We start from the raw sequence: 72089 nt of genomic DNA, 5'->3' as shown, positions 1-72089 counted from the left end.
TTATGATACCAAAAAAGTAAATAATTGATTCACACCTGGATGAAAAAATGCATGTAAAATTGGTATCCATAAAGAAAAAAATTGATTATTTTGTGGGTAAATTTACATTGGTCACTGCTGTATTTTCTAGAGAAAAAATCAATTTAATATACTACAACATAAATTTGTAAGAATAAAAGAATTTTCTTTTACCAGAACCAGACCACCCAGTTCAGCCTGTAAGATATTTAATTTATTTCAGCTACACTGCCCTATTTTTTCACCCTACAGATATTAGTACAGAAGTCTTGAGAAACTGTTTCCTTATAGTTTCCTACAATGTTAATAGACTTAATCTGTATCAGCTAAAAATATTTCTTTTACCAATTTGGTATGGATTAAAGCAGTCTGTTACTGTAAAAAAAGTGGTATGAATAAAATAAAATCCTAGAAGGAAAACCAGGATCCTCTACCAATTTTAGTAATTTATATTCTCTTTGTTATTTTTTTCTTAGCAAAGCAGAACAGTATGCCAGCTATTCTTGTTCAGAAAGAAAAAAGCTCTCAGTAAGACTTGAAAAGCCACAAGAAAGATAGAAACCAAGCCAGAAAGGACAGAAGACTGACAGAAAAAACAAAACAGAACTTTAGTAGCCTGAGAACAGAATGTGTGAATGAGGCTGTGAGGTGAAAGACATAGCTGAGGCTGTAAGTACTGCAGAGAGTCTGCTGAAGTTAACTTTGCATGAACTATACAGCAAATATAAAATGGAAAAAAATATAGCTGAGAAAAGGGTCATCTTAGAATCTGTTTAGCAAATTCTGGGACTGAGTAGCTAAATGAAAACAGCATTAAAGTGATGTGGGCTACAAAAAATGTCATTTCAAAAGCAATCCAGCCCTCCATCTACTCTACTATTCTGTTTTTAGCAGTGACTCTCAGTGCCATAATGTGTTTTAAAGAAAGCTGGAAGAAGACATGTGCTAAGCAATTATAAAATCTGCCCTGAGGAAAAAGTTTCTTTCTTCAACCCATCAGTGAGAGGTTTGTTTATGCCTTTAGGCATGAGTTTTAATATTCCTTCCAAGTGCTTTTGTTTCATAAGATTTTTCATTTTTTCATAAAATGCTCATTATTATTATTATCATTATTATTGCCACTGGCCCTCAGGAAGCCAAGGATGTCTGCAATGATAAAGTCCACCATATAGTTGTTTATTTATGTGACAGAAATATACTTTATGACTTTAAAGGGCAGCTGGAATAAGTCTGTGCTTCCAAAGACTTACTGAGGTCATCACTGACAAAACAGAAAGGTGAGAAGAATTAAAAAGGCTAATGGTATTTAGAGAAGAAGTGAGATGGAGTGAAAAGAGATAAAAAGCCAGCAGCTTCAGCACACAATTATCATTCTCATAGTCCTTGTGACTGCCAAAAGTAAATGTGATAGAAAGTAACCATAACTAGTTGTTGCTTAAAATTGTTTACATTGCATTTTCCCAAGCTTTCTAAGGGTCAGCAAGACTACCTAAGTTCATTTATACATCCAAGTCTTTGTAAATTGTGGTAGTATCTACAATGAAAATACCCCTATAAAGAGACATTTATGAAGTTTGTTTTCTTTAACTGCTTTGGGAAGCTATATATGAGACAACTCAAAATGGGCACTACAGTGCCAATAGGGCACTAAGTATTAAATAAAGCTTCAAAATTTTTCATTTTTTTTAAAAAATACAATATGCAAGTATTTGTGTTTCCCTTTCAATATCTGAACTCTTTCGAGTTACTTGAATTTTTGTGGTAGACAGGAAATGCTCATATTTTCTACTTGTAAAATGAACAATATGATTAATAGATAACATAAAATATGTGTGTAAAGGACAGAAACCTTCAGGTAGGTATCAAGTTTCACAGGAGTTCTGGAGAAAAAACCAAAACTATGTAAGACCAAGTAATTCTATGGTGACCCATACCAACCTAATATATTTTGAAATACATATTGGTTACAGAAATCCCTCCTAGCCCAAATCTTCTGCATCTATAAAAACAAAAGTGAGAGAAAGAACAGGTCAGCAGAGGATGGATGTTAAAGACAGATTGGAGGAAACAATAATACAATGATAAATAAAGGTCTTAGCTGTGGCATTTAACCACAGAACTACAATGAATGTAATGAAAAGCTGTCTTGCTTCAGGTGATGCCTAGGGAGCAACTAGACAAAGATAACCTTCTTGAGTTCCTGATGCCAAAGAGCTCTGCTGCTGATGTCAGTCTTTTAAATAGCCTGTGTGGCCTCTAAGCTGGTGACCTAAGAAGAAAAACCTTTTTTCCTTCTGTCCACTTTCTGCAGCACTGCCCATCCCCTGGCTCCTCAAAGAGGTCCTTCCTTTACTCTCAAAACCTCATTCAAGATATAAATAGCTATCACAGGATGCACTCAGAGGAAGAAGGGCTTAGAAAAAGTTAAAATATTAAGTCACTCTGCATCCTTCCTTCTCAGCTCCCACCTTATCCAGTATTTCAGAATCAGAGATACTGCTAATTCTCTTTGCCATTCTGTTTTTGTTTTCCTATGCCAAAATCAGGACTGCAGACTGGCTGGTAAGATCTTGTAATTTGGGCTGTTTTGAGAGGTGAAGGACTTGGTTGTAAACTGCTCCTCGTTCCATTTTTACTTACCCTGGTAAAAAATAACACTAAAATGTGTGTAATATGGGTTCTTTAGTGCCTATTTTTGCATTTTCTATTTTTCATTCTAATGACTTGAGCAGATATTTTCGGCTGATTACATGACAGGTGGGAGAATTTGCCATTTTCTTTGTTTGTATAAAATTTCAAAGAACTTCAGCAAGCTGGTAACTTTATTCCTTTAATTATGGCACTCATTTAACTCTAGTTACACTAACAGTTTCAATTATATAGATGTAAATATGATCTAAGCCTTGTAATGGGTAGACTTTTTTTGTTTTACCTCACATTTTATACAGTATTGGGTTTCATTCTGTGAGGCAGGTGTGCCAGAAAAGGTTTAACCATGCAAGCAGTGAAAGTGAACAAGACAGACTATATTCTAAGTCTGATAGATGTCCAGTCATGAGCTACTGCCTTCTAACTTCAGCTTGCATTGAAGCAAGTTCATTTCTAATCTTCAGACCTCTTTGGCACCTGCATCTAATTATACTGTTCTGATAAACATAGGGTGAATACCTTAGTGCAATACAGAACTGTCCAGGAGGAGGTCAGGACTCTTTCTTACCACATGTGCCAGCTTTTATCATCCTGCAATATGCATTTCTCTTATTGTTTGTCTGCAACTGACATATGTAGGTTTTCACACATATCTGGATTTCTTGATGCACCACAATAAATGTTTTTCCCCAGGTAGGTCCCTACATTTTTATTTTTAATAAAACTGAGTAAAATTTCAGTCAATCTTGCCCTGAAATGTCAGAGAAAGTTAGATAAATTGGGGAGCTTTGAAACACATTTTTGTTTCCCATATATTGCAGCCTTCCAGCTCAGGTGTGGGAACTGACCTCTTGCTGAGTGGCTGTAACTCATCTGCCCAATGTAATAATGCTGTGGTTTAGGGTTGAAGAGGTGTGGAATATTGTAAAGCAACCAGGTGTACTTGCAATGAAATTTCTTCTAAGCTTTTAAAAGGAATGCAGAATTTTTTACTTGAACAATGTGTGCACGCACCACAGAATGGATGACAAGAATATTTTTGATGTAATACATGGATTTACAGAACTACAAAAGTAAATGTGATCTCATTTTCCAGAGTGGAGGAATGGGATTTAGAATGAGAAAATGTGCAGGGCCTGCTGCTGTCTGTGCAGGGGGCAGTGCCACTCAAGTGGTAACTCCATGTAACCTTTCTTTGGCAAATTAGCCAAAGTAGCAGGGGGCTTTGGTGTGTAGTCTGCTTTCACATGTAAGAGCACCTTCTAGTCCTTTGCTCTTCTAGTCTCCTTGGGCATTGTTGCCTCCGTGGTGGACACGTGGCCCTTCTTAACAGAAGTGATGCCATTAATTGCAGTGCTTGTATCAGCTCTCTGAGAAAAGCACATTACTCTATCCCACCCATGTTGTGGGTTCCAGCATCTACACAATTACCAAGCTTTTTCCTCTAATTTTCCTAAAGAGAGAAATAACAGTGCATCATAATTTTGTGGCTGCTCACATTCTCTATTGAAGTTGGAGAATTTACACATTGACCCTTGATTAAAATCCAGCTGTATCACAACAATCAGGGATTTTGTTTCCAAACTAGCAGCCTGTTAACATTGTAAACATGAATGTGCTTAGGGATTATTTTGTTTACTAGCTTAATAAGAAGGGTATTTTTCAACTTCATTAAAATAATTTTCAGTCAAATTTCAACAAATGTCAGAGATTTTTAAATAGTCATAAATATGGCAAATGGTGGCCATAAAAACATGCACATCTCTAGCAGCAGTACTCAGCCTTCCTTGAAATACTGATTTGGAGACTCTGAGAGAGATGTTGTGATTGCAGTAAAAATTGAATTCTGCTTGGGCTTAAGACTGTGTCAATAGTAATATAATCCACAATGTCTTTAAAGTGCTGCTTATTATGCTACCATCAGCTGCCACTTTGCAGAATACCATTAGAGAGTGATATTTACTATAAGAAAATATTCTCAGGAAGCAAAGTAAGCTGCAAAATAAAATCAATGATAGCTCAGTTTCTTTAGATGAGTCCAGTTTTGAGATGCAATTGTATCTGTTTTCACTGGAATTAGCTGTGGACAGGGAGCATTCACTGTATACGGCTCTGCCTTAGGATATTGTACAATAAAATATAGTTGGGCTAGAATGCATGAGAATATTGGTACAATACTTAAACAGATAATAACATTTGCAGATCTTTGGGACTATGGTTTAGGTGCTGTATTTATTTCTTCTGCAGTAATTTTCGACCACTAGATGGGACTGTGCAACCTCATGCAATTGTATTAAAAACAATATTTGAAGGGTTTATTTACTTGCAATTAATACTTTTCCTTCCCCTGCTGAAAGAGGGCTTTGTCCCCAACCTTTGAAAAGAATGAAACCAGCAGAACCTCTTGTTAGACTAGGATCTCTGCAATTCTAGTGAGCACAAAAAAGCCCCAAACATTAAAGTCCATCCAAAGATCTATAAAAAATCCAGCATGCATTAGAAACCAGTTTTAAAATTGCAACAAATCATCTTATCATCTTGACTCTGCACTACTGCTACTACTACTACATATTTCATCTTCATCTTCTTTCTCCTTGGTATGCAATTATCTTGGCTGCTAACAGCTGAGCCTGACTCTCTAAACTATGCCTTATACACACTTCTTTCTAATCTTAGGCTCAGCCAGGGTTCTGGGGCACTTTATTCTGATTAAGATGCTGAAAGGAGTAAAATAAATAGAAACCAGTTATTCTTTCTCAGCTAATTCATTGCGTTCTTCTTTTGTTTCCCAGAGATTAGATTCGCAGTGATCTTCACAGTGATCAGCAGTGAAGCACTTTCTACTTTGATGAACTCAGCAGGTTTTGTTTCATTTTGAAACAATGTATGGCAGATGGAAACTGATTTTGGTTGTCTATTGTAATTTTAATGCTTCTTTTTCCTTCCAAAATATTTTTGTTGTTTTGAGGTTTTTTCTTTTTTTTCCCTCCTTTTTTTTTTTTTTGCTTGTTTTCCATCTTAGAATAGTAATTGCCCCATGTTTTTTTTCATTTGATGTCTAAAGAGGTTGACTTTCATCAGCATAGAATAACACACTTAAATCCCAAGGCTATTTTAATCTGTAATGTTCAGGAAAGGTCTTTACCATGTGATTGGGTTTTGTTGCTGAATTTATTTTTGTTTCTTGTTGGAAATGTGGCTTTCAAACTCTGTGACTATATTTTAAAAATCTAAGTAGAAGGAAACAAAGTGAAACTTTTTTTTTTGTTTGTGTGTCTGGAATATTTGATAAGAACATCTGGAGCACGCTTAGAGATTGAGGGCTAACTCTAATGATTTTACTCATCCAGTCCTTTTTGTGGCATAGAATTTGTACTTTGAAATAACAAGCCAAAGGTTAAAAACATTATTATTCCATTTTACCTAGACAGCACAGAATAGTGCCAATACCATTAACATACTGATGAAATAGCATCCAGCTGACATGCACATACATTTTAGAACAGTGGCTCCTCGTGAAAATGACATTTTGGTAGATGAACCCACCATGGTTACTGAGATACTCTCAACAAGATGAATTCCCATGTTCCAGTAAATGTCCTTTCCCTCTAGGGTCCAGACATGTCTCAGAAATGTCTTATAGTTATTAACACAGAGAGCCAGAAACAGAGGAGGCAGCTTGAGCAGGTTGTCTTTTACCATTGCCAGGAAGACAATAATAATTATTAAGACAATGTAATTGATAGGGTTTCTTTTTCTTACTGCTGTGTAAATGGTGTGTGCATACCTGTATGCTGTAGATATCTGGATAAAAACATGTATTCTGTTATTTAATGACAAACTAAGTGTGGTTGCAATATATTAATTTATATTTGAAACTACCTTTTTTAGCCTTGACTGATACTCTAATTTCATTGTGGATGAGGAAATCTGACTGGCATCTTCAAAGATCTACAGGAATGTCTGGCTCAGCAGAGCTTAAGAGTCATGTGAATGCAGAAAAAAATACAGGCTGTTCTGTGTGCATTATAGAAAGAGAGCTTGGATGGTACATTCACATGGGTGTGTGTATAAATATATATGTTTGTGTTTGTTGGCATGCTTTCATAGGTGCATATTGAAAGCTACTTCTCCTGTCACCGTCCCAGGTGTATTTAGAAAAGTCCCTGGTGTGTCAAAGATACCTTGAAAAGCTGACAGAACTCTTCCAGCAGAGGCACCCTTTTGTTGGTCAGCTCTGCATATCCTGCTTCATAACTGGCTTCTAAGGCTCGCTTTCCAGCCATACCCCACAAACTGGTGTGCACCAGTGGAGAAGAAAGAATATACAACAGCTGCTATTTCCTAAGCAGAGGGGCCTGGAATTGCAACATGTGCTTAGCTGTTTCCCATTTTCTTATCACTGACTGACAGTGGGAGGAAGAAGGTCCTTTGTGCGTGCAAAGAGAGGACTGCAGGGTGAGATCATTTCACATCTGAACATGGACAGAATCAGGTCTGCCTGACCTCCTAAGATGCAGGAAGCCAGTGTCTAGAATATTTTTCGGTCTTACCCTGAACTCATGAAGCAGGTATGTGAAAAAAAAAAAAAAAATCAAACTTTTCCCCACCTTAAAACACCCTTTTTAGAAAATTTTTACAGTTCTTTCCTTCAAACAATAGCTTAGAGTTTTACAGTTTCCTCCACAGAGACAGATTATGACTGCTGCTCCTGTTGTTTAACTAAAGTCAAATGCAAGCACTGCTGCTGATTTGGAAATGAGAGACCTATTTTTCCTTATCCTTCATGTTCGCAGATGCCTGGCTGTTTTATTTAGCCTTGTTGCTAGAGAGAAAATTCTGTCTTTAGACAGACCTGCATTTGCATTAGAAATCGTGATTTTCAGAAAATGCATGATTACTGTTGTTTCTTGGAAATCACATATTTTTATGAGTAAAGCTGAAACATTATCTGTTTCCATTTCTGCATACAAGCTTGAGGTTATATGAGATTCTGTGCAATTTTTTTTGAGGTTACATGACATTCTTGAGTAAGATGAAAGCTGTATTTTGAGTAACACCTTGCCCTCCCCCCCCCAAATATTCATCTGAAGGTTATTTCACAGAGTGAAGTTAGTTGTTACTCCTACTCATCAAGTGTATGCAGTGTCTAGAGGTCTAGCAGGGACATTTGAGTAGCATCACTTGCAATATGCTTATGGCATCCAGCTTGTCTCCACTGAGGGAGCTGAGCAGGCGTTTCAGCCCATCAGTAACGTGGGGTATGGATGAGAGCTGCCTCCAAACACCAGTATTACAGTCTGAGAGGCCAACAGCTGTAATAGTTTCTTTAAGGGAGGGCAGTAGCTTATTCATTTTATCTCAAACATAGAAAGCTGGTGAAAAGTGCTTGATAGCAGTAGCTTATATGACAGTAACTGGCTCAACAAGGTTGATTCACCTGTGTGGTAGTTTGCACATTCAATCCTCACCTGACTGTAAGATTTAAATAAGTATCTAGAGATGTGAATGTGGGCTTGGACAAAGGAAGGAAGAATTTTGAGATTTGTTTGTATTGTGAGTGGATTAACCATGGATTTAATTGATTTTTATAGTTTCAGAACCTCTAACACTATGAACCCTATCTGATGGTGTGGATTTTATAGAGAAATACTTATCTGACTTGAGTTACAGGCTAAGTGAAGCAAACATCATTATGTTGTATTCTCTGGGGTGTGTAATCATTGTAAATTGGGTACTACTCACAGAGAGCCCAGAACACTAACACATTTCTTCAAAAGGGTAAAAGGGTTCATCTTCCCATCAGCTGCTTGAGCCGGTTTGGAAGTTTGCAGTGAAAGGAAAAAAAATGGTACTTGATAGCCCGTGTCAGCCAGGAACAACTTTTGGACTTGCAGGTCCTGCAGGGTTTTATAAAGTGTTATGTTTTGTAATAGTATCAGGGCTAAAAATAGAAGACACTTAGAATGCCTCAGTGTGTGTGGTCTCACTGGAGACTAAGAAAACCAAAATGGTTGAGGAAATGTTTGAGGATATCCCAGTGGACAAAGAACTTCTAAATTGTGTGTAGTACAGAATCTGTAAAAAGTAAAGTTGAGGTATGATTCATGCCCCCAAAACAATTCTTTTAATATTTACGCAGAGATAAAAAAGTCCCTGAACAAACAAACAAGAAAAAAAAATGTAAGCAAACCAAAATAACCCAACCCCAAAACATGGATAGCTCTGAAAATAATCAGTAGAAGAACTGTCAGACATGATTCTTTCTTTGTGGCTCTAGCAAAACCAGATTTTATTTTTAATAATATATATTTAGGAATTAGATAATTGCCAACAAGAGGAGAAGACTGATATTGATATGGGGAGGGTTTTGTTTGTTTTTTTTTAGTGTGGGAGTGTTTTATGAGGGGAGGAGAACTGGTTTGGTGTTTTTTTGTGGTGTTGTTGTGTTTTATTATTATTGTGATACCCTCAGGTTTGCAGCAGATTCCTTTAGGAATAAAAAAATTAGTACATGCTCTCAGTCATGTAGTCATTCAGCGTGCATTTTAGGAGACACTGTTCTCTCAGGCTACCACTGGTCATGTTAAGGCTTAGCCAAGAAAATGCTAAAATGTGCAGATGTGATGAATGTGATGAAAGAATGACAGAAAAGCGTGACTTCAGACTCAGTGCAGCTGTAGAAGAGGTGGACCTGATAAACTAAAGCATACTAAGAAAAATGTTAAGTTGAAATGAAGATAACACACTTGGAAAATCCTGTAGAGAAAAGTGAACAAACAGGCCATATTTAACAGACCAGCAGGTCTGTAGTTAGAGATGTCTGTAAGGAACTCGGTTGGAACAGTTCTTTTCTCATATGAAAACCCTGGAGATGTGTGTCCTAGGCATCACCATCATTAATGAAAATTAAAAAAAAAAAGTCTTTGGCCTTAGACTCTGAGAACAAAAGATAATTTGATTTTTTTATTTACAGAAGGTGACTTGAAACTAACTCTAAGCCACTTACCACATTGGCAAAAGGTGCCTGGCAAACAGGATCTAGTGAAGAGAAGCATCATTTTCAGCAGCAAAGGCATGCTTTTCCAGAAAACAGGATTTGAGGAAAAACTGGGTAGTTTGAGATACAGATTCCGAGGCTTCTTGACAAAGGTTGGTGGGTAGTACCCCAGAGCTTCTATAGGTTCCATACCTGCCCATCTCACACAAAGCAGGCAAACAGACCTGCCCTGGAAAGGCAAATTGAGGGGTCATTTTACTACCATGATGTCTCATTGGAGATAAAACAGGACTCTTTTCCTGAGGCAATCGAGTTTTTACTAAGGAGGATTCTGTTGAAAGATACCTGAAGAGCTGCAGAAGAATATATTAACAGGGGAAAAAACAAGGTGATGCAGAGCTGTAATTTATTCACTAAGAATACTGATATGAAAGAATTCATAAGGTTTTTTTTTTATTTTTCCATGCATCAAGAATAGGGGATAGTTAGTTTAAGAAGAATAGTTCTTGTAAACAGCTCCAGGAAAGTGGCTGCTGAAGTAATGTATGCACAGAGGCATTTGCACTTAGGAAAAAATTATTAAAAATCTGTCTTCACCTTCTCTTAATTTTAGGCTGCTGTTATCTCTTTCCTGTTAGAAATATGTACTTACATAAATCTGGGCTGTGCAAATCAAATGCATCTTCGTCAGATATTAACTATATTATGTAATGGTTCATAAAGGAGTTTAGGAGCTATGAGATGAGCCATTTCCTATCTGACCTATTCAGAAAAGTGTCCAATTCATCCTTCCCTTGTTTTCTTTGGCACTATGAAGTTATAGAACAACAGAAAGGGGTATGTGTTGTTACCTGTTGGCAATTTTACCAATCTAAAACTGCAAAGTAGAACACCTTCCCTTGTTAAGTGATATCAGACCACTTAGGGATCTGCAGTTAAAGGTGCAGATAAAGCAGGTATGGAGATACATAAGCTGCTGAAACAACCTCTCATGGTCACAGAGCTTATCAATCCAGAAATACATGTACTACTGTATTCCATCCTTCTTCGCAGAACTTCTGTGGAAGAACCAGATTAATCAGGTACAGAGAGCCTTTTCTTTTTTCTAAGAAAGATGGAAGCCTGAGTGCTAATTAATTTTTTTGTATCCCACAAGCCTTTTGGGGTGATCCTTGTGGTTACTAATCCTGAAAGATGGTCTGGCCATCCTCTTAGAAGAGCAGCAGGAAGGTGGACTGTTAGCCATGTTTGGCACAAAAAAGGTGCTCAGCAAATCTTCTCTAAATGCTTGTTTACCTATAGCCCCTAAACAAATGCAGGCTTTTTCTTTGGTAACACAAAGTTTCAGGATTTCTTCCTTCTCTTTCCAAAATGACAGGCTTAGGCTGATAAATTGTTAGATGAGCTCTTGCAGCTCTCTCCTTAGAGGAGCTGGATAATAGCTGGGAGACAGGGGGTACTCTATTTTACGATTGCCAGGCTGCAGGGAGCATCCCTAAGGAAGTCTTGAAAAATGGTGTACTGTCAAGCATTGTGAGCCTGCCTGTGGCTGTCATATCTTGGTAATGGTGGGTAGCTGAACCAAGCTTCCCAGGGGAAGGCAGTTCTCTCCTCTGGGAAGAGTGTGCACAGAACACCTGCAGATCACTCTAAGGAATCCTTCCTAGCAGGACAGTTTTGCACTGAATGCCCAGACCATCCTGAAAGGGGCTTTGCATAGGGTGATTGATAAACAGAAGTGAAGCTGGAAGGTGGAGGATGACACTAAATACCAAGGGATCTGATGGGCATAGACTAAAGGTTTCTGCTGTATGCATCCCATAGCCACAGGCAGACTGTCCAACGACAATCCCAAATGACTTTCTGTGGGTTTTCCCACATGCTCACAGCGGGGCTGCAAAGTCCTGTGGGAGCACAAAGAGACCAACATGGTCAGAGTCTTCTGGCTGATGTCTCAGATACAGGGATGTGGCTAGGGAGAAGAGTAGCCACAGCCATGTGATTGCAGAGAAAAGGCACACATGCATGATTCTGATGAGTGGTGCTGGCTGGACCTCATCACACCAGTCTGCCAGGTTGCTGATTTCCAGAGGAATATTTCATTTTGTGGCTGAGAAAGCTGGGCTTGGGATCTAAGCAGAGGGGAATGCTGTCTGCAGACTCCAAAGAGCTTGGTAGGTCTGTCAGTGCTGGGGTGTGGCTCCACCGCTGTCATCATCTGGTTTTAGGTGAGAGGCAAAATGTTGCTGCTGCACTCATTTTGTGCTACTGTGGCAGCAGGGCATGGACAGTGATACTGGTGTGTGTAGGCATACTGGGCTGTCTGGCGAAGTATGTCTTGAGAGATATAAATAATTCCTAGTGAAGGGAGTGATCAAAGTGCCAGGAGTAGCCCTCCACAGCATCATTTAAAGGACTAAGTGTTAACTACCATACATGCTCAGGCATACCAGGATGCACTGAAAGAGCCCACTGTAGATGAGAGATTTGGCAGTACAGACACAGCAGGGTTAGTCTAACAAAGCAGTATGTATGCAAGCTGTAGCAGAGCTACAGTGTGAAAAGAGAACTGGTGAGCTGAAAGATGCCAGAACTGTAAGTGTTAAAGACAAAAAAAAAAAACAAATTTGCTTAAAAGCCTGAATGTTTGAAGTGAGTGGCTGCAGTTCCAAGATATTAAAAAAAAAAAAAAAAATCACATGCACTGGCTAGAATTTCTCAGTTTTGGCTTTTTTAGAAAGTAGCTGAAGTTGATGTTGACTTGATTTATTCTTAGTGTACCCCAAAGCACAGCATTTCCCTTAATCTGGTGAACATAATGCTTTCAGCAAAGCGAAAGCGAAGCACATTTGTGTTATGGAAAGTCATGCAAAGTTGAAATCATTAATTTGAAAATGCTAACACAATAGAGTACAACTTCTTGTTTATTTTAAAAAAATTAGAAAATATTGTTCATTTGAATAATACTATGGGCATTCTTTCATCTTGTTCAGTTCTGCATATTTTGATGAAAAAAATGATCCAAATATTGAAACTTGCCTATACATTTATAGAACCACTTATTGCCCTTACATTTATAGAACAGTTTATAGAATCATTTAGGTTGGATAAAACCTCTAAGATCATTGAGTCCAACCACTGTCCTTACACAGCCAAACTCACCATTAAACCATGTCCCCAGGTGCCGTATCTCCACATCCATGAATGGCGACCCAACCACTTCCCTGGGCAGCCTGTTTCAATGCTTGGTAACACTTTCAGTGAAGATTTTTTTCTTAGTATCTAACCTAAACCTCCCTGGTGCAACTTGAGGCCATTTCCTCTTGTCTTATTGCTCGTTACTTGGAGAAGAGACCAACACTCACCTCATCCTAATCTCCTTTTAGGCAGCTGTAGAGACTGACAAAGTCTTCCCTGAGCCTCCTTTTCTCCAGGCTAAATAACCCCAGCTCTCTCATCTGCTCCTCATCAGACATACTCCAGACCTTTCAACAGCTCTGTTGCCCTTTTCTGGACACACAGGAACGCCTCACTGTCTTTCTTGTAGTGAGGGGCCCAGAACTGAACACAGGATTTGAGGTGTGACTTCACCAGTGTCAAGCAAATGGGGACCATCACTGCCTTGGTCCCACTGGCCACACTGTTGCTTATACAGGCCAGGATGTCATTTGCCTCCTTGGCCACCTGGGCACGTGCTGCCTCATGTTCAGCTGCTGTCAACCAGCACCCCCATGTCCTTTTCCGTTTGAAAGCTTTCCACCCTCCCCAGCCTATAGTGCTGCATGGGGTTGTTGTGACCCCAAGTACAGAACCTGTCGCTTCACCTTCTGAACTTCTTGCAACTGGCCTCAGTTCATCAATCTAGCCCATACAGATCCCTTTGTAAAGCCTTCCTACCATCTAGGAGATCAATGCTTCCGACTTGGTGTTGTCTGCAAACTGACTGAGAGTGCGTTCAATCCCCTTGACCAGATCGGCGGTAAAGTTCTTAAACAGGACCACCTCCTGTACTGAGCCCTGGGGAACAGCACTAGTGACTGCCCACCATCTGAATTAAACTCCATTTACCACATTACCATTTGATCCTAGGATCAATTTAAAATTTGAATTTACATTGCTTAATAACTTGCCTCATTTGTGAAAGTTTTGTGTTAAAACTCCTGTGCAACCAAGACTTAACAGGAGACTTATGCAGTCTTGTATCATGGACAATGTGCTCCAGGGGTATATATGAAAAAAAGAAAGGGTGATGAAAAGAAAAAAGGATTATTTATTTGTTATACTTTGGTCATCTTGCTTCCTGTAGGCAAGTTATATTTATTTTGCTCTGACCTAGAGCGATTTCTGTGGTAATCAACATGAGAAAAGAGCGTAAGGCAACCATGAGCACAGGATTCATGTGCTAGCACAGATGCCATTCCCAGCAGGTTTTCAGTGAGTGAAAATTCTACTCATCTTTTATATCCAAGAGCAATCTTCTCTAGCTTTGCCACTCAGACAAAGCTAGTTTTTGATGGCAAACTAATGCTTAGCCCTGTGCCTCACAATAAAGGTGAAATGACACCTAAAACCTGCTTTTTTGAATTAGCATGCTAGTTTTTTTGGGGGGGATTTCAAATAGAATAGAACAGTTCATTTCTAAAATCAAGAATTTTTCTTTAATGGTTTGATTATAGCCGTAGATGACTCCTGGGATAGAATTCTAACATAGGTGGGTTTGTCCTTAATACATTCAAACCTCATCAATTTTGCTGAAATGGTATTCAAGCATGAATGTTAACTAGTACAACTGTAGTCTTTGGATTGTTGTAGTTGCTGTGGAATCATGGTGGAATAATCAAGATGAGATCCTTTTATGGTTCTGACTGCACTGTTCAGCAGGGACATTGTGCAAATTACTTGACTAGTAGAGGCTTAATCTTTGCTAAGTAAAAAGAAAAGAAAAATTCTCCCAATGAATCTTTTCAGCATATAGTTTAATGGAGGTTAGTTTATTTGCTATGATACTGTTTTTTCATTAGCAATATTTTCTCCTCCCTGTCTCTTACACAAAATAGCACAGAATTTGAGGAAAAACAGAAAGGCATGTATTGTTGGCAAGTAGCACAACTTTATGCTTTTTATCATCAAAGAAGGAACTGTCTCAAGATCAGTCCAGAGAATGGAGCCAGCCCGTGCATGGGTTGTTCTCCACATACGGCTTCTGTTGTGATGCATATTTGTACATTCACATGGCTTGTTATATGTTTGATGAAACTTAAAACATGTCACTGCTGTTAGTTCTGGGTACTGTTGTGTGATTTATGGGTGGGGGGGAGAGGGGCTCTGTAGGATCAGTAGGATCAGTAGGAAGAACTTCTCAATATTTTGAGCTAGAAAAGTCTCAAGATCAAATGCATCCTCTTTTTTTGACATGTTTTTGCTCTTTTGGGTCATTGATCTTTTTGTCTTGCTTTTTTCATAGTCAATAATCTGTCCATAAGCTGCCAGTCTTTTTATTAGACTTTCCCTCTTCTTTTTCAATAGCTTGACCTTATATAGTTTTTAGTTCTAGACACTTTTACAACAGTGGAGTTCAAAGACTGTTTCTCTGCGTCCCTGCTGCTCTCCTGAGGCACATCTTTTAGTGTGTAAGCTGGCCTGCAGCTTCACTTCCCTTTGTGGTATGCTGTGGAGGGTGCCAGGTCTGAGGTGCTTTAAGCCTCAGAGACTTGCCTGTTCCCAGAAAAAGAAATATGTTTGAGCAAGAAGCACGACTACTGAGCTACTTCTATTTGAGTTTAAATTATACTGTTCAAGGATAGGTTAAGATACAGGCAACTTGCTTCCCTGCAGAAGTTTAGCATCTCAGTCAAAATCTTTATTCACTAATAGTTAATGACTGGAAACCAATGATTGTGTTGGTACCATGACATAAAGGCCTCCCTTTTTTTATTGTACTATAACCTATATAATCTAAAAAATTTCCTAACTTGGCTGATATTATTAGGCAGAGAAGTTTGAGTCATGATTTCTGACTAGAAAAAAATCAGGAAAAGAAGAAAACTACTGGATATGACATAATTTTTTTTTGTTTTTACATTATGTCTTATTGATGACAGAATAGAAATAAAATTATATGGAGAATATTACATTAAAAGTTAAAAACATACACAAAAAAGACCCAACCCCAAATATATAAAGGAGAATTCTGTGAGAAAATATTGAAGAGATAGTGAAGGAAAGGTCAGGTCTCAATATATAAACAAACAAAGAGACTTATGTGTAAAAAGGGCAGGAAATCAAGAGTAGATTTTCATATGCCCCTTGCTGGGCAGTAGGTTTTTATCTCAGATGTGTAATATCTTGAAATCAGTGACAGTGAGACTAACATAAATGCATCTGAAATGACACTCTACCATTCTGTCTTGGGTAGGACTTCAAACTTCTCTATCTTAAAATGCCATGGGCTAAATTGTAGCCTATTATGTTTGAGTACATCTAGAAAATGCACTTGAATTCAAAGGAAATATAGTGGCTACTGACCAGAGAAAATAATCAACATTATAAAATGAAATTAAACAACTGACAGTTCAGGGTGCAGGAAAGCACTGAAAATGAAATCCTAAACCCTTGATTTTATTACCAAAGAGAATCTATGAATGCTCTTCTGATAGTCATTAAATGAGCAAGAAAATGCACCTGAGAATACACTTATTCTATTTTGGTTGAACACAAACCTTTGACCTTGCTGCACTATTCACTCTTTGAAATTGAAGAATTCAGAAGTATTGCATTTTATATATATATATATGCCACTCTTATAATTTTTATTGGCACTTTTCTCCCAATGTTATTTCATTGTCAACACAGCTAACAAAATGCTTAATTATTAATAATCATTTTATTGCATATTTGTGCCATAACCAAATGCTGTTAGAGATGTCATTTGAAGAATTGTTGTTGATTACTGTGTTTTCTTCAAATTTTCTAGAGGTCCTTTTTCATAGGGGAAAACATTTACTAAGTATTTAGTTTCACTATGCCAGAAAAGAGAAGCAAATGCAAAATTGGGTGTGAAAACTTTGCATGATAAACTCACTGCTCACTGGTCATAGTGTCAGAATTAGTTGCTATGAATGTGATATTGCAGGGCAAACCATGTCAGAAGCTTTTTATTTTTTTAAACAAAAACACTGGATAGAGTTTGTTTCATACAGCAATGTAATCCAGAATTACTTTTACAAACTTAAAAATTAAGACCAAAATCCCCATTTTTCAGGACTTCAGCTAGTGCTAGAAAAATAATGAATATTGTGATTGTCAGTATGGTTGTCAATACCTTCCTTTGGGATTGGGAAGAAAATGCATACTTTTCTAAACTCATGAAAAAGTACTATTCATTAATGATAAAGCAAAAAATACTGCTGCTATCCACATTTATTTTCCTTGTAATCTGAACTTTATTAAAAATGAACAACAACAAAAAATAAAGCTCAGCACACATTACATATTGTATTTTCATCATTTTACTGTTTGAGAAATGAGTTCAGGAATGGATTCAGATTTCATATACTTAATAAAGTGACTGGCACAAACTTTGAAAATTTAAACAATATTTGGCATTTCACCCTTTATTTGAATAAGGACTGACATTGACTTTGGATTCCTGATTTTCCTATATAGTCAAAGCTCTTCTTTTGAGATGCAAATTTCTTTTCAGTTTTACTTAGTTGTGAAATTTCCTTGACAGTCTTGAACTCTCTCCTGTCTTTCAGAGCAGCCACATGAAAATGGATAAAAAATATGACCACTGGAAGAATGCACCAACTGGCAGTGAAATTCCAGGCAAGACTTGTAATAGAGTACAGACAATAATGTCATCATTCTGCAAGCAAGGTATTGTCTACTGCCAGTAGAGTCTAGTAAAGGTGGAGAACTATGAGAAGTTCACCAAATTTGGACCACCAATGGTGCCCCCTCCCAGCAGTTTAATTGCATTTAAATTGCTTTTCAAATGTATTTAATTAGTGTAAATTATACTGACAAAATGATGGCTCTTTCTTAGTTAGATTAACACACATCCAGTACCAAAATATTTAAGTTATATCTGGTTTTGAGATTTAAGTTCAGCTAGGTAGTTTTAGTCATGTTCCTCAGAAATGGCAAACTTAATTCCCAATTCAAACTTAATTCTTAATTCAAAGGAGACAGCCTTTCTTCAAATAGCTAAGATTTTCTTTAGACAGTTCTTCTCTTATTCAAAGCATCATATGAAGTATTTAGTGCCTACTTCAAAAAGTTGAATAAACTAATGAGGACTAAATATGAAATTTATGTAATAATATTGTAGGTGGTAAATTTGATGTATTTTGCTTCCTTACATCTTTAAAACAGATAAAGTCAAGTATGTGACTGATCTCTTTATGGATTCAGTCTTGAAAATACTGGAATAACTATAATTCTGTTAATTTCAGTCATTCTGTGATTTTACAAAAGGCTATTTGAAAGTCACTTCAGAATTTCCAGAGGAGAATTCTGGTCTGGACAATTTAGAAAAAGTGGCATAGATTCCTTAATGTTTAATAATTTAATGAAGACTAATGCACAGTTAACCTGAACTTCAATGGAGCCTCTACACAGCTGTGCAAAATAGCTACTACTAATGGGCCACCAAAATTGCTTTAGGTGTTTTCCCAGTGATCAAAAACAGATGGTCAATAATATTTTCCACAGTTTCTAAACAAATTTAGTAGCTACTTCTTGTGTAATGAAACACTGATATACTAGTTTGTAAAATGACTTTAGATTGGATAAGGACAAAAAATGATTAGGGAAAAAACTGATCTTAGCAAGATAATACTATTCCATCGAAGACAATAGCTTCTCTGGATTTACAGCAGGATAGAATATAACATTTAACCCACAATTCATAACTCTTGATTTTGAGTATTAAAGGGATTAAGGTCTCAGTCCAAAAGCTCTAGAAATATTCTCCACCATGATGATTTACATTAATAATCAACTTTTCCTGCATAATTTTGCTCCCAATTTCCTCTCCCACACACTTCACTAACAGCCTAACTTGCATTATTGAAGAAGAAATGCTGCAGATTTGCATAGATCTAGCTGTGCCTCTCAATTAGATCAATACATTCTCACCAAATTAATTTTAGATCATTGGTAGCCCCAGATGCTACAGTGAGGCAGGTTCTGTGTGTTCCACATCTGTGAATATGTGACAAATTAAGGGAGATGTCTTCTGCAATGCTGAGTTTTGAAGAACCTGTTTTTTTAATATCTTGTCCTGGTTACAGAATCTCTATATTCTCAGATTAGTGTAAAATTGTTCAGTGCAGGGTTATAGGAGCCTGTACATATAACAATTTCAAGTTCTTAAACTACCCTTAAGAAATGCTTAAATAAAGAATGTATATTTAAACTTTTTTATTTTTAATAAAATATTTTTAATATTTAAACTTTCATTTTTATCTGTAAATACCTCCTTTTACACACAGACACTGCATTTTTATAGTCTAAAAGCCAATGTCTATACTTTTCCATTTGCAGAAAAAAATGTTGCTCTGAGCCTAGCAGCTCAGAAGGTAGCAAATACAAAATTTGAGAGATGAGAGGTTATGAATCCTCAAGTACTTCAGAGGCAGATGGGTGTGGGGAGAAGCCTTGAGTTCTGTTTAATGGTGTGATTTCTATAGGAGAGGTTAAAAGGCCCTGCAAGCAATATTCTCAGCTGACTGCTTATTTTCTGGATCCTGGCAGAATTCAGTGAAGATTTAGTCAGATTTTTCTTTGGTATAGCTCTCTGCTCAAAACACTTCTCTGGATAGAACAGACCTAAAATACCTAAGTTCATGAAGAAATTTAGTAATTAGAAGGATGTGATTTCATTAGACATTTTCTAAGCAGAATATTGAACCATATATATGAATGTCTTTTTGTCTGTGCTGCTTCATTATCTAGGAACAGCCTTCCAGAGGCCACTGTGTGGAGATAAATTGGTACCTGTAGCTTATTCAAATGTGAGTACACAAAGCTGCAACCCATACATTCAAAGTAGGTGGGGCATATATAAGGAAAAAAAGTCCCAGTGAGGTTCTGTAATCCAGGGTGGTTGTAAAATTTTTCATTTCTTCCTCCAGGAAGATTCTGGGCAAAGAGTGGAAATGGGAATTGAATTGGCTTGGTCTCTATTATGAGCTTATGTCTTTTTATTAAGAGTATTGGCAAATAAAAATGAGACTTAAAGATGAAGTAAGGAGATGTCTCCCTTTCCCTTAAAAAAAAAAATTAATCTTTAAAACTGGTTTTGGCTGAATGTGGGCTATCAGTTGAGTCTGACACAAATTATCCACCCTTAGGTGCTCTGGATAACTGCACAGACTTAGTAAAACTTCAGTATCTAATGGCATTCAATCCATCAAAAGGATGGAGTGGTGTTAATGGCAATCATGATAATTACATCCAAGGGGTTAAAATCTATTTCAGTGATGCTTTCTGGTTAATGGCATTGATCATGGCCCTTCTCTTGAAGATATCTCTACACAGATTTGTATGTAATGTCAATGCTGTTCTCAGCATGTGTTTTGGTTAATTCTCCAGCAGAACATATACCCCTGCTGATATATTTGATGCAGCACATGTAAAGATAGGGAATTCTAACACAATAAGCTGTGGTAAGACAAACATAAATCGCTTCTATGTGTGTCTGCATAAGCCTCTGCCTTCTATTTTTTTCCAGTAATATTTCTGGAACCCAAACCCACATAAATCTGCTTCCCTCTGTGGAAGACACACCTGATTTAGAGCTTGTCCTTATTGAGTAACGCCTCATTTTGTCTATCACCTACATGATTTGTCTGTGGAATACCAAAGGCACTTTATACTACAGGAAAAATATGACCTAGTGGTACTCAAAAACTGGGCTGTGTGCTGTATGCAAGTTCTTACTGAGTGTTTTGTTCATTTCCATGAATGTAAAATAGTTGTGTACAAAAATGGGGATTTTATCATGGATATAGTTGTTGAAAAAAATGGTTTTTTCCATGATGAAACTCAAAGTGTCATCTCAGAGGCTCTAACTTCTAGTACTTTGGGCTTGTTTTTTTGATTTTAGACCATGTTTCTGATTCAGGCCACATTTAGTTTAAGTACAGCTGAACAGCTATTGTTGAATACATCATACTGCAGGTGAAAAGGTAAGACTGTGAAGTGGAGCCTTATGAAACTAGTAAAGCTTATCTGTACATTGTGCACTAATAGAACTAAGAAAAAGAGAAATATACATAGCAACATTTTTCCTTTCATGGTTCACTGTAGAATCTTTAATTTCATTTTAATCTGATGGATGTAAATCAAAAGAGAAAAGGTTGTTTCAGTCAAGATAGGAAAGAGGCCTAGGTTTATTTGAATCCTCCAACCAACTCTTTACTTATTCTATAGTACAAAAAATATCTGTGATTTATGTGCCAGGGTTTGAAGTAATAGCTATAGAAGATATATCGATATGCCAAATAACATATTTTTTATTCTGGAATAGAATGGGAAGGACAATAAAAAGTGGCAGAGAGTTAGAATTATTTTAAGATTTCTTTCCATAACAAATATTTTCCTAAAATCTTGAATGCAGGTCAGTCTGTTTTGCTATAGATTGCTCTCAGATCAGTTTGAATTTGGAGTCAAGGAAGGTCAAAAGTCATCCTGAAGTCTTTTTCTGAAGACAGGTATTCAAAGGATCTTTTGCTTCCATTTTCATTGAAATTGTAGAAGTGCAATTATTTTTTGAGAATGTTTCACCTGTGTCAAAGTCTTAATAAATAGTTCAGTTCTTGTGAAAATAATTGAAGACATATTCGGACACTAACAGCCCAGAGAAAATTACTGAATCTGTTTGGTGTCCATGGGAAAAAAGCTGAAGTAAACCAATGAACAATTCATGATAACAGATCTGCATTAGAGTTTTAGAGGTAAGGAGGAGGCTCCCCACATCTGCAAGTTGAATTTAGTGCATCAGATATTCTTATTTGTGCAGTCACATTAGTTTGTATTTTAAAGGTACTGTAATGTTTACCAATGGGTTTCAGTGTTGCCATTTCCTTCCTTGAGACCTGTTACTATTCTTGTTAATGCTCTCACATTTCTAAGAATGAGAATTGTTGTTACTATCATTACCTGATATCTAGAGGTCATCCATTTCAGACTCAGAATTGATGAAATCAATTTCTACTTTCTGCTTGATAACAGAAACAAGAATATCAGGAGATAGAAAGAAATATAACTGACCTGCATCATGTTAGTTTTCTGAGGTATCTCAGAAACACTCTTCTGCAATCACTTCCAAAAACCCTGAAAATCTTGTGAGATTTGCAACAAACTCTTCTCTCAAAAAGCATTTCACTTACCCCCTCAACTTCAAAAATATTTTTATTGTTCTGTTTTGTTGTGCAAAATGCATCACTGTTTTCAGTGACAGTGTTAAATAATAGTCTACAAAAACCATTTGGAACATGAATGTTAATGTGCTACTCTCATGACTTTGAGTTATAGTGATCTTCCATTTTACATATCTGTGTGTGGTTAGAATGCTTTAGTCTAACCAAGACATAAAGAGTGCTGAAGCCACATTGATTTCAAATGAAGGGATCTTGACAATTCCTGCAATTATGAGTTACTTTTCTGCATGGGAGTTTCTAGCTGGTGAGCTGGAAAAAGAATATTACAAGTGATAAATAATGAGCCAGAGAACCACTCATCCATCAGTATATTTTGCAATGATAATTTTCTAATAAGTAAGAGTCTGTAATGCCTCAGAACTCTTCCCCAAGTTCCTTAAGACATCTAATTATTCAGTAGGATACTTTATTCAGACACAACTAAATTTAAATATGAAGATTTGTTTTGAGACTGTGGAATACAGTAATAATCTTATCCCTTAATTTTCTGAATTTCACTTCATTTACTTATTAGCTTCTAAAAAAATAAAAATGGGTATCTAAACAGTCATTGTAATTATACATAATTTGAAGGTCACAACCAGAAAAGTAGTCCTTTGTAGTAGATAACACTGAAGTACAAAACTAAAACTAAGTCCAGAGACTTTTCATCATGAAATTCCAAGAGGAAGGAAAATAAGTAGAAGTGTCTGAAATATCAAAAGAGCAAGATCTGAAAAAGTAGATTTAATTTTTTTTTTCTTTTAAAAACTACTACATAATTCTAGTACAAATAATTGTGATAACAGTCTACACCTTCTGTATTGGAGCTGTTTTGAAGCTGGAGTTGATGCCTACTTTTTCTCTACCCACCTTTTCTTGTCCTCAGGCCAATGGAACATATGAAAGGAGGGGAGAAACCAGAATCTGGGCGACAAACAGTTATCTTTCACAGCCTAGTAAATGCAACTTTTGTCATGGTTAATTTAATAGACTTTTTATTGATCTGACAGGACTTAGGTCTGAACTGATTTTATCTTATTTTAACAATTTTCTAGAGTTGACTCTTGGTTATCTGCTTAAACTTAACCTCATCCTTGATATCTGACACCCATAAGGGAGTAGATTAACAGGTCTAGCATACCAGGTAGTCCAGCAAACAGCAGCCCATTGTGCCAGCTGAGACAATGGCAGGTTATTCTGCAGCTTTCAAAATTCCTCTGAAAACCAGTGTGGGTGGCATAAGAGAGTAGAAATACTGTGATGAGAAAATATTTAAAAATAGATTCAAGGGAATCCAAGAGTGAGGAGGAAAAGACTCCCATCAGAACCATTGTGCTGTTCCTGGTGGATATTTAAGAGTTTTGGTAACTCACAGTGACATGTCACAGGACAGCTCTGCCTGGAGAAGACCAGGAGTCACCAATCTTCTGACTTAGGAGGATATTGGAAAGGAGACTACAACATGAGAGAAATTCAGTGGATAATATTTTTTTCTTTCATCACCAACAACACTTAAACTGTAAGAAACGCTTTTGGTAAAGCCTTTGTGGGGACAATGTTATCCTGAGCCATGCTGAAACATATTTCTCTCCCATTTTTTTTTTCCCTTCCAAGGTTTTGACTTGAGGAAAGCTGTGGGGATACTGGGCTGAGAAGCAGACTGTGGTGTAAGAGATTCCAAAGTTAGACAGAGACTTGGGTGCTGCAGGGATATGAGGAACAGTTCTTGCTCTTAGAGGAGCCTCCTGGTATGGACAGTGGGATTCAGACACATTTAAATTGCTCTAAGATACACAGAATGCCTGTGAAAATATGGTTTTGGGGAGGGTTGTACTCTGTATCTAGGAATTAGAGAAAACACAAGAGGCTTTGGGGTTAGACAGTGGAAGGCTGAGGAGCAGGGTTGCATTGTTTTCAGTCTTGGTTTGGGAAGATGGAGAAGGGGACACAGGGAAGGCAGGAGAATGTAGTTTTATGCTAAATGCATTTGCTCTGTAGTTACTAGAGCCTTGAAGTTTGACTGGTTAAATGGCATAATTTTTTCCCCCAATTGTTTTCTGGTTAAAAAAAAAGAATTTTAAAAGTCACAATAATTTCTTTGCAAGTCTGGAGAACCAAGAAGTTTTCAAATGCTTGTACACCACTTATTTTGTCTTTATATTTGTGTATGAACCTGGGACTGAATACCATTTGCTTGTTTCTTGCTACTCCTTTTACACGTGTAACAGTCCTTTGCTTTTGAACTTTTTTGCATCTCTCAATGGAGAATCCTACATTCACAGGGCTTTGTTTTAGGAATTCCCTGATCTTTCCAACATGCCGAGCTGCAGTTGTTGACCCTCTCCACACCACAACATTTTCTCCTGAATGTCTTTCAGTGATATAGTCAGTCCTAGTTGGGTAATCAGTGCTTTCCAGGTGGAAGGGGAGCAACACATCCAGTGGTTATCAGTATCACTTATCTCTTTAAAGGGCATACAGCTCAATCACTTTCTGTTAAAGTGTTCAAAGCAGCATTTCTCAAGAGAATGCACCCAATGCATGGTGGATGGAGTCTGTGACTCCATCCACCATGAAATCTGAATATACTCAGATAGGTGTGTACTGCAGACTGTACTTGGTGATCTGCCAAGAGCAAAATTCTGTAGATGTACCTAAGATGCTGTCATGACAATTTATACCCTTAAGCTGTGTGACTGTGAGCTGCTAGAAATCCATCTGTTTGGCTTGTGCATGTATTTTGAATCTTTCTAACAAGGGACCATTTAACATATGTTGTTTTAGAGACCTATACCCTCCACTGTAATATTTTCAGATTTCCTTCCTAAGGGAGTGTCTCCAGGTACTACCATGTGGAGCCATCACACAGCTGGTCTTATGGATTAGTGGGAAGGAGTGTGTCATGGTAAGTTCTTTATAATAGGGTTCAATTTGAAGTATTTTCTTCAAATAGACCAGTATTGATGCTCTATTATTATTCATCATCTTTAGATGTGGAAAAGTTTGGCGTGGAAAGAATAGCTATGTAAAATTTAAAAACAGGCTTAGAAAATTTATCTCTTGTCAACACCTAACTTGGTTACTTGTTTTAAAAACAGCTGTAGTCCAGCTGGATTGCTATATTTTTTAAGAATTCTGATCATGTAGTGTTACATTTTGAACAACTGAGCTGGATCAGAACTTAATTTGTTTTGTTTGGTTGTTTTTTTTTTGTTGTTGTTGTTGTTTTTTATTATTTTGTATTATGAAAGACGCTTTTAACATAGGAGTTAAAAGAGACTTTAATTTCTTGGACATGTAGGAAAGTGTAGTATTTTTTTTTCACTGACTCAAAAAGCTCATGTAACATATTCTTCTATGACAGACCACCCCAGAGGACACAGTACAGTATGAATTTCTGTCTTCTTGGTGTACATTTGTCTCACCAATAGTAGTTTTCCTGAGCAGAAAATGCTCACGTGCGCTCCTTAGATCCATTTTTTTTTTTGTTATGGTGAAGAAATCTGAAAGCCTATGAAATCTGAATTTGCAGATCTAGAATTCCTGATTTCAAGTGGAATGAGAAAAGGCAACTATGTAAAATCAGTAAGTAGTTCAGTAATGTACTTCCACTGACAGAAAATGTAGGTGAAATAAGGTCCAGATCCTGTTAGACTGCTGCATCAGCAAAAATTAATTCTTGCTTTCACGTTGTATTTATTGAAATCCAGATACTATGAAAGTAACAGAAATTGACATGAAGGAACATATTCAGAGTAATTAGTTGAATTTTCAGGAAAAAATGGGGAAGTTCGCATATTTTCAACATTTCAGTCTTGGAAAACACTGTTCTGGGGTTTTGCTCGCAGTTTTTTACTCGAGTTGAATAGACATTTCCTTATACATAACTGCAGAGAAATTTTTGAACCTTAAACAATTCTTTAAAACAGTAACTATTAATTTTGCACTTCTGTAAGTTTTTTAGAACTATACTAAAACCAGCCCTATAAACACCTTCCAGAAAGAATGATCCAATGCAGAATTTCAGCCATGATTAAATCTTCTGGAAAGAAGTGTTTGTTATGGAAATGCTGACACAACATTCACAATAAAAGTGTGTGGAGACAAAATGAACAGTTTGACAATGGGTCTTAAAATGAGTTACAAACTTTTTTGTGCAGTAGAAGTGATGGTGATGGCATTACCAATTTATTTAACTTTTATTACTGTAGATTAGTACGTACATTTGTTCAGCTGCTAAAATTCACATACAATTGTTTTGCTTTCTAAAATAAAATGTGTTTCTATTCCAAAGTTATAATGGACCTGCTAATGGGGTATTGACTACTGCTTCTTGTCATCCATCTCCTGGTGGAAAGGTGATCACTACTTTTCACTAAATAATTCTCAGTTTTCTACACATTCACATGAAATTCCTTTTACCAGGAATTTATTCCACTTGCATTTGAAGATAGCTCCAGCTAGTGTTTAAAACTTATTTACTGTATAGTATAAAAATATATTTTCAGGGATTTTCTAGGATTAAGAACTGTTTTCTTAACTTTATCGGATTTTTCAACCATATGCATGTCTTCAGATTTGAAATTTGGGTGCTGTCAACTCAACTGACAAGGAAAATCTTGTATAATATTGATTTTTAAAAATATGTTCTGGTGGAATGTTTCATTGAAATGAACTGTTGAGAAATTCTTGAGAAAGAGTGAAGTTGAAACTATAATCCTTTATTTGGATTTCTACATTCTTGAAAAAAAAGCCAAAGAGCAGTTTCAAACCATTTGGTTATATCAAGCTCAGCATGAGAAGCAGAAAATGCAAGAAACTCCATTTCCCCACTTTTTCAGTAGGTCCTTGGGATAGTTTCTGCTTTTATTAGAGCTCATATTGCCTTCTATTTCCTGGACAATCTTAAAAATCTTGAAAAATTTACCAACCTTAAATGTATGTGTATGGTTGAATCACCAATAACTGAAGTCAAGCTGCACTTTAAAAAAAGATGCCTAGGAATGAGATGTAGCTCTCCTTGGGGTTAAAATATTAATTCCCTGGGATTGTACTATTTTCCTAAATTCAAGTGCATAGAATCCCTGCTTCTGTTAGCAAAGAGTGTCTGAGCACAGAGACATAATTGTTTTATAATATTTTTAAATCCTCATGATTGATATTGGAAGAGCATTGTCAGAAAGTTTTAACAGTCCAGTTCATATTTTGCTTAAACTGCACTTTAGCTTTCTGATGAGCAGCTTTCAGCAAGGCTGTAAAAGAAAGGATGAGAATAGAGAGCAGAGGTTTTAAAGGTTTCAGTTATGGAGAGAATCTGTTCAGTGTTCAGAAATTTTCCAGATTTCTAGACAGAGTGTAGAACCTGTAACCAAACCAGACTCTTTGTCATGGAAGTTTAAAGTTAGCTTTATCTATGATCCTCCACTAAAAAACATTCCCAGTTCCTGACCTCAGTTCCCATGGCAATCTGTGGCAGCTCCAAGTGGAGAGTTAAAAGCTTTGTGTGCACACTTTAAACGTGAGCGTTCAGCTGTGAGATACTCTTTGTAGGGACCGGCCTTTATTTTGTAACAGCTCTCACATTCTGAGTTTTCTCAACAGTTATGGGTGTGAGAACTGGACCTATTACATAAAAAAGTGAACTTGTTAAATAAACAAATTCTTTTTCTTTTCTTTTTCTATCTAGGGATTGTCTGAGACTTTGGTGTAGTCTTCCAGCCTGCCTCTGTGATATGCTTTTACAGATTATTTTTTTTCCACTCAAGGAATTTCTTTCATGTCAGAACATAATGAAAGGAGTCATGATGTGGTGCAAATGATAGTTCCTTATGTTTAATCAGCTATAATCAAGTAATTCTACTCAATACTGAGAAACAGATTTAATAGTGGTTACCATGCACTACTACCTGAGAAACACTGAAAAGATATTAAGATCTGTATTCAGACCTTACCATATAAGTAGATACTAATGTTGTCAGTTTCTGATTGTCTCTTCTTATGAGGTCACATAATAAAAGCATGTAAATATAAAATTTGAAGGTACAGACATTTATGGATAGCAGGAGACATTTATGGATAACAAAATTAGCCATCTACTGAAGAGTTTTTCAAAGATATTAATTTAGAATTGAGTCATTGATTTCTTGCAAAAGGCCACTGTGCCAGCAAGTTTGTAATAACTGGGAAGATGAAATAGCAATTAACAGATGAATGGAATTTATATTTAGAAACACTTTTTTTAAAAAAAGCCAAACTGCTAAAAATGTGGCATTTCAGCTGCACTACATAAATCAAAGCTATTGATATGTGTCTGATCTTTTACTCCCCATGAGCAAAAGTCATCAGGATAGCAGTTTGAAATCATAGCGTGCCACTCTCTAAAGAGATCTTATTGCAGAAAATCTAATGTACCTCTTTCCTATAACATGATTTTCACAGCTAATTGTAAGACTCTCATTTGACCTCCTGAGATCAGTCAATCAGTGGGGTGGTGTCTTAGTCAGCTTCAGGAGTGGTAAAATTTCCTAGCACCCAATATTTCTGCTATGGTAGTTTGAACTTTTCATCTGTTAGGGTACATCTGAAAGAAAGTGAGAGATTCTCAGGCATTTATTGTAAGTTGTGTGGTCCCACATACTCTTGCAAGGCATAAGGAAACTGAAAGGAGCACAGCAAGAAAGGTAAAGGTTCTCCCACCTTATCTTGCAGCTCTGTAGAGAGATCCAAGCAGGAGGAAACCCTGCAAAGCATGAACTGTATGGGGATGTCTGGTTACCCTGTGCATTATTCCCTTAAAGTTTATAATTCTTGTGGCAGTAGACTTTACTACCCTTATAAGAAGCAAGTTGCTCTGTATAACTTGTTTTGCTGCATGTTAAATACATCACAGACATCCCAAAATTACTCATCATGCAGAACTGTCTAAGCATGAGGGAGATTCTAAAGAAATGTGGAAATAATTCAATTGTCCTTGTCTGCTCTTGTATTAAGAAGTTTTTATTCAATTACTCCAAAAATTGCTTTCTTTCTTGATTAACTTTTAGGAGCAAATGGTGCAGGAGAACAGCAATGTCATCACAAAATGTATTCAAACCTTAGGGACTGAAGATAAAGATTTGATTTTATGGAAATAACTGAAAATGCTCTGCAAATGTTCCATGGACTATAATACTACAGTGCTTTTGCAGTATAAACAGATTTTTACATTAATCTTATTTTCTGTGAGAGGAAGAAAATTTTCATTCTATTTACATTCTAGCAAAGAGGAGAATGTAGTAAGGTTTAATAATGCTGTGTATTTGCTCCTAACAAAAAAATAATGCGGTTGGCTTATTGGAATGTTAGCAAAAATGATTATCACAGTTGTCATTTTTAATAGGAACAGTATCTAGGTCTTTCATCTGTGACATGGAATAGAAAATATTGTTTACTTACTCTGCTAGAAAAATTAATAATGCATGTTATGGCACAGCATGTAGTACTGCAGAAAGAAATTATTTTGGCAACCATTTTGGTCATCTGCTTAAGTAGCTGTGCTTTATATTTTGATGATCCCCCTTTGTCCATGGTCTTTTCCTGTGCATTGTTACCTGAAAGAGTTAAATCTTCCTTGCTTTGTATTTGTCTCGATCTGTACTAATTTTGATTTTCATAAGCACTAAAACTTTGTGCTGTCTCTGGATGGAGCACTCCTTTCTGCCCCTCTGCTATCTTGTACCTGTACCCACAGTGATGCATGAAGACCACAGACCAGTTCTGCAGTGCAGAGAGCAGGACCCCATGGTGCACTTGAGGGAAGCACTTTTTCTTATATCACATAAGGTCCAGAAAAATCTGCTTTTTAAAATATAGCTCACATTCCCGCTGGTACTGCAGAACAAACCAATATTGGAATGTTTTATTTGTAGAAAACATGCTGAGTACCCAGAGAAATGTATATGTATATATCTATTCTCATAAACTTTATCATCTGCCTAGTGTTTTTCATCATTGTATATTACTCTTCAAACATTGGGGAAAACTTGTGCACTATGAAAAGAGAGATAAGTTCCTTGAAGGTGGTCAGATGTTTGTAGCTTCCATTATTGGCAAAAAAAGCAGGAACAAAACCAGTTCTGTAGATCAGTTTATATCCCAAGCCCCATGTACAGAGAGGAGTTTTAGACTGAATCTTTGTTTGAGAGGAAAATATTTATACTAACAACGATTCTGTCATTCCTATTCCATTAGTTCATCTGGATCTTTACACAGAAGGGCTTCTATGGGGCATAGGATTGCGTGGCTTGCAATTTGAAATTTAAGAAAGTGCAGCATCAAGTGTGATTGGGGTACACCTTTTACCTTGATTTATGAGCAGTCTCATTCAATAGCAAATTGTCTCCTGTGTATCAGAGCTCTGAGGAACATAACTTGTATCAATATTTGTGAGGTTCAAGTTGGGAAATCTCAGCCTGTTCCACCTGGCAATGGAACAAAGGTTTTTTAAAACCACTACTTCAAAAATTTGGTTTATTGTGGTTATTCTTTTAAAGTGATTGTGGTGAGATGAGGAAAATATCCAGACAGTTCCATCAAAGAAATTATGTGTGCATTGTTAGCTCTGTGGTGAGAGAAATAATGCAGGTGTGGGCAGATCAAATTGTACTGAAGTCAGACTTTGAACAAAGTCTTTGCACATTTTAAAGCAACAGGGTTATGTCCAAGTAAGATGTTGGGGCTGGCACAGTCAAAGCATTGGTATAATCCCATAGAACCCATGGAATATTTGCAAAGCATTTTCTCAGTTATTTTGCATGAAAAACAAGCCTCCCTTCAGATCCTTGAATACCAGTTTTTCTGTAACTCTTGTGTTAGCACTGCTGCTCTAGTGCTCTCAAAATCTGTATAGTACAGCTTCATGACTGACGTGCAGAAGAAAGATGCCAGAGGCATATTTTTTGCTGCTCAAAGAAGAAATTTGTGTTTCCACATTTGAACTGTCAGCCATGAGCTGTTGGGATACCCAAGAACCAGATACAGAACTGCTGCACATATCCTGTTCCTTTGTAATACTTGAACAGATCATCCAGGCACCTAAACACTCACACAGCTACCAGGGAAAGCAACCATTCATCACTAGATAGATGACTATATTGGTCAGAAATCACAATATATTAACATAATTTTCTAATATATCTAAGCCATTAAAAGTTAGCTAATATAAGAATGAGAAGCTGTTGATTTGCCACATAAGAAGTTTATTTAGATCCACAATGCAGGGAAACACTTTGTAACTTAGTGGAGAGCCAAAATGAATGAAGTTGAATTTCTCCAGGGCTCGTGGTTTTGCATTTTCTGTATTTTATATGTTTGAAAATAAGTTGAATACTGGGAAAAAGGTACAAATCCTACTGCTTACTTCTATCTAAGCATCACTGAGTTCTACCCCATATCATCACACCACCAGAATAATTTAAGCTCCTAGCAAACCTTGAGGAATCACTCTTGTAATCTGTACCTCTGGGTTGTAGGTGTCCTATTTCCTCTAAAGAAGTAGAAGAAGGAGTGCCAGGGTCAGGAAACCTGTCAAAGTGATGAAAAAGAAAAATAATACTTCAACACTGTGAGACAAAATTAAACTTAGAATATACATGTCCCATGTGCTGGCAACTTAGTTTGGCTAGAATTACTCTGATGCTGTTGAGTACTGAAAAGGATTTTATCTGACCAGAAATGTTCCCCTTCGTGTTTTACAGTACCTGAGATAGCCTTGCATCTGCTGTTATAGGGCTCAGAAGCACACAAAATAGTTACTGCTGTCATTGCATGAGTTAGAGTCAGGCAATGATGTTCTTTTTATTTCTATTGTTAGAGGACATTGTATTAAAGGATATAGAAAAGTGTGGGTTTTCAATACAGTATTTTATTGATGTTTCATACAGTAAAGAAAAGTCTGGTAGCTAAATAGACTTTATAGAATTAGAAATCTAGCAAGCAGTCTTCCCTCGTTCTCACTTTTATTTGTGTTCTATATATGTGGAGAGATTTTAGGCCAGCCTAATGCATTACTCACTGAAGAATCTTTCCAAAAAATAAATTCAATAATGAAGTAGTTGGAAGCCCTGTATATTCACATTCGTAAATGGGAAAAGTATCAGCAAAGGCATGTTGTTATTGATTTTGTAATAAGCTGCACTAATTAACTAACTAATAGGCCAGCTGGAAGTCAGAATGAATTTTTTTTTTCCTGCACAGGTTGAGAGAAGCAGCATTACCACTGGAAGTATTGGAATTTTGTTTTATTTCAAAGGCATGTGCTGGGAAAATGAACGAGTCCAAAGCAATTGTGTAGTGTGGTTCTCTGAAGAAGAAATAAATAAACTGAACCATTCAAAAAAAAAAATTTTCTCTGCGAAAACATGCATGTTTCTACCTGACTTGTTTAAATTAAATTAATTTTCTTTACTGGGAGTACCATCCATTATTTTGATATGTTTTATTGTGAATGAGTATTTTTGATTGCAGCTGCATACCAAAAGGAGGAGTTTTGCCACTTTTCATTAAAAAAAAACCATCTTCAGAAATGTCAGACATCATTTTAATGTTGTTGCTCAAGAAAGTACTTCAGGAGTACTCTAAAATGAGATTTTTCGGAGATGGCAGCTATTGAAACAGCAACAACAACAACAACAACAACAACAATAATAATAATAAATGCATTTGTCTAACCATATTGGAATCACCTATTACAAGTGTTCTTGTAGACAGATAAGAAATATATTAGTCATGTGCTCAAAGCCAGGGTGCCCCCATAGGTAAGAATATTGGAACATTTCTCACAGAGACAAATTCACAGGCTTCTTCCAAGTAAGATTAATTGGGCTGATTTCAGTTTGGCTGGTTTCTCATGGATAGAAAAATAGGACACAAGAATTGTTGTAGTTTGTTTGCTTCTTTTTACTGAAATTTCTAATAGAAAACTCAAATACTCTGAAGCACAGGTACTGAACCTCTATTACTTTTCAAGTGTATAGTTTACAAGGCATTTTGGAAAAGTAACAGAAAAGGACACAATTGTTTTGTATTATGGTTTGCATTTGTATATCATTCTGGAGAACTCAGCAAAATTTTAAATGTTTCTTCATTACTGTTTAAGTGTTTCAGTTCATGTGCTTTGAGGTGAGATGTCAGAACCACCATGGGCATCTTGTTCTGACTTTCTTTGCACAGAAGCTGTAGAACTGTGGGGGATATCTGACTGGAAGATGCAGTGTTCAGTAGTCATTGCTCCTAGGAAAAAACCCTCAAGCCTTGGATCTCTTTTAGTGATAAACAATGCTTATTAAGTTATACCAATGGCTAATTTCACTCTCTGTTATAAAGATGGCAAAATTTATTATATTTAATTAATTAACCTTTAGACTACAACTTGTGCACATCTCATTATAGCTTAATTTGAGAAACAGAGGAAATAGATTTTAAAATCTGCTTTCTTTGTCTTTTATATCCAGGTTGTATGCTTCTTTGCAAAGTACTACATTGAATTAACTTCTTAACTTCTCTGTAACACAAAGATTATGATTCTTTGAATGTTCATGGGAGTTTATTTCTTTTTTTTTCCAATTTTTTGATAGTCTTCCTAAAATCTGAAGGTCCTACCTGGATATAAGGCTCTAAGAGTGGTCATATCACTAGCACAGTATACAAGTGATAATTTAATCTTTCTTCTTCTGCCATGGCCTACATGATAACAGAGTGAGTAGATAATCCCAGGATGTAACTCTTTGTGCCACAGCCCTGCAAGTTCACGGTATGATGTGATGTCTTCAAAAGTGAAGAGTTGTGCCTGATAAACCCACTCCCTGCTTCTCAGAAAATTCACTTATATTCAGGAACATGTGTTAGTGGACAGGAAGACATTTCCTGCCTCTGAGACACTTGGATGGATCCTTCAAAATGCCCTGAGCCCTCCTCAAGTTCCCAGGAAAAGGTGAGGGCAGCAATAAAAGGCAAGTAGCTGATCTTAAGGAAACAATAGGCTTCCTGGTTGCACAGTGCAGAGATCCTCCAAGCTAGCTGGGTTTTGTGCTTCAAGCCAACTCTATGAGTTTTGTCTCCACCAAAATCAACAGAATGCTCTGTGGCAAAATGATCTGCTGCTGGTGCTAGGCACTGAAATGATGCTGTACTTCCAGAGCAGGGGCATTCACCTCCAGTCACAGCTCTGACAGTAAATGCACAGTAGTGTCAGTTTGTTTTGGTTTGGTTTGTTTTTGTTTGTCCTTTTAAAATTTTATTTAAAATTGAAATAGTATAGCCACATCCTATGATACAGTGTATCATAAAATGTAATCCATATATAATCCAAATTCTTAATAACAGAATTTCAAAAAGTCTCTAAACCTGCCACATTATTTTCTTAATAAATGTAATTTATGGACCTCAAAGTTTTTTTATAATCCCTATTATTACACCTCAGCATGAAACCAAAACTTGCATGACTGCAAAAAGAATTCAGTCTTTTGACCATGTTTCATAGATTGATACACTGACTTTACATCTAGTAGCATGCAATTAATTTAGTGAATTTAATGTTCTCAGAAAATGTTTCTGACCATGCTTATATTTTATGCTGTTGGCACATTTTCAGAGAGTGAGGGTGCCTGTTGCTGTGTTAAACTTTGTAATTACTCACATTATAGGAAGCAACAAACCTCCAACTGATGAAAATGATTTATCTGGAATACTTTGTTGTTTTACTTTGGCTGGTGAATGTCATTTTTATATCTACACTTTGCTTCCACTTGTCCATACTCCAAATGTGGTGAAATCCAGTTACACTTTTCTGCTGCATGACAGAGCAATATGAAATATATGTCAGGAGTTAAATATGAAGTGAAGAAAAATGTTTAATTGTTTTACAGGTCAAGACTCTGCATCATATTGTTTGCTTCTATTCCTACCATTATTGTAAACTCTGTTGGCTTTCTGCTTTGTGGATGACAAGGTAATAAGATGCAAGTCTTGACTTTTGCCTACCAAAATCTCCTGTGTTGAAGTTCTGACAATGTACACTGCAAGTGCTATAACTGATAATGAAAGCACAGGGAAAATATGCCTTCTCTGGCAGAGGTTAATTGAATTTGTCCTTTCTGCTTTGCTTTATCTAGTTTTCAGTTTTGTGTTTCCTTCCTTTCCCCTCAGAAGGTAGGAGCATTTGTGGGCAGGCTGCAGTGCTGTCCTTTATAATTTTTCAGAATACATTTTCATTTCACATGTGATCTCCATCCTGTGTGGTCTTCGTGTCCTGCAAGGGTGTGGAATGTTGTCAGGCATTTCTGCATGCTTCATATTTCTTGAGAGCAGATTTCTTCTGTTTGAACTCCATTGTAGGCTTTATTGATCCTAATATTTTATCTTCAATAATTCAGCTGGAAAATATTAAGAAAGAATGAAAATGGCATTATAGGCAGAGCAATACAAGTTATCAAGTTTATAGCAAACTTCTTTTTTAGAAAGTACTTTTAACTTTTCAGGATTTTTTAAATTTTTCTTTCTTCTTTTTGGCAATAAGAATCTCATAGCTTGAGTCATGAATGTTTTCTTTCTGCGGGAACACATTCACTACAGCACTGGAGTTTAATATGGCTTGGTTTACAATATTTAATAATTCCAATGATAAGAAAATTGGTATACCTACATCTTAGGTGTGTTTTCAGAGGAATTTAACACCACAGGTGTGTCAATAATTTTTTCTCCCAGTTTAGATGTGTGTTACCCCCGTGCTTACTTTCATCATGTGTATAAACTCAAAACCACTCAGTAGTGCCTCTCAGTAGGTAAAGGAAACCTTCTAAGGATAAAGTGAAAACCCATCAACTTCTTGTAGAACAAGACTAGAGTGAATTGTCAAACTGGATCTTGCAGTCTTTTAGTTAAGATAAAGTGGTTGTAGTTGTTATAGGTATATCGTCTTTAAAAAACACTTGATATTAGTCTTACTCTTCTGATAACACGGATGCTAAAGATGCTAAGACTTTTTGAACTAGAGGTTGCACCAAATACCTGTTTGCATGATGCCCAGTTCTCACAGCACCAGCACACTTTACTGACATGACTCTGGCAATAACCTCCTGTATGGTATCAGTCATTCACCATAGACAGTTTGTAGCAGAAGGGTGAAATGAAACACTGACCCAGCTTCCAGCTGCATAAAATCTGGGACAATTCAGTTTCCATTGCCTTCTATCCTTCCTTTCACATGCAAAGTTTATATTTGTTCACAGTCCATACTAGATAAGTACCACAGTAAAATCTGTGAATGTTTTTAGTCTTTATTGTTTCAATATGTCAAGTAAAAATTTACAGACCCTGCTGAGTGATGATAGAATGAAAGATGGATCATTAATGTTCTTAATAGTATATAACTTGTCATATTTGCTTTCTAAAGTTCAGCCAGTTTTGATCTGTATTTTTGCTTTCTTGTTTCAGCTCTGACATAGTTCTGCATTCTTATGTCCCTTTTCATTTTGTTATTCATCTTGGATATAATTTATAATTAAAAAGTCCCCCAGTATTGATTCACTGACTTATTGATCTGTTCACCAAATAGTTCAAATGAAGTCATTACCCTGTTGACCTCTGCATTTGCTATTTGCTTGCTTTCCTTTTACCAGTCTGGATACTGCAGAATTTTATTCTTAAGAGGTGTGAAAACAACAGGATTTGCAAATTGTAAGCATGCTGTGATTCTTTATGTTTTTAAAGACTTCTCACTTAAGCATTTAAGATTTTTTTTTCTCCCTCCAGGATAGCTATGTTGGAAGAGACTGTTGCTTTTGTTCAAGTGATATAGTATTAAAGCCCTCCTAGGGATTAGTATCACACCAACTTTGTATGACTGTTCAGCTCCTCTATAGTAAAAATTTACATTTTCCTTTCATATTTGCAAGGTTTACAAAGATTTTTTTTTTCTTGTTTATATTGGTAGAAAGGTAATGAGGTAAATAATTCTGCGTACTCCCTAACAAGGTAAAAAACCTTTTTTTTTTCTAAAGGAGAAACAAGTATGCTTCTTTGGTCTCCACTCCTGTTTCTCCATCAGAAATGACCACAAGTCTGAGTTCCCAGTTTTGCCTGTTATTCCTGGAAGAATGTAAATTTTTTCAGATGAAATTACATTATAACCTGCAATTTCTGAGCAAGCCCCTTTAGAACACCACAAGTCCCCAATTACTCTGCAAATATAGATCAAAATGAGCCAAAATATAGACTTAAATCAGATTCTCTGATTAAAATAAGGAACAAAGAGGTACCTATTTATTTGAGAGCAGTTTTTAAAAAATAAGTCTAATTCTTTGTAAAAAATTGATTAATTTTTAAAACCAATGTGCTTAACTGGGACTTTTGCTTGCTTGCTAATATTTTTTAAATGTGAATACTGTACTTTTCCTTTTCTATTTTTTTGGAAGCTATCTTATCTTCATTTGCTATAGTAAAACCTGTGAAAAAAATAGAAATGAGAAATCACCAAAAAAAGATATCTCTCCATGTGCATAGATGTCAGATACTTTCTGAACTTTTATTACTTCTTCTTGTCCATTTCACAGGCAAAAAGGATTTGACAAACCACTCCATCATATTTGTATCAGTGCCTGAAGTTAGATACACACTGTTATTGTATATCTGAAAATGCTAATACATCTACAAATGCTAGAGAGAACTAGGAAAGATGGATGTAAAATTTTGAGGACCTTAGAGCAGCCTGTTGTGCTTGTCAGGTTGTTTCAGCAGGAATTTTGATTCCAGGAAATTATCAAGAAGCTTATATATATATATATATATATATATGGTTTTTACCCCAGTATTAATGCAGCCCTGGGAGAGTTGGATGTAACATGATCATCTGTAAGGAGATAATAATTTCAATACTTTTCCTCACTGCAATAAACAACTCATAAGTCTGTCCATTGGGCTAGCATGTCAGTGATCTTGTCTATCACTTCATAATTTGTAATGAAGGTCTTTTACCTTAAATCCTATCTAAAGATTTGGCATTTCCTGGTCATTTATTAACATACATAGGAGAGAACATTCTTTCACTTTCTGTTCTCTTAGGTCAGTTTTATAATTTTGTAGTGTAATTGACTAAAAAAAGGTAATTTTTTATTTATAGCTCCATTAGTCAAAGAACAATCAGTGTTGTATTCTAATTTTTTTAAAAATATTTTTTTAATTTAAGACTTTCTGTATCAGCATGATAAATCTGTAAGTGATTTGTGCTTGGTTATATGCACTGGGGAGAGAAGGGCTTGGCATTTTCAGAGGTGATTTGTAGTCTGGAGTTGAATACAGTCAGTAAACAAATTTAAGTCTCTGCATTATCTAAAGTCCTGATGAGACCACATGAGATGATGTGCAAAGTTAATACAGGGCCAGCTTAAAATCTCAGATAAAGCACAGTGGGGTAACTGTAGCTCAATTTGATTATAATTGGGGATGAGAACCCAGCAGGTTTCTCTGTGATTTGAAAGGGCAAGATAAGAAAGTAGAGAAAAAAAAATCATTGCTGATCATTGTACCAGTTGCCTGTGTGTGAGAAACAACACTGAGCATACAAAACTCTCCACAGATTAATCCTTTCCCCTTGATCATGTACTCAATTCAAGTGCAAGGTGAAACTATATCATCTGTACAATTTTTTTGGCTTTTATTTTTTTTTGTACAGACAGCTTGAAATGCTGAAAAGGAGTGATCTGGTTCCTACTAAGGTAGAGTTAATTTCTTCTCAGTAGCTGTTGCAGTGCCATGTTTTGGATTCAAAATGAGAATGTTGATAACAACTGGCGTTTTGATTTTTTTTTATTAAGTCATGTTTGTCCTAAATCAAGGACTTTTTTTCCTTCTCATGCTCTGCCAGTGAGGAGGTGTACAAAAAACCCCAAAAAACCCCCAAGAAACCCCAACAAACCAACCAACAACAACAAAAAAACCACCCTGAAGAAAACCTCTGGGAGGGTACATAGCTGGGAGATATTACCTGAACTGATCAAAGGGTTATTTCCCACCACAAAACGTGATACCTGTCATATAAACCAGGGAGTTACCTGGAAGGAGGAGCCAATCTGGATTCAGGAAGAAGGGGTCTGGCATCAGTCAGGTGGTGAGCAATTACATTGTGCATCATTGGAATTTTTTTATACCTCACCATTATTATTATTATTTACCACTATTATTGTATTTGCATTATTTTCGATAACTCTGTTCTAATCTCAACACGCAAATTTTACTTTGATTGTCCTCCCCATTCCACCAGAGTGTGGGGAAGAGCTTGAGTGAATGGCTGCATGTGTTTCATCTCCTGCTGGGTTTAAATCATGACAGGGAGAAGTATTTTTCTCAGTGCCACAGCTCTTGAAATTTAACTTGATTGTCTATACTGAAAGCAAGAAACCTGGTTGCCTTTCAGCTTCTGCAAGGAGTCTGTCTTATGAGTTCTGTGTTTTGGCAAATTTTCTGCCTTTAACAATGCATTATCAGGTGATATCTCATTTCCTACTTAAATACTTTCAGATCTGTTGACAGTAGAAGCAGTTCATAGTACTTATTATGTGCATGAATTATACCTTTAGCTGTACCTAAAAATCTAGATGCTTCTTTAATTAAAGTTTCTGTCAGGCTCAGAGCCAAGATTTGATTTGTATGATTAGTCTGCATCTTAGATGAATATCCTTCATGCCATGCAGTTGAATGTACTGGCATGAGTTGCTTTCAATCTATTCTTTATATTCTATAATTAATTAAGTATCCATAGGTCCAAAGAGTAGCTCTCCTTGCCTGCAATATGCCAGAATCAACCAAGTCCATACTCACCTGCTTCAGTGCAGATGCATGAATCTGAACAGTCCTTGTTTTGGTTTGAAATTATGTATGTAGAGAGCTTGGTCCAGGCAGAAAGTTTTCTGCAGAACATTATACTTTTTTCTTAATTTTTAATTTTGCAGTGGAAAAAGGTACTGTATTCAGGAAAGTTCCATGTATCTGCAAGTACTGGTGTGCCACACTTGTAATTGTCAGTGATCAATAGCAGTTTTCCTTGGTTTGGTTTTGATGTCACAGATATGCTGACAAAAGCATTTGGCTATGTAAAAAGCAGTAAGGAAAGGAAATAAAGGGTATATTCAAATCATCAGTGTGGTTAAGTTAGCCAGCTCTCCCCATCCTTCCTGCACCACTGGGGCTTGTTCTTCATTTCTCCAGATGTTCAGGATAGGAGATTCCTTTTTTTCTCTGAATTGCACAAAACAGTAGCCTTCTTTTCTCCAGGGTCTGCAATCTAGATCTAAGGAGACTATTCTATCAGTTTCAGCCTAAGGTAGATGGTTCAGATTAGAATATGTGAATATTCATCATGTCAATGTGTAAATTTCTCTTACTTTCTGTTTCAGTGCCTAGAAAATGGAGGACTTTGGAAGGGGAATCAATATGTTACTCAACTATGGAAGGTAATGACCTATAAAATTACACATAAAAATATTTGTTCTTGGTAGGATGCTTTTGGTTGACTTTGGGGTATTTTCTTGCCCCTCTGTGAGGTGTTGAAATTCAAGGATTGTTTTTGTTTGTTATATTTCATTCACCTTGAGTGACTGCTCATATAATTAAACAGAATGAAATCCTGTGTCTGATTGCATTTTGGGAATCTCATTTCATTTGGAAAAGAATACTGCATTGTTTTACTCTGAGATAAATGCAAGATTAGATCCTAACAGGTGTTTCCTTAAGGGGGAGGGTTTTGAAGTCCTGTTGAGTCCTCAGGTTATATGACTACTCTGTATTTCTCAGGCAGAAATAATATTTTCTTTTGCACAGTAGAGGAAATCAAGTTTTTTGAACTCTCAAATCTGTTCTAGTGTTTTAACTGATCTGTGCTTTCTTTCAAAATATTTCTTTGGGTTGAGGGGAATTCAGGTATAGAATTAGTATTTTATGCTGAGATGTCTAAACTACCTGGCAATTTAGAAATTATTTTATTATCATCCAGTTATTAAGACTATGCACAATCTTGGTCAAAATATAGGCAGTACAGGCGTTAAAACATTTAAAATCAATTATTGCATGGTAATTAGATTAGATTCCATGTCAGAAGATTTGTTATTACACTTACATATTAAATGGCATTTTAGTAGGAAAGCAGTAGAAATTTCATTGGAATCCAACACCAGTGCCACAAACAATTAACAAACATTCTTCTTATTCCTGTAATTTACTTCTTCTTGTGTATTTATACAGAATCATGAAACTTTCAAGGAAAATATTTCTGGGTAGAAGAGGTTTTTATGTGTGCTTGTGTATGTGTTTTGGGAGTAATGAGAGGAAGCTGGAGAAGGGGAGACAAGTGAAAATAGATGAGAGCATCAGTATGGCTAGGGAGTGCTAAAGGATCTCATATCCATTTTTGCACTGTAAATGCTACACTAGACATTATAAAAAGCTGCTCTATCTGCAAATACCTCAGCAAATGGTTCCTTGAAATCCACTGTCCTTTGCAGCTCTGCCTTGTTTGCAAGCTCCTATCATTTATCATGGGAGCAGCTGTCATGGCAGGGCTATAGGCTGAGACAACCTGAGAGCCAAATGCTGCTGTTGTATGCTTCTGTGAAAATTAGCTTAGATTGTTTGTGTCTGATCAGGATGGAATCCATTCAGCATGGAAAATAGTCTTAATGGGAAGAACTTGCTGGGAAAGGATTAACAACATATTTGTAAAACAAAGTGAAATGGATTCAGCAAATCAAGATTGTGTGGGAATTGGTGAAGGCCAGTGAAGTCTGAGAGGAATTTGCAGAGGAATTGCCATCTATAGTCCCTAAGTTTTACTAGAAAAGTCATCCTGATGTATGAAAGATGGTAAAGTCAGCCATTTTTGCTATGCAAAAACCAAGATACTTTTAAAAATTATATCTATCTAAGACCCATCTTAGAAAAACGTAGTTGCTAGGTTATAGACAGGGGTGTACTTTTGTTGTTGGTTATATATGAGAGGAACCTAGAACTTTTTAGACTGCTTCAGAATCACAGCCTCCCTAAAAGCAGACAAGTTTGTCAGACAAACACTTTGGGTGTCAGCTTTTACTAGTTGATTCAGGAGAAGTTATCATATCTAGATTCAAATAGTTTTTCTTAAATAAAAAGAATTAGCATAGTTAAGTTCTTTCCTGTAACAAGGTAAGTGTGTCTTTCTCCCTCCGTGTTGTTACATACCTTATTTCCTCTTTGCAAATTTTTTGAGTTAACAATAGCAAATGTGCAGTGGGAAGCAAAGAACCCCCAAGGAGTAATGTTTATTTTGTAGAGCTTCACTGATTCAAATAGAGTGAAATCTGTGTTATCCTTGCTTTCTGGATGTGTGCATTTTAAGTTCACCATGAATTAGTTGTTTTAAGACCAATGAGATATTTTAGGTTACAGATATGCAGCCAGTGTCATGAAAGATGCACAACCAGAGGGATCAGGGGTTTTCTCCAATTCATCTCACAAGAGTTGCAGAGCAGTCTACAGTGATGTAATTGCAAGCAGTATTTTGATTGAGGTCCTATTTTCATACAAACTCTTTAAAGCCACATGATCTCGCATAGAAGCTGGAGGTAGTAAGTAGGCCTGCTACTTTCACTAAAATGAAGAAATTGTCATTAGCTAAAAGTTATGTTTTGTGGAAAAAATAGAATATAGGAGAAAGAATAGAAGATATAAATCTAGCATATGGGGTTTTGGTCATGTAATGGCTAGAACTAGTCTAAGAGCTGGCAGTGAATAGGGTAGAAGTGAAGTAAATCAAAGAAGATGGTTGAAGTTACTACATTTGCAGTTATTTATAACCCTAGAAAATGGAAAACCTAAAAACTTGGCTGGAAACTTAGATGTATAGCTTAAGTTTTTAGTGTGATGTACCTCACCTCTGAAATAAATGTTTAGCAGCTGATATTGTAGAATAAAATTATACAGGTGGGAAAAATATTTGCAACTTTTCTGTGCCCAGGCTCTTAGTGAGCTCTTGTCATATTAAAACTTGTTGTGTGCAACAACACATTTGTACTCATTGCTATATTTCCTTGCTACAGGAAAACTGGTTATTAAACAAAAAATATTGATATGTGCTCTACTAAGTATCAAATATTTCACTTAACTAAAACTGGAAAGGTATAGATTTTCTAATATTTATTATTAAATATAAAACTTGTCCCTTAATAACCTTTTTTTTTTTGCCTTAAAGAATAGATTCAAGAATACCTTTCTATGCACATGGGACTGGTAGTTTTAAAGCATAGTAGGTCATTAGTATTACAAGCTTCTTAAAATAATTTTCTATGATTCTTTCACCTACAAGCTGAGTGTTGGCTGTTGTGGGGTGCTCAGTGGGAAAAAAAATTTTACCTTGAACCCATCTTTGCAAAGCCCTTAATTTTTCTGTTTGTATTATCTCTCTGCAGGTTAAAATCTTTATTTATATGCATTATAAAGTAGAAAACCAGGATTTTGTAAATCTGAAAGGCATATAAACTGAATGCCTAACCATACTTTTTCGTCATGAATTTTGAATGATTCAAAAGGGCAAGTGATCATTCTCTACTGGCTTTAGTTTGCAGTGTGGTCTTACTGAAATCTAAAGCTTCCTATCTAGTAAGCACAGACTCCACATTCAGTAGGGGTTTGGAAGAGAAGACTCATTTGAACTGCCATCCTCCTTGACCAGTTGAGTTCTGGAGGGACGGAAAATGAGAAAATAATTTATGCAACCAGACTTTTCTATTTGACTTTAACAGCTCTACCGTGGTAGAGGAAACAGTGTAAGGCTCCTTTATCATCATTTATAGTTATAGCTCATCCTTCAGAGAAGATGGCTACAATCTAAACCATCTGTATCTTTTCACATTGCCAAGAGAAGCCAAGTCCTAAACCGAGGAGGGCATATGCTCAGGAATCTCACAGGGAGAAAATCATCTGCCATTAAGTCAGTGGTGCAACTGTGAGCTTCTCCTAAATGCTATTACCTACCGGTAATTACTAATTTGAATGAGCTGTCAGAGACCAGGGGGAGAAGAGACCAATATATGAGAGAAGATTTTTAGGAAATAATGTCTCTGATTATTCTATTCTGTCTTTCACCATAAAGCTGAAAAGAAAGGTGTATGTTAAGATGAAAGTCTACTGAACATTTAAGAGGTGATTCTGTTTTGCGCTGATTTACTCTGGTGAGATCCCATCTGGATACTGCATCCAGCTCTGGGGTCCTCATCTTAGGAAGGACACTGACCTGTTGGAGCAAGTCCAGAGGAAGGCCAACAAGATGATTAGAGGGATGAAGTACCTCTCCTATGAGGAAAGGCTAAGGCAATTTAGATTGTTCAGTCTGGAAAAGAGGAGGCTTCAGGGTGACCTTATTGCAGTCTGAAGGCAGCCTACAAGAAAGATGGAGAGAGACAATTTACAAGCGCCTGTAGAGACAGGATTAGGGGGAATGGTTCAAAATGAAAAAGAGGAGGTTTAGGTTAGATATTAGGAAGAAATTCTTTACTGAGAGGGTGGTGAGAGTCTGGAACAGTTTGCTCAGAGAAGATACGGAAGTGTTCAACGCCAGGTTGAATGGGCCCCTGGGCAACCTGGTTAAGTGAAAGATGTGCCTGTGCAAAGGGGTTAGAACTATGTAATCTTTCAGGTACCTTCCAACCCAAGCCATTCTATGATTCTATGATTGATGAGCTGTTTGTAAAAACATCCTAGCCATATATGAAACAGATACAGTGGTTTGTATAGTTCTAAATATATAAACTGCTTGGATATGGTTTTCCCTTGTTCTTATGTCAGAAAGATATGGTCTTCTGTGATGTAAAAAATTAAAATAGGGTAAAGAAAGGGCTTTCAAAGAAGGCAGTAGACCACTGTGATCTACACAGATACTGTTGGTGGAAGATATGGCAAAAGAGAAGACAGGTATGACTTCTCATTGGCAATGCCTTGCCACAAGTACTGGCAATGACACCCTTGCAGATGGCGTTGATGGCGGAGGTTCCTCGTGCTTCCAGATAGGTGGAGTACACTATCCTATCTCTAGCAGAGTTACCTCCAGTGGTTTAGTTTAAAGCATTAGATTTGTGGCAGCATGAGATTCTGTTTTGCCTAATTTCCCTTGCTGAGAAGACAGGTGAATCTGAGCTCAGTATTGTGCTGCAGCTGGTGCACACTGCTAAATAAGACATCCCTGGACTCTCTGTAGGACATCACACGTGCTGTAATCTTGTATTTTCCCTTCATCAGGCCTGGGCTGAATTACTTTCCTGTCAATAACCTGCTAGGTCCTGGGAGTGCATACTGTTATTCCTGTGTGTGTGCATGCATGTGTGGATATGAAAGTACCACTGAGGCATTCCTTTTATGACTTGTTATAACTAGAAATGGAACTCAGGACAAAAGTCCTGGTTCAGCTGCAGCAATTTTTAGTTCAAAGCAATAACATAGATGCTCTTTGTTGGAGGATGTTAGGCTTAGGTCATTGCTTTTAGCATTACCTGTGCACTTCCAAGTATTGTCAAATTTGTCACAGACAGTAGCATATTTCCTTTTCTTCCATCGATGTTTCCCTGCAAACTTTTTACCCAGGATAACAGAATAAGAATACAATTGGAAGACATTTTGTTGTTGCTCTTAGTGAAATTTTTGAGGGCTTTTGCAGCCATTGTGAAAAATTTGGAATAACAGCACTTTGAGATACTTGGCCAAAGGTAGAAATTCATTAAAATATGTGGCATTCTTATACAGCTCAAAAATGTTAACTACTGCTAGAAGGAAAACATGCATATGATAAAATTTTTTATTGGCTCTTTTCCTAGAATCCTATTTCTGCTTTCATGTCCTGGTAGTGATTTGGATCTATATTATGCCCAGCTGAGACTTTTAAGTCTATAACTTAGTACATAAGGTAGTAGATTTATTTATTTATAATCTTAAAAGCCCTACTTATGTACCAATACAAACACTTGAAGTACCAATAGCAAAATAAAGTATCATTAGTTCCAAGGGAAGGTGAGAGCAGTGTTTTTGATAATGTCTAAATGAAAATGGTACCCATTACTTATGAGAATATTGTTGTGCAAGCTCTGAGAAAGCACCTCTTTACTTGAACTAAGTATAGTCTCTGTCCTAAAAATATACATTTTATTTCCACTATATTCTTTATAATTAGGAAGCAGAAAACTTAAGAAATTTTGCATCTTTGGATTTGATATTTTTTTCAGTTGAATTTGAAATGTGCATTAAAAAGACAAAATTTGTTGTAGAAAATTCCCTTTAAATTCTGACATAAAGTGAAGGAGTGTCATTCTAATCTCACAACTCTTAATTGTCTTTAGTGGATAAAAGGGAAGTGGAATCTATACCATATTTGAAATATGCATATATAAATACACGTGTATATATGTATATATATATATATATATATATATATATATATTTATATATTTATATATTTATTTATATTTACACACATATATAATATAATATATATAATGCATGAAATTGCAGAAGATAGAAGCCAGCCTCACTCAGAAATTGTTGCTAAAGGAGTGGGATGAAAGACACTAAAAGTATTGTGCTTGATCAAACAATTAAATGTCCCAGTTTAGATGCAGGAAAACAGATATGTAAGGTGTAAAATGTAAACAGGTTAGTGAATATATTTTCTGGGAAGAAACCACAAAAAAAGATTCCCCCCAAATAATCAGCTTAATTTTTACTAAATATGTGCCATTTTATTATTTCCACAGCACCAATAGCATTAATTCTGTCTCCTACCCTGCTTCTTCCTGCAAGCATTTCCTTCAATTTCTACCAAAAGTTATTAATTTTCCAACCTTTAGCTGCTTAAGCAACTGGGGAGGAATGGAACTAAGCTAGTTGACAAAAAATATTATTGCTCATAAGGCTCTGTTTTTAGGTGGATTTTCTGTTGGAATACCCAGGGTTTGTCAACTTCTTAGACTACAAAACATGTCACAAGAGCCATTTTTTCTCTTCATGTGCCCTGGCCAGCTTTAAATCCTCTCTCTAGCAACTAACTATCTATCTTTCCTACCATGTATCTAGCTTAGGGAATGTACTGTAGGGTGGTCTCCAAATAATTTTGTTGAGGTTTTACTTTTGTTATGTTCTGTGAATGAAACACTTTTGACAAATATTAGGGAGTTACCCAATGACTAGTTTGCACCCACATGAAAACAAAAAGCCATTTCCTAATGGTATGAATCTGATGCAACTTCCAAAAAAGTATTTATTATTTCAGCTCTGGTAACTCTCTCTCTGGGATGACTAGAAGGAAATAAATGAGTGTCCTTAATTTTACTTTTTTTTAGAGTGATCTTCAGTCTATGTCATGTAATTGCCCTAGTTGGGTAATTCACCTCAAACTAAGAAAGAGTTCACTTCTCAGATGAAGGTTAGAACATGAGAAATCTCACCCCATAAAATATTAGGAGCCTTCATGTGAGAAAACTGGAGAATAAGCAAGTAAAGTTCCTAAGCCAGAGGCACAATAATAATTCTTAATAAAAAAAGGGACCAAATAGAATAGTTAAAACAATTTATGTTACAATTGTCTATAAAAGAGCCATTAAATCTGAACAAAAAAAAGCTTAGCTCAGAAGCCTGAGTTTACCCTAATAGAAGCACTAAATAATGACCTCCTCCACTGAAAACAAAAAGTGAACTTTTGGAAAAAGACTATTATTAAGATGTTATATTGCAAATGCAAATATCTTTGATTTTATTCCTTAATAGTGGTATGTCAGACATAATCCACGACAAATGACATTATCAGGAAAACAAAACAGATTATTAACAGGATAGTAACTTTGCCTTGTAAAGAACACTGGCAGTCTCTGGTACTGCTTGAACTCCAGCTGACATTGCTGCAGGAACTATTAAAAAGGTTTTATGCTCGGTACCATCTCTGTTACTAGAAGGAGATGTTGGTAGTCAAGGCAATTCCCCTGCTTAGCCAGCCATAAGAACATTTCCTATCCCCTCGAGCCATGTATTTTGCATATGATCTGATGAAGATTTTTTAAACTAGTTTCTGTCTTCTACCTTTAAACACAGATTTATGAATTGCAGCCTTTGAAAGGATAGAATCATATTGCCATGCCACAAAGTTAGCCCAGTTATTTTTGTTGATTCAGTTCAAATATCACAAAAAACTCTCATTAAATTCTGGAAGGACAAATTTTAGCACAAGAACAAGATAAAAATTTTAAATCCCCAGCTGATTAAACTCCTTGTGAGTCTTAAGTCCTTAACCCAGTTTTTTTTTGTTTGGTTGGTTATTTTTTGTTTGTTTGTTTTAGTTAATACTGATACTTTCCTGGGATCAGGTTCCTTGTATTGAGTAAGGATGAGATTCAGTTCTTTATGATAGAGGAAAAAAAGCCAGTAAGACTGGAAGAAGATTTGCTTCATTCATGTATTTATTTAAGTATAAACACGGGAAATATAGTGACTTCTACACTTCTTCAGTATGAAGTAAGAGGTTTACTTAAATTTAAATGTAGGAGAAAAAAAGTGTATAGTTTATTTGGTCTTCAGTGTTTCAGCTGAGACACCAGAAAGCAGTATCTGCTGTAATATTGATTTCTACTTTGTTCAGTCTTATGTGACATTATTGACACCTTTATTTAGGTGGTCCTGCATTCATAACAATGATAGAATTATTTAGAGTTTTACTTAAATTAATTGTGGCTGATATCTTCTAAAATATCTTCTCTGCAAGATACTTATGACTGTCAATCCCTATTGCGCTGAACCCTAACTCTTTCAACAGTTATCAAAAAGGCATTTAGTGAAATATGGATCTCAAAATGCTGAATGTATTGGTGGGCCAGAACAAAAGGGATGGGAAAGAAAATGAAGGAGAAGCCAAATTTTGTGGGGAATTGTTGCCTCTTGAAAGAAAGAAAAAAAAAATGGTGTCAAAATTCAAGTATTCAGGGCCTGGCTTTTGAACACTGTCTTCAGTGTTTCAGCTGAGACACCAGAAATCAGTATCTGCTGTAATATTGATTTCTACTTTGTTCAGTCTTATGTGACATTATTGACACCTTTATTTAGGTGGTCCTGCATTCATAACAATGATAGAATTATTTAGAGTTTTACTTAAATTAATTGTGGCTGATATCTTCTAAAATATCTTCTCTGCAAGATACTTATGACTGTCAATCCCTATTGCGCTGAACCCTAACTCTTTCAACAGTTATCAAAAAGGCATTTAGTGAAATATGGATCTCAAAATGCTGAATGTATTGGTGGGCCAGAACAAAAGGGATGGGAAAGAAAATGAAGGAGAAGCCAAATTTTGTGGGGAATTGTTGCCTCTTGAAAGAAAGAAAAAAAAAATGGTGTCAAAATTCAAGTATTCAGGGCCTGGCTTTTGAACACGTCTCTTTTTAATTTTTGTGGTTTTGTTCCCCCACTACTTCAATGATATGCAAAGACATCATAGATTTTCAAATAAACCAGCAAATATTCCTCAAGAGATAGTTTTCAAGCACTATGGACGTCAGCTAGGATTAATGGTCTAGAAAGCAGTCTGCCTCTCTAGTAACTCTCTCCACTGATCTAACCTCTCTGGAATTAATTTTTTATGGTCAGATTAGAAAGATTAAAATAAAACAGAGCTGAGTGTTGAGTGGTGTGTTGTAATATAAAAGAGAATATTTGATCTCTTTCGTTTCCCTAAACCACCTATGCAAACACGGTTTTAATGGCAAATATGATAGAAGTATTCTGTCCTTTTTGTAAAAGAATTCTGTCCTCCTAATGTAGAGCCTCAGTTCATCTGAGACAGCTCTCAGACCTGTACTGAAAGGATTACCTCTTTGAATTTGCAATCTCTTTCAGAGATGGACTGGTTGTTATACAGCTGGCACTGTTATTGCTCAGCCCCATTTTGGTAATCTGTAATAGCCATCTGTGCACTCTCAAAACCCTTCCAGATAAAACCCAAGCATTTCTACTGTCCAAAGGTGTATACTAATGTTTCAGGGTAGATTTAGGATGATTATTTAATGGGAACATAAAATTATGCTATAAGGAGAATATTGGCTTTAGAGGAATTGTTTCTATATATTGAAAAAAAGATCCAGACCTTTGCATTAACCAATTTGAGGGTTTTTTGTCCAAACAAATTTTATTTTGAACTGCTAAAAATCAGCAAATTCCTACATTGTAATCGTTTCCTAAGCCTCTTTAAAGAAGAGGCTTTATAATTTCTTACGGACTAAGACAATTCATTGGATAGTTAATTGAGCTTCAAAATACAGAATTTTTAGAAGGAAAAAGAAAGTTTGATTCTCTATGGCTTTTATAAACCTATTCCTAAATGAAGAGTGGGGCATATCATTGATAGCTATTTACCACAAGCAATTGAGTTTATTTTCATTCAGGTATAAAAAATGAGTCAGCAATGAGTACAGACTGAACTTACTCTTTGGGGCGTTTTGTTTTTTTTTTCTTTTAGCCATTTCTTTCTTAAACTAAAAGGAATTTAGAGAAAAAGAGAGAGAAAAAAAAAAGGAACACATTTTCACAATTCTATCAAGCTTTGTGTAATTTGGCCATAGGTGAACTTTGTACTGTACACAAAAAATTTCTATGTTCTTTTGTTTTGTTTGCAGGATGATGCTGATAAAATGTTATAAAATAGAGTTAGAGGTGCTTGCTTCTTGTTGCAAGCTAAACATTTGGGATAGAGGACTCTGGTGTACTATTGGTACTTAGACTCTTTTAAACACCAAAAGGCAGCGAAAATTCCGTTGCAAATTTAACCTAAACAATTGCTGACCCCAATTTTACCTAAATTATGAATTTACTTGGAGATCAAGATCTGCTTTTGTTGCTTAGATCAGTGGGTAAATCTAAAACTGTGTTCCTGCTGAAAGCTGTCAAAGACAATAAAATGTTTTTTAGAACATTTTTTTGCAGTGGATGATGATAGCAAGCTTTGTACAAGCAGCTTCCTCAGGGGAAGACAGTAAAAGAAGAGGGGAATTGTCCTTGCCCCTTTCCTGTGTTTTACTACCTCTGTGTCTCAGGCTATTCCAGCACAATAGCAGGTTCTGAAGGGTGAGAAAAGGATGATGAGGGAAATATGAGGTTTCTCAGATCCTTCTACCCTTGTTCATAAAAGAAGAATTTGGGTTTTTTTTCCTCCAGACAGGTAGATGTGTTGTTATCTGCTGAAGCCTCTGTTTTCAGTGTGCTCTTTTCTGCATCTTCAGAATAGCAGGCCTTGAAGAAGTCTTTCCACGTGTTATGCAAAGTAAACAACCCAGTCTATTTGAACCTGAGTGGTGGCTTATTTTTAAGTATCAGTTGATTTCCAGAAATTCAGTAGCTCAGGAAGTAAAACATGATTGCTATTCCTGGGTGAAGTAGTCATGAATCCTTTTCAGGCTTTTTTAGGTCTTTTCACATAGTAGTGAACCCAGAGAAGTTAATTTCTGTTGCTGTTGCAAATCATATTGTGACAGTGTATCATACACATATGTTTGCTTCTACGGCTAAAGATCCAAATATGTACACAACGTAGAAGTGACAGCAAGGATTTTAATATTCATATCTACTTCTGTTTTCAGAAGTGAATCAAAGGTCAGTTCTTAAAATTCTCTTTTCTTGTAGCTTGACCATGAACCCAGAAAAAATATTGGCAGCTAAGGATGTTATCGCAAACAGAAACCACTGAATCTATTTTCTGAGCACAGAGAATGCAATTCTTGGGAAAATATTTATGATTTTTTTTCCTAAGAGTTAGGGAATGAAAATGACCCATGGAATAGTTCTCAGAGCGGTGGGGTTATAGAGCCTACACCATGTCACTACCGGAAAATAAAGGTGTTTCCTCACAATCATGTAGAACTTTATGTAATTTGCTTAGTTACATAATAGAACAGACAATGTTTTCAGAGTAGTCATCCCATATAGCCATAAACCATATTGGAAGCTTAAGTCAGAGAAAGCCTCAAAGGTGTTTGAAGAGTCTAATTTCTTATGGAAACTCTGATCCTGCCATTAACCCTGTGACATTCTCAAATAATGTGATGTTGTAAAAGCCCTTCTTCCAATCATAATAACGATGTTAGAGTGATAGTAACTTTCTGTGCAGTAATAAAAAGTCTTGTTTAATTTATTGTTTAATCAGTCATTATAAAAATGTCTTTTTTTTTAATCCCTCTAAAAGATAATCCTATTTAAGGATTGCAACAGGACTTGAAAAAATATTCAGAAATAGAAGTGAAATTTCTATTTTACCATAAAATATTTATTGCAACTCCTATATACTATTTCAGTACCAAAATTAAAAAGTGACTCTGCCTATACTGGTTTGCTTGATTATAGATCTCTATGTATTTGAAATGAATAGAAAATTAAATAGGGAATGAAATTTAATGAGATGAAAATTTATTAGCAATACAAATTTTCATTAAGATTTCTGTATCAAAAGATTTGTGGTCCACAGATTCAGTAAGAAGCTAGGAAAAATAAATCACTCTGTTTTCAGAACATTTTGATTTTACTGTTCTGGGAATTATCAGCCTTATTTATAGGTAGTATTCAATTTGATTTATATAATGATTCTACAAAGAATGTTTTACAGTGCAATAAAATCATAGAGCTTAACACTAAGGTGACCTTCATCTGAAATATGCATATGAAAATACTGAGTTCGTGTAAGGATAACTGTTATTATTTTTTAGCTACATTAAATAGTCATTTCCCTGTATACAGCAGATATTGCTGATCTGCCCCAATAACTTACCCAGCAGTTTCTCATCCAGCTTGGTGGGAGAATCAAAAATCTAAACCATGCAATGATTGTCATATGGCTTTAATGATTTGATGAATCAATATTGAAACAACTGAGAAAAATAGTTTCCTGTCACTGAGATTGTCCTTCTGAAACTTCTGTCTAAGTTTTTTTGTCTCACTGCATTTTGAAATTTCATCTAATTTTTTGCTGCCCATTTTGGGCATATTTGGGAATGAATATAATTATCTGTACATCACTACACAACAGCACAATTTGTGATAATCATTAACACTGTGAATTCCACTGTTATCCCCTCTTCGTTTCTAAAATAGTAAGTCATGAAAAAGAATTTTGTTGAGGAACTAGAGCATAAATCTTTAGATCTGGTGGTGTAGAGATGAAGAAAATTGTGACAAAAGTCAATACTGTTATGTAACAAAATGAGTCCCAACAAAGAAAAGAAAAAAAAAATGTTGAGAAATAGCACGATGAATTGGGAGAAAAAAAAAAAAAAAGGAGAAAAATCTATAAAAGAGTTGGGTACCTCCTCAAATATTTCCTCTGGAACAACACTCTCTGAGTATCCCTTTATCTTTTCCTGTGCTCTGAACACACTATGTATCGTTGTAGGAACACTCTTCAACTTTATTTACCCTGAGGCAAATTTCACAGGCTGGCAAAGCTGCCTATATTTGACTTTTATGCTTTATTATTTGGAAATGCAAAGATCAGCTGCAACTATTATTTATGTAGGGAAAAAGTAAGTATTGCTTCACTTGCTTTAGAGAAAGTATATCTACAGATGTCCCTTTCAACCCTAACTATCCTTGCTTATTCTGTACGTATGATGTAATAGGCAATACTTCAATGAAGTCTGTGTTTTCCCCCTTTGGAAAACGCTGATGGACTGACCCTAGAAATAATGACTTAATTAACTTTTTGTAGTGTCTTTTTCTCGACGTGGGAAGATGCTGCATGCTTTTTGAAAAACACGTTTTCTTTTTGATGGAGACTGTAGGCAGAATGGTAATATTTTAAGTGAGTGAATCAATTTAGTGAGTGAATGAAAACATTTTATGTTGCTAAAGTATGACCTTTAAAATCTCTATTCTTTTAGAGGCCTATTTTCATTTGGAGTGGATATTCATATTTATGTACCTCTGACCCTTTTTTTCTGATTGTATAGGCTTTTACTCTTTGTGCTAGTTTTCTTACAATGTAGTAGTGGCTTTCTAGTTTCACCACATTGATTGCAAGAAGATGTCATCATTTCAGATACAAAGTAACTTCTATCAATTATACTGTAGGGAGACTCACTTTGACTCACCATATACAAAGAATCTTTGTTTAGAATTTTATATGAAGATGCTGGGAATGTTTGCCAGATTAAAAAAAAAAAGAAAAGGACCCAACAACCCACAAACAACAAAAAAAAAAAAAAACCCTTAAAGCACAGAAAAAAATATTTTTTTTAAGGAACTGAAATCTCTCTTCAGTGATTGTCAGGGCAAATTTCTAGGCAGCACCTAGTCAGCATGTTGCATATTGTTGTTGTACACATAAAATCATATGGAGGCTTGTTAGTTCTACCTGCACTACACCTGTAGTGTATCTTCTACATAGGGGACTCAGCAGAAGTAGAACTCTGGTGTTCTGCTTCTGGGCAGGAGGTTGAATCTTAGAAATAATTGAAATTTAGCCTATTTGTGCAGCATGGGTTTATCAGCCACAAGCCTTGCTTCCAGGTTTCCATTTCTCTCATTCTTTCCCCCCTCTGTGAGTACACATGAATTTACTATATGGTTCACAAATGGCTTTCTAGCAAAAGCTTCCTTTGTGAATAAGACAAGCAACAACTTGTTTGGGCAGGGCACAAGGTACAGTAATAAGAGAAGGCAGCTATTTAAATAGTGTAGGATAGAGAAGGTCTCTTAATCAGTCTAAATATTAATATAGAACCAATTACAAATGGTTTTATATTTAGAACCATTTGTACAAGAACCTTCCAGTACTTGTACTCAACCTGGGATACAGATGGTAGCAACATCATTTCATTCAATACTAAAATAAAGTGCTTATTTAATAGTTAATCAACATAGAGCGGGATTTAATAGGAAGCAATGAATCATGCTACAGTCAACACTTGAATATCTATAAATAATAAATTAATAATGTTACTAAGTAAGTCAGAATCACTTCTCCCCTTAGTGAAATCCTTTAATTTATATATAAAGAAAACACTTCAAGAAATAGAATAGATTTGCCTTTGATCATACTATTGCATGAGAGAAAGCCCCAGTCAATGACAGGGGAGAAAAGAGCACTGATAGAGTCAAGCAACAATAAAATGTAAAGAATAAGAAAGAAATTGCCAAATACTTGTTTTCTCTGTGAACCCAGACACTGAAGTAATTATAAGGAAGAAAAATTGTATTAAGCCAAGAATTTTCTTGTGCACTCTGATATTGCAAAAAAAGGTGACTATTATATAATTTTGGCATGCTCATAATCTAAGATGTTCATTCTCTTCTCATAATCAGCTGAAGCCTTATGTGCTTATCTTTTGCCTTTAATTAATTATATTTGGGTAATTGTGTAATCCCAACAAATAACCAGTTATGTGAATTTGGGTCCATTATATTTTGTTTCCATTTAACATATTTTGGGCCTTCTGGTGTCTGACTTTGCCGGCAGTAAACTCATTGCTTTGTTTAATTAATTTAATTTGTCATACTTTAATGAAAATAATTAAACAAGGATTTTTTGCATTCTCTATAGTATTTTCTTTACCTTTCCCTGAGCTGTTCAGACTTAGATTCAAAGTGCTCCATCTTAGCTTTTTTCTTATAATGAAAGAAATTTGAAGAAGTACTGTTATCAACTTCTTTTACTGTAGTTTGTTTTAATTGGGGGTGATCTTTGCTAACTCAAGTAGGAGTCTATCTCAAACATGATTTTTGAAGTAATACCTCTTAGTATTCTGCTTATAGGACCTGTCTTAGCATCTACAAATTCTACTTCTCTTTAACAGCTACCTTAAATATCTCAAGACTGTTGTTATAGCATAGTCTTATGCGTCCCAGAAATAAACTATGTTCTAACAGTCAATTATAAATGTTGTGTGCAGAGGTATGTCTTAAATCTAGCTCCTACAGAAGGCTGTAGAAAATCTCCTATAGGGTTTTAGCACCTACAGAAGACTGGAAGAAACAGCGTATACCCAGTCATACCTACACTGTGGTCCATGAAAAGATAAAAAATTGACAGATATGTGTGTAGGTTATGTGAATTGAAAATAGATTAATAGCAAATTTTACAGAATCACAGAATATTCTGAGCTGGAGCTTACAATTCCAATTTTCATGTATCCGTCAGCTGAAAAAGGGAACCTAGCCAATGCAGCTCAGGTACAGTGCCCATATCTTTTGACATTAGGGATTCCCATTCAGGAGACATTCCCACTCAGGATTAGGGAAGGCTGCAAACATGGGAATATATGTGGGGTACCTATTGACTCAAATTTGGCCAGTTTAGTCACTGTACCTGCCCAGTGTCCATAGTTGTCCTGCTCTTTCTGTGCCAGCATTATTGTAAACCTGGTGGAAGCTTTCACAGCTGTTTCAAAGACCAAGAACAGCTTTCCTACCCTTGGAAACCAAGGCAAAAAAGGACACATTCAGAATTTTGATGTGTGTTGTTTCTCCTGCCCAGCCATGCTGGGCTCTGTTTCTAAATCTTTTATGTGAGACATAAATTTAAAATGATCTAGGGGGAAGTCAACATTTTTATTATATGTTGAAAGATAACTATAATTTACTTTTGAGAATGGATAAAATTTATTTTAAGCAGTTTTTAGAAAACACAAGAATTATTTGCACTAAAATTCATTACCTTTTAATTTAGGTCAGTAAAAATGGACACATGTTGGCATTATAGGACACATTAAAGACCCTGGAGAAGCAGTTCCTGTATATTGGAAAGCTATCACATAGCTTCAATTTGACATTAAAATATTTTTAAAAATGCAGAGTCCTGCAGGATGCATCAGATTAAAAAGCAACAATCCAGATTACATATTTTAACCACATTAGTAACAATTTTCTTTTTTTTTTTTTTTGCTAAGTTCCAGAAGTCCAGAAAGTAATCTGGTAGAATACAGGACTTTGAAGCAGTGAAGACTGACTGAAATTTTAGATTGACAATCAGAAGTGTTTGAAATGAAAGCCATTTCCTTCATTATCAAGAACAATAGCACTTATTATGGCAGCTTTATTTGTTGCTGGCATTAAACTAAAATGGTTAAGTGTGATTGTGGTCCATGCAGACTAGGTCTTGGCTGTTAATCCTTCTATGAGGGTAGCATGATATCCTGCAAATCTTCCTTTCAGGAAAGAGAATGAAATCTTGAAATCAGAGAACAAAGTGTAACAAACACTCTGGCAAGGAGATATGATAAAATAAAATGCAATTGCCCAGAAAATTTGGAAATGGAGTGACTACAACCAAAAGTACTGAGATGAAATGAGGTGCAGTGAAAAGGACCAAAAGGAAGAAAGGAAAACAAAGAGAGAGGAGAAGTAATAGAAGAAATTAAATGCTAAAAAAAGAGAAAATTCTGAAATGAAGTGCAAACCACAAAAGTAAATGGGATGACATGAAGAGCAGGGAAATGGACTGCCCAATTGATTCTCATTGAAATCACAAGATTTCATTCCCTTTCCTGAAAGGAATCAGAGAAGTGTAGATTCATGTAAATACACAGACTTGTAAGTAGTCTGGGTTTTCAAAGTAAAATACATTAAAAATATAACTCATAGTAATTAATATTTCTCTAAATTTATGCCTGTGTTTCTAATTATATTTTACATCTCTCTGAACCATTTAATTACAGAATTCTTTCTCAATCCACAAACTTGCTATCAGAAAAAGACACCTTTGACTTGGTGCCTTTGTGAAATGCACTATATTGGTTGAAGCATTCTTTTTAAAACTTGTTTTGCTAAAATAATTATAAACATCTGTGATTCTGCTAGCAGAAATAACAAAAGGAATATAAAAAATGAGATACAATTATTCCTTCTTGATTTATTTAAATGCTGCTGCCATAGTGATCTTCTAGCCATGATTCTGATGTAGTTTTATTGCAGACTGTTTCTGGATTTATTTGCTTTCAGGTTCTAGTTCTGCTGTTGTGTTCTTTCCTTGTAAGTACCTGCAAAACCCTGTAGTTATGAAGTGTTATTTGTTATTCATCCTGTTTTCTGGGGCAAGTGGGAGACAAGAAGGACCACAGGTCACCATAAACCTTTCAGGTCAACCAGTTTGGATTTCAGAATCCCTCAGAGGTGTCATCCTCCTGCTTTCTCAACAGCTAAGAGCATATCATAAAATGTCAGTAGTTTTGGTGTCAAGAAAGGAGTGAAAAGCAAATCCAGAAAATAAATGTAATTCCTGTTTAATCTGAACAAAGGTCCTGAATATTGTTGCAGTTCTGCAGGAGTTTCTGAAATTTATTTTCCAGTTGGCCTTAACAACAGTCCCTTAAGGTATGTGGGGAGATCCTTGCTGACTAGAATTCAATACCATCAGTGTTCAACAAAAACATGATGCAGAGAGTTTATTACCAGCTTGTATTTTGCCATGTGTTTTCATTATATGTTTGTTTGTGAGTAGCATCCTGTTCCACCTGTTTAGTGACTGTTCTCAAAGTCCACCAAAGCAAGAAAGAAAAGGAAACTGTAATAATTCTGAAAAATATCAAATATTAGATAGACATTTGTGAAGGCAAGGTGTAAAAGTAATTTGTAAAGGTAAAAACCTTCCTGCTGTATCCTCTGCCAGCCTTCATATGGATGTATTTTCACTATTGTTAAGGACAGAGAGGTTCAACATAGAAAATAAGATTGTAATGTAGGACTCCAAACTTGTTTGTATTGGAGAGTTTTTTGAACCTGTCAGTCTTCAAGCAATGTGCCTTTTTTCCTGCATACCAATTTCAGCTACATTTTTTACATGATGTCCATGTTAAAGCAGAAGTCTGTGAAATACCAGCTGCTGATATTTTGGCAGATGCATGGGGAAATTTCAGCCTTTTTAAAAATGTGTCCAGCAGGTTATAGAAAATCTGGGGGAGAAAGGCCAGTTTTGAACAAAAATGCAAAAATCTTATTTTTTTCCATGGCAGTTAACAGAGATCTAGTTTCTTTTAACTTCAGTGGTAGATTCTACTTTAGTAGAATTTTGGAGCAGTAAATTAGCTTCTGGCATTTTGTATACTGGACAGCTGCAATGCCCAGAGCCACAGAGATGACAATTAGAAAAGAAATTTCATGAATAGTGTGGTAAACTGAAGGGGTAAGAAAGAGTTGTCTTAGACCAAAGCATTTATCCAGAAAAGATTTCTTCAGGCTAATGTCAAACAATGTTCAAAGGAAATATACTTTCTCTTTCCCTGAAAACAACCTGGTTGAATTTTAATCTGTTCCTGGCATATTTGCCCTTTGTCCTACATTTTCCATCTTAGCCCATGTTATAGTAAATTAATCACCATTATTTATAGACTAAGTTAGAAAAGTAATTTCTTCTCCAGTAAACACTATAAGATGTTATAGCTTCTTGGAAGAAATTAATTTAAAAAGTAATTAAATTATGTGTGTTTTGTTTTTTGGGTTTTTTTTAAAGTGTCTTTAGGGAAAAGGCAATACATCCTATACAATTACATGAACTGCTAAATCTATTATACCCCAAGTTTGTTCATACTCTTTTGGAGAGGAATTTTTGGCTTGAGTTGTGGGACTGTATTATATAAACAGTGTTTTGAACTACTATTTCTTTTTCTCCATTTGCTTTTGGAAAATTAGAAATGCTACTTCATTAGTCTCTAATGGTAAAAAAAGTAATGATTTCAGCACTTTGATTTGACATCAGTTTCTTATTGGAAATAGGAATAGAGAATATGGCAAGGAAGGGAATGATTGCATGGGTATCTTTGATAATTATTGTATTGAAGAAGTCAGTTATTAGGCCAAACTCAAAAAAACCCCATTTTTGTTTGACTTTGCTTCTGTTTCAGTAAAATTGCATACTATTGCTTTACAGTGGTTTATGTCTCTCAGTTTCCATAAATTAGTTTGTGCAATCTGTCCCTGTGACCCCAGGAACGATTCTCCTTCTGTTTGTGTGAGGCATATGAACAGGGATGCTGAGACTGGAAAACTTAGTAGAGCTGATAATTGATTATTTGCCCTGGAAAGTAAACATCAGCTGTGGCTAACATTGAGTTGGATGGGTAAATTTCTTGTATCACAGCCTCACACATCACCACACAGCAGGAGGGAAGGGAAACTTGTCAGCTGCTCACAGATTAGAAGGAAAGAAGGGTTTTTTTCTCCTTGTCAGACTAGCAAATTGTAACAGATTTCTAGCACTGAGTGTGAGATAGAGACTGATGTGTTCGTGCTGGTTCCTTCTGTAGCTCTGACCCCCGAACATCAAACCAAATCTTTGAGAGCTCATATGGTTGGGAGAGAGGAAGGGTTGGTGATTAACATTAGAGGTAGTGGATGCAGCTAGAAAAGGAGAGAAAAAAACGTGATATAAAGAACAAAGATAGGGTGGGCTTCTTGAGATACTTGAGGCTCTGTTCCCTTCCCTACTCTTACATTTTCACATATATTTATGTTACTTGATATTTACCTGCCCCTCATAACAGTTAATAAAATGCTCTCAATGCACTTTGATAAATCTGAGATGTACAGAAAGAGGCAAAAGCATCAACTGTAATTTTCCACAAGATTAAAGCAGAAGAGATCAGACATTCAAACAACAGTTCTGTTCCTGCACACCTTACCTTTGAAATAAAAAGATGCCTAGGAAATACTTCTAAACCCAAGCTTTCTGTTTTTCTCTATAATCCCTTGCCAGGTTTTCTCTCATTTGCAAAGAACATTAATGCTCCCTCCACATTTTAATTTCCATTTTAGAAGGTCTGCCTGTGACGGCCTGGAAAGTACACTTCTTTTCTATTAAGTTATTACAAACAGAATTAATTTTAGCATGACCACAGACAATTACTTCTCATAACTGAAATAATTCTTCTTTCATCTTAATATTTGCTCCTGTTCCTTCAATATTTGCAGACTTTATCAGCTTCCCTTTTCTGTTTTACCTCTGTAAACTAAACAAGCCAGGATCTTTTAATCTATTTTTCAGCTAAAGAAAAAAATTTCCAGTCATCTAATCATGGTATTAGTCCTGCTGTGGAATCCATTTCAATTTAAATAAACATTTCCAACCAAAAAAAAAAAAAAAAAAAAAAAAATTAAAAAGGACCAGAAATACATGTGATATTCTGAGCTTTTTCCAGTTTGGCAACTGATTCTCAGTTAATTTACCAGTAGCTTTAGTACACTAAGGCTATTAGACATTCTTGTATTTGTTAAGTTATAGCACTGCCTCTAATTCCTTTCCTGGCATTTCATGTAATAAAAAAGGAATCACATTTGTTTCCCTATTATCATTTATTTTTGTTTTCTTTCATTTTGTGTGTTTTTTCCTTCTCATTTATAATAATAATAATAAAAACCAGCTGGTGTTTGCTTTGGTAAAAGGTGTCATCACATGCCATCACAACCAGAGAGTATATTATAGTGATAAAAAAAACTTACTGTGAGCATAAATGTGTTATTTGCTTGTCTCCTTTTAAATATTACAAGTAACTTTGAAAGTAATGGTCAAGTTTTCCTATGTCTATAAAATGTCTTAAATGTTGCATATAAACACAGCTAAGAATATGCTACTGCAATAAAGTTGTTTTTTTTTTTTTTTTGTTATCCAAATAGAGTAATGTTATACAAGTGGAATATTTATTTTTAAAAAATCAGTAAAGCTGGTATATCAAGTGTTTTCTACTGATCTGATTCTGCCTGTGGATTTAAGCATGTTGCCTGTGGCCATCCTTCAGCTTTAGAGGAAAATGCCTAGAGGTTATAAAGCTGACTGTGATCCTGTACCTTTATTGAGTAAGACTGAGCAAACAAGAATGGGAAAGAGTAGGTATTTGATCACAGTAAGTTGAGTTTCTATTATACTTATTTTTCTTGCCAGTTTAAGAGTTAACAGAAGAAAAGGAAAATAATGAAAACATAAGGTAACAACTTATTCATAGACATTCTTGAAAGAAAAGATAACACATAACACAATGCAGTTGCAACAACTGTTAGAGAAAATGACATAGTATGTATGGAAAATAAGATGCAAACTCCAAGCTTAGGCTTTGATCCTGTTTCCTTTGGGATCAGCAGTTGATTCCATGAGACAGATACAAGTGGAAAAGGGAGGGAGATATAAACCATTTTCAGCTATGAAGCATTTACTAGTCATGATGACAGGTTTCTTATTGCTACTGACAGGAACGCTTTTTAAGATATTGCTAAGGCTTTCCTTTTGCTCCCCTGTCAAATACCAAACCTGCCTATTTAAGCGTTTTGTCTGATCACTGTTGTTGGATGCCCTTGGTCCTAGATTATCCTGCTATATATGAATTAACATGAAAAATCCTATATATATTTTTCAGAAAAGTACATATCTAAATACACAGAGAGATAGATTGGCAGGGGGTGGTGGGAGTGAAAAGTTTTCATTTCTATAGAGAGTTATTAAAAGACCATTTAGGTTATAGTGATATTTTGAGCGGGACTCAATTCATAGACTTAGTTGACCTACTGTGCTGAGGTGAATTTTATTTAGGCAGTGCAAATCTTCTAAAAAAAGTGGAGAACAGCATAGTTTATTATTAAGAAGCCATATTCAGATGTGATATATTCAGTGGATCTTTGCTTCCCCAAAAGAATTCTAGTGCCCAAAATACCAGGTTTAAATTCAGTCCAAAGCATTTGAACTGCAGTCTTACTTGTGTTATAGAATCACAGAATCATTGTGCCTGTGTCTGTCATGGAATCACAGAATGATTTATGTTGGAAAGGACCTTAAAGATCATTGAGTTCCACCCCCCCCCTTACCATGGGCACAGACACCTTTCGTTAGACCAGCTTCCTTAATGACCCATTGAACTTGGCCTTGAGCATGTCCAGGGATGCAGCAATTTTCTGCTGCCTGTTGTGCTTCATCTCCAGTCAGTTGTGTAAAAAAAATAAATCCAGAAGTGTTAATTAGCTGAAGGTAATGACTAACCACTGAAATATAGTCTGTGAATTAAAAAAAAAAATCAATAAATCATCAGACTTTGTTAAATCGAATCAGTCACTATAATAAACCAATGACAGTGCAGTGATGTATAGAAAATACTGAGTACAAAATATCACCTATCATTGTACTCCAGACCATAATTCACCAGCCGTTAAGATAGAGTGTAGTTTAATAAAGTCTATCAGCAGGTGCCATTATACTGAGGAAGACTGACTTGATAGAGTCTATGCATCCAGTGAAACTCCTATCACTTCTAGAGGCAATTGAATCTTATGCTGCTAGAGCCCTTTAATTGGAGTTTCCCTCCATTTCTGGGACCATCTCTGTTGAAAACTGAATCATGCAAAAAACAGGAATAGATTTTTTTCAATGTGTTCTCTTGCAAATATGAAGGTACTTTGGCTCCTAACACAATGCTTCCCCACCCCCCCAGTTTGATAAATAACTCTTCTGCAGTATTTTTAATTATCAGAATCAAATGTCAATCGTTCTCCACTCTCTATGGGTTTTGCCTATTTGTTTTGCTATTATTTGATTTTTTTCCATCTACATAATAAAAAAAAAATTTTGGAAATTGATTCATGGCTAAATGCAATCGTGATGCTATAACTTTATTTTCTTCAGAATTGAGGGAATATTACATTTTAATTTACAAGCTGGATTTCCAGGGAGCACAAGGAGATAAATTGTATTTTAGAACTTAAACTCTGGATGTTTATGAGTATAATAGTAATAGTAAGGAAAGAAATAATAAATCAGGTAAGGCACAATATAAATAACTCTAACCTGAGAATGGTAAGAGTATATGTGACATGTCTAAGGATACAACAGTCTTGCAAGCTGTTACTGCTGTGACAATATAGATTTTGTCAAGAGCACCGCCAAACTAGGTGTTGTACACATTCATTAACAGAACAAAAGTGGCTAATGTGTAATGCTGGTTTTTGTGCCATCTGTGACACTGTTGGTGTAACCTAGCACTCTGCCTTGTACACAACAGGAAAGTACATCTGCAACAGAAGATGGAAAGATCACCTCTCCTGTGCTCCTGGAATCCTGTGTCCCAGAAGGTAAGCCTGTAGTTTGGTCCTTTCCATTTTAGCCTTATTTTGTGTCTAGGGATTTCCTATTAAAAAAAAGGTGTCAGTAATAAAACTGGGTGCATTTTTATCAGCTCTGAAAAACCTGAATTGGTTGAATTCAGCGCAGTGATTGATTCAAAAAACAAAATGCAGATCAAGAAATGCTGCCCAGCTGTCTTCTGTAGAAATATTTTTGTAAGATCTAAGAAAGATTTGTAGCATTTTTAAATCTCATAATGAGACAGGCAGTGGCATGGCAGCAAAGGGCAACTTCCAGCTATGATGTTCCTTATGTTCCTTCTCAGTGGTCATCTTAGTTCTGAAGGAATGAGGTGTAATCCAGCAGTGCTGTCATGCTGTTGGGCACCACCAGTCACTGTGAGCAGTGCTCCCCTTGTATGTGACTATCAGACAGCACAGAAAATGCTGGAACATAGTTAAACAAGAGGCTGGTTTATGAGACCAACGGGAGAGGTTGCTGAGCATTGAACTCTCTAGTTTAAGATAATAGTTTAGGTCTGGAAATTAACATGGTATGTCTTGGATTATTTTAATGAATAAATAACCAAAATGAGAACCCTCTCTCTCTGCTGGATCTTGTTGAAACTTGAAGCTCCTGATACTTCTTCACTGGATTTATATTGTTTTGTTTAGTTTTGTTTTGTATATGATAATCATCCTAAACAATGATTAGTCTAAATGGTTATTTTGGCAGCTTTGCTTAGGTGCCAACTACTATGAAGTTGATGTGTAATTTTATGGTTTGGTGTACTCTTGAGTATCCTTGCATCCAATAATGCCTGAAAGGACTTTCTATTGTTTCTACTGTTTCTAGTTCTGACTTCAGGAGTTGGGTTTCTGTAAATATTCCTAGGAATCTGCCCATAACATAATTTCTCAGTGTAAGGAAAACCTTTGTAGACTCATCCTGCATTTCTTGTCCCTTCAGACTTTCAAAAACATATGCTTTTGGTCCTGAAGTTCAATTGAAGAAATATCATGGCTAATATGAGGTATTTTGCTATCCTCAATACCTTAAAAATAGTCACTCCTCTACCCTGACAGCACCGATTTACTGATTAATGGCCCATCATCTTGCCTTTGCATGAAGCAATTGCACTCAGCTTCTGCTGCATTACCAAAGGAGCTGTATAACAGACTGCTGCACACTGTAAATGTTTCTACCATTCAAAACTCAGTGAGAACCACCAAATCATATTAGAACAGCAATTCCCATCTCCTGATGTGCTCCTGAGGCAGTTGACCTATTGTTCCCCATGAGGACAATTTGGTAGCTTGAGACTGTACACACCAGTAGCCTCCACTGGACTGATCCGTGCCCCACTAAAATAGTGTATTCACACTTTCAGCTTTCATTTCTGTTGTGAGGCCCCCACTGAGAAACCAGCATAAAAGGATTTACACAGCTCTTAGGGCCTCTTTTTATTTCCATTGAAACTCAAAGTAGATCTTAACTAGTGAGTAGTTAATTGAGTTGACTTAAATCAGTTGTCTGCAGGCCTGGTGTCTGGGATGGAGATATTGTAAATGTCTTGGAAATGGAGGTGGCAGAATACAATTCTAGTTGCTACTGACAGCAGGTTGGAAACATGAAGTTCTGGAGGCGTTATATCCTTTCAAAACTCTTCAGTTAGATCTGAAGTGTTCATGCCACCTTGTCTTTCGGGTAAATATTTGTTTTATGGACAAAACATTCACTCATCACCTGAATGACCACAAGGTACAGTTATTCCTTGTAGTTTGTTTTCAAAGAATATTTTATTCTTCTTTCCCTGCACTTTTTTTGTGCAGACAGCTGGTATACCTTGCCCACCTGTTTCATTGCAGCTGCCTTGGTTGTAAATTCCTCCTTCGATTTTTTGCCTTCCCAAATTATAGTAGTTGTGGAGAATATAAGATGTTACTTTCTATGTCTTCTGCAGCACTGTTTTCAGCCCAGTTCACTTTTTAAAAAAAATTCTCCTCATTTGTATCCCAAGGGTAATAGCATTTGTTGGGAGGAAAGAATTCAAAGTGTAGAATAGCAAGGAGGATAGCAGATTTACTTGAGTGACTTGTAGATGGTAAAGCCAAATCCTGGCACACAACAGAGTGGGAAGCAATATATCATGCCTAGTGCTGCTTATGCTCTGTTTTGAGAAGTAGAATTTCTGTGTTTACAGAGAGTTGGAGGCCCTCCCCAAGACATGCTTGAGCTTCCTGTCTTAGTAGAGAGATGAAAGCAGAGGTCATAAAAAGCACAGAGAAAATAATGGAGGTAAATCTTGCATGTGCCAGACCCTTTGATATGTTGATACTGGGGAATAGGTCACACATGCTTTTTGTCCCTGCTAAGATGGAATGAGCTTAGCGGTGTATGTGCCCCAGTGTGGCATTGTGTTCTTAAAGATTTGTTATTATTGGTTGTGTTCGTTGTTTTGTGTTAAGAAAATGGTTTGGTCCTTGCTTCCCTCCATGTTCTCCCCTCACGATGGTTTGTCCCAGGTTGTTTGTTACTTTCCTTTCCCGCCACTTGCCTGCCCATCAAACCCAGCGATCCTTCCCTCCTCCCTCCCTGCCCTTATAAGTCCTCTCCCCTCCCAGTGGTGCCACCTACTCCCCTTGTCAGTTACTGTAACCACCCCCCTTTTGTTCGAGATTTTTCGATGTCAGTCATCCTTACTGTGCTGTTTGATTTGCCTCCAGGGCTTTTCCCCTCCTATGTATGATCCCCATTGCTTCAGGTATGTTGTCCATTCCTCCCCTGCCCTTTCCTTATTGGCTACCCTGAGTCTCCTCCTTCCACGCCCACTCCCTTTATCAGTTACTCCCCGAACCTGTCTCCCTTGTCACTTGCCACTGGACTCATTGAGGAATAAAGCGTCCTTAACAGCCACGCAAGTGTCCTCTCTTTCTTCCTTTACCTTGGACTCCTCGTGGTCTCATCCGCGCCTGTGCCCCCCACGCCACAGACAGCACCACCACCTGGGGTCCTCTAAGAGATCCTGGGGGTGGCAAATCTTGTGGATGCCTCCGGCCAAGCTTGGGGAGCAGCTAGCCGGGACTGACTTGATCCCGTGGCCACAGGGAAGGACCTCACCCCAGCTTGCTCATGAAATTCTCCAGCCAGCAAGGTGGTGGAATAAATCTATTCTCATCACTTCAGCTGTGGGTCAAGGTCACCTTGGTTATTTGCATCCACGTTCACACAGTATTATATTTTATAATTAATGATGATAAATTCAATAGCACTTGCGGCTGATATCCAAAACCATCTTTTCTTAAGGCTGGAGATAGAAATTATCAAGTGTCTAGCTAGCTCTCTAGCTCTGAAGCTTGTATTTCACTCCTGCCAGCACTGTGTTTCTTTATATGTGCACATGTCACCATTTGACATATAGCTTGTAAGGTCTTCAAGATGTTATATGTTAATCAAGTTAATCAATTGAAGAGAAGGTTCATTAACTGAATAAGAACAGATGTGTGCATAAGGTAACTTATTCCTCATTAAAGGAGAATGTGTATGACCTTTGGAGCACTTAATCCTCAAATAACTGATAGGTAGATGGTATGGAAGATTATCCTTCTTTGAGGATTTTGCCTGAGCCATTTGGTTCTAGTTTATATTACATATAGCAGCTAATGCTCAATAAATCTTTGTCATACTGTAGAATGTGTGATAGATTCTGACAGAACCTAGTTGATCTAAATAATATATTTGTTATAAGTAAATGGTTTACCATGTTTAGCTTTTGAAATTTTTTTATGGCCATGAAGTGGAGTTTTACAGGACTCCACTGCTAGAACTATGCCTCAAATTAGCGTTTACTCTCACTACCTAATAGAGATCCGAATAAAGAGTGGGAATCAACAAGATTGTTTGTTTGAAATTGTCCTCAGTGACTATTTGCCATTTGATTACTGACCAATGGTGATTTACGTGCCCTCCTCCCAGGCACAACTGCAGATGAACACAGTCCCATTCTCCATGGATATTTTCTTACTGAGTGTTTGTTGAAGATAACTACCAGTAGGATTGTGTCTTGCAGTGGCAACAGCAAAAGGTTAGGCTGAAAAACACTGGGCTCTGACATTCACCATAAATTTTTTATAGATTGCTTTTCTCAACATCTCTACCCTTCTGGCTTGTTGTGCTTTCTTTACTGATAAAGATTCAGCACAGAATCTGAACATTCCCTACAATTATAATCCCCACAAATAAAATAACTCCAGGCCATTTAGATAAAAATACAGCATTTTAATTTTTCCTTTTTTAGTTTGCACCCTGTGGAGAAGGCCAATGAAAAAGGTTCACCACTTTTATCAAGCTAGTTAGAGCTAGTCAGAAGACTGTGGAATCAGATACCCTTTTGTCTGTGTGGTAGTGTATCATCATATTCTGCCTTAAATCCTCTTTGAGTTTACTAACCCAAGAGTTCTGTCAGCTTCAGTTCTCTTAGTTTCTTTCTTGCCCCATATTAGCCTCATAATCTATAAATCTCTTTCAAGTTTCATCCAGATGTAAAAAAGAATAATTTTAAAAGAAAAACTCAAAAAGCAAACACAGACTGCCAGAGGACTTAATGCTGTCCTCAAAACCTCATGATTTTTAAAGGATGTCTAACATTCATAAATGTGTTGTTTCAGCATGTTAGTAAGGGCAGCAAATACTGTGATGGTAACAATCTAAAGAAAAAATCAACTCTTTTCTTGCTGCAGTGCATTAGAATTAATTTTATAAATCCATATTACTTTTTGCTTGAATTTAAGAATTTACAGAATGTTATCTGTAGTTAATTTGAAGCTTTCTTATAAAAATCTCTCTTAAAACCTCTGATACAGATTTTGAGACATATTTGTTTTATATGCCTACATTTTGTGCTTTGAATTTTGCCATTTAAGTGCTCATCATTCAGGTCTGGCCTTGAGTGTGATAAAAAATGCCGACAAAATATCCCTAATCTGAGTCCAGTCTAAGTTTGTCTTTGAATAAGCAATTTTCATTCTGCAGTCATGAATTTTATTCTAACACATCTTGCAAAGTCCTGCTTGAGTTTATTCCAGAGACCCTTTTTTCTAATTCTTCCCAAAGCTTACTCTAGGTCTGGAAATTACTTATCTATGGAGGGCTTTAGTTTTAACTACCAGTAGATCCACAGAAAATTGCTAGGGTTAGTTCAGGCAGAGGCTGCTTCTATCAGTTGAAGTGCTACATTTCTTTATTTGCTGGATCTGAAGGTAAGGGCCATCTCACTCTATACTTCAACTTTACTTACTGTGAACAAGAGGTGATAGAATATAACAAGAATTCTACATAAAACACTATTTCAGTTGCTATGTAATAGACAAAAAAAAAAGGCATACATGCTGCAGATTTTTTTCATTAGAAAATAAGGTCTTAACAGCAGCTTTTCTAGTTGTAGCTCCAAAATTAATCCATTTAGAGTGCACTTAATAAGTAGGAAATGTTTTGTAGATGCAATTGTTCTGTTGCATGAAATCACATCCAAATCATTGTTTTTCTGGGCTTAAAGTACTTTGTATAACTGCAGTTGTGCAATGAAATGAAGATTAGTGTACTGCATGTATGAGACTTGCAATGTAATTGCAAAGAAAAATTACTTTCCTTGCATTCAGACTAACATTTTAGAAAATGCTAGGCTGAATGCAAGGAAAATCATTTGCATTTATGAAGTCAAGCCCAAAAGGGAGATTTTTTTTTTCTTTTTGGAAAATGTGAACCTACAACTGAAACATGGAAATTAATTAAGGTGTGCTGTGTTGAAGTGTAGAACTGGACAGGCAGAATCAAAAGAGCCAGCAAAATGAAGATCTTTTTCTATTGGGAGTATCAGCATTCTAAACAGAAAAGAGAGAATGAAAAGGCTAAAGAAAGGTTCCAGTGGTAGCACTGTCTAGGTAAGGCAAATATATGGCATAGCTCAGAAATCTGCAAAAGAGGGCTAATCTTCTGGGATTTAGATTAGTCAGAATTATTTAGCACTTTCTGTTAAGCAGAACAATATTTTAAACAATCATTGAGCTGATTTTATTGCGGAATTTGTATTCATTGTTGAGTTAATCCTAGGGAACAGAATTAATAATCTAAATTTTTATCCATTTTTTGTCAGATCATCCATCATTAATTTCAGAATTCACCTGTCAGTGACAAATTTGATATGGGTGTTGCTTGTTAATAACTCTAATATACTTTTTAGTTGAAGAGATACAAGAACAAGAAAAACACTGAAGAAAACTGAAAAAATCCCCTTACCTGCATAGCTATGTATTGGTGTTTAATGTACAAATATCAATTTAAACATGAATTAAAAACTGAGTTTAGGTTAGGGACAGTCCAAGTGAATTAATGGTTAACAGCTGCAGGTCAGAGAGCACAACTGACCCTAAGGGAAAAGCAGGTGAGGAAAGCAGTTAGAATAGAAAAAAATTTAGAATGCAGGAGGAAAGATGCAGTTGTAGTTAATCTGCTAAATTAGTAAAACCAATTCCACTCCCCGAGATGTGAGTAGGAATTTTACTTCTGATTTCAGTGGGAACAATTAAGCAAAGTCAGTCAAGACCCTGACTCAGTCCTATTCTACATCTTACAATTATTTGAACTCAGTGGTGGGCTGATTAGATTTTATGTATAACTTTTTGCTAAAATTTGCCCTGTTCTTTTAGGAGAGTGCCGAGGCAGTGAGAAAGTGGTAAGAAAAGTGCTTGTAGCAGTAATTGTTTAAGGTAAGAGCTAGTTTAATGTGATGATTGGAAAATATGTAAAAATCTTGAAGGACAATCACAGAGATAGCTTTTTATAGTGTTTTGGATTACTGTAATATTGATCCTTATTCTTGTACAGAAAAGTTGAATAATATTTAATGATGAGCATCTTGTGTTAAATACTATAAAAGGTAGGAACAACTATTATAATTTTGTAATAACTCATAATACTCTATCTTCTGTTCTCCATCCCATTGCTCTAATAGGGGAATCCCTGAACAGACAGCTCCTTTGGGTGCATTCCTTGCACCAGCTTCCAAGTGCTGGCATCTGCTGGGTCCCAGTCCCACTAAGTAAAGAGGAGGAGTGGGTTAGAGTTGCTTCTTCATGGTGAGACAATCCAGTCAGAAGATGGGATTGAAAGAAATTATTATGAGCTTTTGCTGAAGAACCTCAGCATGTTTCATTCTGATGTGTGTTACCTCCTTGGAAACATGTTTCTTCTGATTTTGGTTAATAAGAAAGTTGACAAATTCCTATTTCTGACCTATTTTGAAGCTGTTCTCAAGTCTTCAGAAAATAGCTGAGGGACACAGAAATATTTTTCTTCACCTCCTATGAGCCGATGATGAGGTAAGTATTGCCCTCCATTGTTTCCTCTCGAGTTGAAACATGGTATAGAAGTTCCAGTTATTTAGTACTCACATCTTGAAAACCTATCTCTAAATAATCTATGTTGCCTGTATTCAGGCTGTTACTTCAGTATTTCGTATGATCTATAGGATAATTGCAATGGATGTATCTGATTCAGACAGAGTAACTGATAAAAGGGAACTGCAAAAGCATGCCTGGGTCTTTTATTGATTACTGCCACAATAAGAAGCTTTTTTTTTCAATATAATTGCTGGTAATGATTAGCTATTTTGTTAATTTTGAGATTAACTACAATTATGACTTTCTCAGTGACCTGTGTGATTTTAACACACAGATCACTGTGAAATACACATGTAAAATTCTTAAAGGGCATTCATCAGTGTCAAAGGCTCTGCTTCCAGATGAAAGGAATGATCCTTGAGTTCAGGAAAACAAAACAAAGCAAAATTATTTCATGGAAAGTCAAGGTCATTTAAATAACAGAGTTTGTAGAAAAT

The sequence above is a fragment of the Haemorhous mexicanus genome, chromosome 4, assembly GCF_027477595.1.
Source record: "Haemorhous mexicanus isolate bHaeMex1 chromosome 4, bHaeMex1.pri, whole genome shotgun sequence".
Classification (NCBI taxonomy): Eukaryota; Metazoa; Chordata; class Aves; order Passeriformes; family Fringillidae; genus Haemorhous; species Haemorhous mexicanus.
The sequence above is the reverse complement of the archived record's forward strand: the minus strand, read 5'-3'. Positions refer to the sequence as shown.